Source organism: Ovis canadensis, chromosome 8 (assembly GCF_042477335.2).
Source record: "Ovis canadensis isolate MfBH-ARS-UI-01 breed Bighorn chromosome 8, ARS-UI_OviCan_v2, whole genome shotgun sequence".
Classification (NCBI taxonomy): Eukaryota; Metazoa; Chordata; class Mammalia; order Artiodactyla; family Bovidae; genus Ovis; species Ovis canadensis.
In genome coordinates, this window is record NC_091252.1 from 17480981 (window position 1) to 17553069 (window position 72089).

A 72089-nucleotide genomic window follows, 5' to 3' on the forward strand; every position below is an offset into this window, starting at 1 on the left:
AGCCTCATCTCTGACCCTACACTTTGTATTACCGTTGGTGAGTCAGCCTGGTGGACAACAGTGGTTTTCCTGGAAGTCATCTTTATACCTGGATACCTAGCAATAAGTAACAGTGCCAGAAGAGACCATAAGCTACATAAATATACTCCATTAAACCAAAAACATATGCTTCCTTTGCTCAGCTCCCTTTATCTGTATCTCCCAAAAGCTAGGCCACTCTGTCGCTGCTGCTGCTAAGTCACTTCAGTCGTGTCCGACTCTGTGCAACCCCATAGACGACAGCCCACCAGGCTCCCCCGTCCCTGGGATTCTGCAGGCAAGAACACTAGAGTGGGGTGCCATTTCCTTCTCTAGTGCATGAAAGTGAAAAGTGAAAGTGAAGTCGCTCAGTCATGTCTGACTCTTTGCGACCCCATGGACTGCAGCCCACCAGGCTCCTCCACCCATAGGATTTTCCAGGCAGGAGTACTGGAGTGGGGTGTCATTGCCTTCCCCGCAGGCCACTCTAAAATCCCTGATATCACAGGGCAAGTATGACAAAGGGAAAATGAGTGGAAAGAGACAACTGTCTTCACCAGTGAATCCATCTTACTTTGACACATTTTAGAAAAGCGCATGACTAGGTGAACTCATTTCTAGGTCGGAAATGGTCCATTAAAAATGAGGGGCTCTGACATTTTGTCAATTTTATAGTAAGCCTGCTTCTGACCCCATCAGCAAATTACATCTCTAAATTACAGTTCATTGATTACTCTTGATGTGTTGCTGATGACTATATATACAATGAAGAAAAAAATCAGAATTAGAAACTTATTTGACTCATGATTTAATGGTTTTAGATCAATCATTAATACTCATATAATTATAAAATTATTTAATAATAAATGAACAACAGTAGCTAACACATGAGAAGCTCTTTTGCAGGCTGTATGATCTACACTTCAACACTACGAGACAGGTGTACTGTTACAGGTATTATCATCCCTGTTTCAGAGATGAGGAAACAGAGGATGGAAAGGATACGTGATTTGTTCACAGTCACATAGTTTTAGTAGAGGATCTGAAAGATTTCTATGAGGAATGCTATGGGATTTCTATGGTGGCTCAGTGGTAAAGAATTTGCCTGCCAATGCAGGAGACGTGGGTTTAATCCCCTGGGGTAGGAAATGGCAACCTACTCCAGTATTTTTGCTGGAATAATCCCATGGATAGAGGAACCTGGCAGATTATAGTCTATGGGGTCCCAAAGAGTCAGACATGACTGAAGCGACTGAGTTCTCATGAGGAATTCTGTGACAGAGACTCAAATGTCTTCTTGTCCAGGCAGGAAGGATGCATGGGGGGAGGAGGGGGTATGGTTGTAATGAGATCAGTCGCTCACTCCCTAGGCACTGGTGAGACTGACTTGAACTGGAAAGCTCAAGGCCATCTAAGGATCAGTACTCAGACCCAAGGGATTGTGGCCCCGTGCTAGCACTGGCCCAGACTTTCTGATTTTTCAAGAGAATACAAAAACGTAAAAGTTTGTGTGTCACTGTGTAGAATCTCCTAATTGTAAAATACTGAATCCATTTTATTTATTTTTGGTTTGTTTCTGATGTCACTTTTTAATCAACACTAAGGCCTTTTAACATTTAGCTTCCTTCTTTCTCGAATATTTCTGAAGACGTTCAATTCCCAGGGCCCTTGGAATAATAGAATCCACCTTGCTTTGTTTCAGTAGTTTGGAAATAATCACCACCCTCTCCCATGTCTTCATTTGTACCAAAACAACAACGTACATAGAAGTGACAAGAATTTCACCATCTCGGTTCAAAGACCTTATGTAAAGAACAAAACCAGGGCTGACAGCTCAAAAACTCTTCTGTTTTGGGCAAATATATTAATCTGTGTACTTTCCGAGGCTGCCTCGGACTGCAGCCTCTGGAAATCAGACGTGCTGATGAGGGGGGTCACTGTCACATGGCAGGTGGGCCCGGCTGCCTATTGCAGTTTTATTGTTCTTGAATCAATTTTTAAAAAGAAAAACAACAAGTGGGCCAAAAAAAGGACTGTGCTTCTAGCCCTGCTCTGAGGCCAGGACTACTCAGCCACAGTTAGTTCTTTGCAAAATCACAGTGTATAATCTGTATTTCCACACTCGTTTTCCTTTGCTTCCCTTGTGGCTCAGTTGGTAAAGAATCTGCCTGCAATGCGGGAGACCTGGGTTTGATCTCTGGTTTGGGAAGATCCCCTGGAGAAGGGCAAGGCTACCCACTCCTGTATTCTGGCCTGGAGAATTCCGTGGACTGCAGTCCATGGGGTCACAAAGAGTTGGACATACCTGAGTGACTTTTGCTTTCACTTTCCCTTTTTTCCTTTTACTACTCAAAATTTTGTAGGTTGCTTTCACTGCTTAGCATTTTGCTTTTCCTAGAGCAGTTGCTTAAATGAAGTTGGTCTGTAAGATTCTCTCACTCAGAAGTGGAGCTTGACCTGTCTAATCAGGATGCTTTATGGGAGGGAACACAGGAAAAGGTAACATACAGCAACATTCAACCATTTACCACAGGTGATATGGTGCTATCTACCTGTAAAAAGTATTGATTTTCCCTCTGGGTACTCCTTATTGGTCAAATATCAGATCAACCCAGGAGTAAGGAAATATAGAGAAGAGCATAAAATGCTGATTAAAGGGGTGGGGTGGAGTGGGAGCTGGGAGGGAGGTTCAAGAGGCAGGGAACATATACATACCTATGGCTGATTCATGTTGATGTATGGCAGAAACCAACACAATATTGTACAGCAATTATCCTCAGATTAAAAATGAATAAATCAAAAATAAAAAAGAGTCAGAAGACCTCTGATCTATTACCACTTCCAAATAAACATTTAGATACGCTACAGTTAAGTACAACTAAATATTAGTAATTATTAAAGTTAAACATTAGAGTGTTTAAGTTTACTTTAAACTGAACTATTATAATAATTGATATAATAACTTTGTATATAGAATACTGTTTGAAATCAAGTGGGTTATAGGTTAGTAAATATGTTTTTGTTATATTTACTTTATATTCAAATGGTACTGGTAATAAAATTTCATATATATTTTTTCTACAAAAATATCAGTAATTAGCAGTCATAAACATTTCAGGCCCCAAGGCACCTGTCCCACTTTAATATCCACCGTATGAAATATGGAATTGCTCTCTAAAAGCACACAGCCAGATCATTCAATAGGATCCCCAACAACCTTTGCCCCAGTTATCTTGCAGCCCAGAAATCAACACTATGAACAGCAAACCTCAGAAATAAAAACTTTGTACTTATGCTGTAAACAGGTGTAAATCCCTGAAAGCACAGTGAACCCAGTAATGTGATGGTTTCCATTCATTTCATTTTATCTATTCTGTTTTTTTTTAATTTTTGATTATATGTTTCATACTTCCAGTGATCAAATGCTCATGTTAAGTGGTTGAAATTATTGGTTCCAGAAATTCCAGTGAGCTGGCTACCGACATCTGCCTGCTCTGATTTTTGAGCTCATTGTGTCTGTGTGTGTCACTGGGGCTCACACATACATGGAAAGCAAGCTCTTCCAAGACGGAAGACAGAGGGAGACTCCCCTCCTGTCACAGCGGCCTCGCTCTCTGCTGCTGTCGTTTGCATCCGGTCTGTTCTGTTTCTTCAGAAACAGCCCAAGTGTGTGATTATGCACTTCTGGAGCCTCGCCAGCTCACTCAGGAGTTTCTGGCCCTCTGGCATCTGTCCCCTAAGGCAGCAAACTCCATTGACTCAGAGAGCTGTTGATTAAGTGAATTATGTTTGGTCAGGAATTTATGAACAAAGAAAACAGAACTGGAAATGATAACTGTGCCCTCACAAAAGACTGAGTAAGCGATATGCAAATTAAACAAAAAACCCCAACCCAACCAAAAGAATCTCTTCATAAGGATTTTCCCTCTACTGAGTTTAGTGTTCCTTTCTAACCCAATTTGACAGAATACACTTGTTCTTCAGTGAGATGGTTCTCCTCCCAAATGTGCTTATAATCTCGGGCAAAATGCAGAGAAGAGCTGAGAGGAATATAAACACTGTGTATTCTCTCTACAGAACCGTTGAAGGAAATGCTGTTTACTTGGAAATAGAGTTCCAGAAAGTATGTCTGCCATCTGTAGTCCAGATGACGGTGGCTGTGGTGATGAATTAAACGTTTAGAAATAAAAGCTAGTGGTTGTTTCTGTTTGCGAGGATAAGGCAGTTGAAATATTGTTTCATTACTCTTAATTCACAAACTAGCTAGAACTTGTTTGTGCATTATATATGCACAACTTAGAAGACATTTAAAGAAAGGCACAATGATTGTGGATTTTTGAGAGTGTGTCTTGACACAATTTCTGCATAAGCTCTGATGCAGATGTAATTTGCTAAGCCATGGAGACTGCTAGAAATTTGAAAGCACTCTTATTAGCACCATGACTTACTCTTTAATGAGGGCTCTTGCTCTAAGATCCACACACCTGACCTGCCTCTTGAGAAACCTATATGCAGGTCAAGAAGCAACAGTTAGAACTGGACATGGAACAACAGACTGGTTCCAAATAGGAAAAGGAGTACATCAAGGCTGTATATTATCATCCTGCTTATTTAACTTATATGCAGAGTACATCATGAGAAACGCTGGGCTGGAAGAAACACAAGCTGGAATCAAGATTTCTGGGAGAGATATCAATAACCTCAGATATGCAGATAACACCACCCTTATGGCAGAAAGTGAAGAGGAACTCAAAAGCCTCTTGATGAAAGTGAAAGAGGAGAATGAGAAAGTTGGCTTAAAGCTCAACATCCAGAAACCAAGATCATGGCATCTGGTCCCATCACTTCATGGGAAATAGATGGGGAAACAGTGGAAACAGTGGCTGACTTTATTTTTGGGCTCCAAAATCACTGGAGATGGTGACTGCAGCAATGAAATTAAAAGACGCTTACTCCTTGGAAGAAAAGTTATGACCAACCTAGATGGCATATTCAAAAGCAGAGACATTACTTTTCCAACAAAGGTCCATCTAGTCAAGGCTATGGTTTTTCCAGTGATCATGTATGGATGTGAGAGATGGACTGTGAAGAAAGCTGAGCACCGAAGGATTGATGCTTTTGGAGTGTGGTGTTGGAGAAGACTCTTGAGAGTCCCTTGGACTGCAAGGAGATCCAACCAGTCCATTCTAAAGAAAATCAGTCCTGGATGTTCTTTGGAAGGACTGTTGCTAAAGCTGAAACTCCAATACTTTGGCCACCTCATGCAAAGAGTTGACTCATTGGAAAAGACTCTGATGCTGGGAGGGATTCGGGGCAGGAGGAGAAGGAGACGACAGAGGATGAGATGGCTGGATGGCATCACTGACTTGATGGACATGAGTTTGGGTGAACTCCAGGAGTTGGTGATGGACAGGGAGGCCTGGGGTGCTGCGATTCATGGGGTCACAAAGAGTCGGACACAACTGAGCCACTGAACTGAACTGAACTGAACTGAACTTGCTCTAAGATAGAGTGATTGTTTCAAATGCTGCCACTCACAAGCATGCATCAATCAGCTCACTGTGAATATCCCCATTCTTGAAGCTATGAAAGAACATTTAGAAAGCCGTCCATGATTCTTTACTAAGTGAGATGCCAAGAAAGCTAAATGGCTATGATTCCTGAGCACTGCCCTTCAAGAACAGACCATCTAAAAGGGACTTGTGAAAGAACAGGGCAATGAAAATAGTACATTCATAAGATGTTCATAAAATCAAGGCACATAGAAGTGTTTTGGTGGTTTTTTAAAAATAAAAAATTTGTTTCAGTTGGTGAAGGCAGAGCAAGCAGAGTAATGGTCTCAATCATCGTGCTCAGTCATGTCTGACTCTGAGACCCCATGCACGGAGGCCCGCCAGACTCCTCTGTCCATGGGATTATGGGATCCCAGCAAGAATAATGGAGTGGGTTGCCATTTCCTACTCCAGGGGGTCTTCCCGATCCAGGATTCAAACCCGCTAACCGACATCTCCTGTGGCTCCTGCATTGGCAGGCGGATTCTTTACCACTGAAACAAGCCCAGAGTAATGGTAGGAGAATCATTAACTTTCATCCAAAGTCGAGACAATTCTGGTATGAAATGAGACTTCAAAGGCTGTTTGTACAATCAAGAAGGTTGAGAAGGAGACATACAGGCCAGACAATGAATGACTGAAAGCAAGTTGGACTTGGGCTGTGGTGATGTGTAGAGATGGCCAGGATGCGGGGTGGCGGCAGGGATTGGGGGGGCAGCCATGGTTATAATGGGACCACTCATTCACTCCCCAGGGACTGGCAAATTGAAGAGATTGAATTGGAGAGCTCAAGGCCATTTAAGGGTCACTATTCAGGCCCAGGGGGTTGTAGTCCTATGGTAATTCTGGCTCAGACTTTCAGATTTTTCAAGAGAATATAAAAATATTAAAATGTGTGTTTGTGTGTGTGTGTGTGTGTAAACTCTGAATTATACAACATTGGGAGGTGGTGAGCCAAATACAAGAATATAGAATTGAAGCAAGCTGTCTATCTGTAACTCAAGATACTTGGTAAATGCTTCTAGGTTTGGGAGAGTTAAAGGATGTTCCAGTCTTCTTTCTGGTCTATCTACTCTTTCTTACAAATCTTTGTACTTCTCCGCCACTAACCAAAACAATTGGCCATTCCAAGCAAACAAATGTTCCTGATTGAAGATACTAGCAAAAGAAGTGCTTGAAGTGATGCTGTATGGGTTCAGGGCTGGATGGAGAGGGTTTGGGTCCTGAAGGCAGGTTGAGTAAAGCATCCTATTCAATAGCTGAAGCCAGCTCCTATAGTATCATGAAAAGTGAAAGTGTTAGTTACTCAGTCATGTCCAACTCTTTTGTGACCTCATGAACTGTAGCCCGCCAGGCTCCCCTGTCCATGGGATTTCCCAGGCAAGAATACTGGAGTGGGTAGTCATTCCCTTCTCCAGGGGATCTTCCTGACCCAGGGATCGAACGAACCCAGATCTCTTGCATTGTAGGAGGATTCTTTACCATCGAAGCCACCATGGAAGCCCATAGTATCAAGAGAAAAATTTTTTAAATTATCAGGAATTTTGTCAGCCAGTATAGCCATTATAAAAACTATATTAAAAATACAATTACATAAATTATATAAAAAACAAAGGTAATAAATACACCCTTCCACTTTCTGATTATGTCAGTACATTTTACTGTTATCTATGCTCTTGAGGGCATTTTCTTACATTGTCACTGTACAATGGAAGTGCTGCAGAATAAGGTGCTTTGGGGCCTCTTTTCCCAAGGCTGCCCTCAGTGTTAACATGCTGGTGGCTGGAAATCAGCTACACTGATAAGCATTTACCAACATATCACTGGTCCTTTCTACAATAGACCATCTCTAAGGGTGAGCTTGCTTTTTACATCAGAGCTGGTTTTACAGGCTAAATAAAATCCCATTACAAAGTACAGTTACAGATCTAGAAAACAAATTTATGATTACTAGGGGGTAAGGGAGAGGAGAGATAAACTTGGAGACTGGGATTGACATATACACACTTGTTATTGTTCAGTCAATAAGTTGTGTCTGACTCTTTATGGCCCCATGGGTTGCAGCACGCCAGGCTTCCCTGTCCTTCACTATCTCTTGGAGTTTGCTCAAACTCATGTCCGCTGAGTCGGTGATGCCATCCAACCATCTCATCCTCTGTTGCCCCCTTCTCCTCCTACCTTCAATCTTTCCGAGCATTAGTCTTTTTCCAATGAGTCAGCTCTTTGAATCAGGTGGCCAAAGTATTGGAGCTTCAAGCATCAGTCCTTCGAATGCATATTGAAGGTTGATTTCCTTTAGGATTGACTGATTTGATCTCCTTGCTGTCCAAAGGACTTTCAAGAGTCTTCTCCAGCACCACATTTTGCAAGCATCAATTTTTTGGTGCTCAGCCTTCTTTAGAGTCTCACATCCATACATGACTACTGGAAAAACCATAGCTTTGATGATATGGACCTTTGTTGGCAAAGTGATGTCTCTGCTTTTAAATATGCTATCTAGGTTTGTCAGAGCTCTAGGTAACTAATAAGGACCCACTGTATAGCACAGGGGACTCTATACAATATTCTGTAATAATCTATATGGGAGAAGAATCTAAAAAGGAGGGCAGGATATATGTGTATGTATAACTGATTCACTTTGCTATACATCTGAAATTAACACAACGTTGTAAATCAGCTATATTCCAATGAAAAATTTTTAGACAAAGAAATAAAACTTGGAAAGTAAGAAGAAAAAGGAGATAAGGAAATGCAGGAAGTGGGTAGGAAGAATTGCCGCTCAGTTGCTGATAACGATATTCCATCTGTCCCTGAGATGGGCCTGGAGCTCTGAAATGATGATTAAATTCTCATCCAGTTCCTGAATAAGTGCTTCTAATATCAGGCAACTGAGAAGCAAATTGAAATGACATTATTAGAAATAAGTGTCTATGTATAAGTTGCAGTCTCTTTGCCTGAAAGAAGAGATTTTATCATCTGTATTCATTGCTTTTGAGACTACTAAACTGAATCTGATATTTCTTCATGTTAAATTGAAGGCTGTAGTTATCAAAATGCTGACAGGTTGAGTTATTGGCTATTTTCAGGGCCCATGGAAAGAGTCTCCCATTAATAACATTCACTGTGTACATTGGTAGCAGAGAATTACTTAGAGCTATCAAATGTGTTATTACAACTTATCCTGTATGCCCTAAAGAAGACATTTTTGACTTGTGGGGGGAAAAAAGGATATTTTCAGGGAGCTGACAAATGACAAAATAGCACGGCCTGTATTAGGGGGAAGGATGTAGTAATGCAACTCTGGGATAACTCAGTTAGAATCTGCTGCTGCTTTGTTGGTGGTTGTTTCTCAACAAGGTTTACAAGGCTCATCTCTCTTGCCCTCTCTCTCTCTCTCTCTCTCACACACACACACACAATGAGATGAAACCAGAATACAAGAAGTCAGAGGAATAAATTTGTTTAAAATGTTGTTTTATCACACGGGCTTAAAACTCACTACCAAAAAATATCGACCATTTCCTTTATTTTCTACTAAAAAATCACAGCTGTCAGTTTAAGTATACAATTGTGTATTATGTGCCCCTAATGCACATTAGAAAAAAAAAGAAAATGTTTTTAGAAGTTCTGATTTTAAATACAAAAGCAATGGTGTAGGGATAAGCATGGGGTTATAACGACATGGTATGGTAGCCTCATTTGGCAAATAAGGCTCTCACACTTCCTTTTCAGGGTGTGATTGCCTGCATAAACAGTTCTCAAGCCCTTTGTATATTTCAGCCCAAGAACTATTTTCACAGATTCTCTATGGACCATTATGGACACACCCTTCATATCTGATGGCTACATGGTCATAACTGTATCCCATACTCCCACAATACAGAAACACACGTGCACAACCCAAGAATGAGTGGAGAAATGACGGTGTCTTTTGATGCCTCTCATCCATATGATTGACATACATGTTATCATTCCTGTGTCCCATGTACCCCTGCTGGGCACTCGGAGGGACCCAGGAATAATATACCCAATTCCTTAAGGCATCTTTAAGTAACTGATGAGAGACATTTAAAAAATGGCAAATCACAATATAGTAAGGGAAATAATTTCGTCATGAAGATATGGAGAGCAGTGCTGTGGAATTCTCAGAATGGAGAGATCCACCCTTCCTGAAGTCAGGGAAGACTTCACAGAGAGCTGGACCCTTAAAGGCATAGGATTTCACCAGACAAGAAAGAGAAAAGGTCTGAAATGAATAAAGTTCTGCTGCTGCTAAGTCGCTTCAGTCGTGTCCGTCTCTGTGTGACCCCATAGACAGCAGCCCACCAGGCTCCTCCGTCCCTGGGATTCTCCAGGCAAGAACACTGGAGTGGGTTGCCATTTCCTTCTCCAATTCTAAAAAGTAAATGCTCTAAAAACACAATCAAAGCTTTTCCCCACACGGGATCCTGCAGCAGGGTGCCAGCGCTGCTGCGGGCAGGCTGGTACCATGCCCACGGAGATGGTCCACAGCAGAGTCCACCTCCGGTCCAGCCAGAACCTGGTGCTGCTACCAGCTGAGCGGAGAGAAGACCCTGTCCAAATCCTGTGCCTTGGGAAACAGAAAAGGCTTTCTCTCTGGCTGGCTCGGTAATATCAAACAGGAATTAGCCGAAAACAAAGAAATGAAAGAAAGTTAAAAAAATTTTAAAAAGTTCCGAGGCAAGGCCAAGAAGGAGATACTGGTGCTGCTGCTAAGTCCCTTCAGTCATGTCCGACTCTGTGCGACCCCATAGAAGGAGATACAGAACCATCGAATCAGAAATTCTGAGAAGGAAAGAGGCAATCAGGAAAGAAGCTGGGGGAGATCATGGGCACGGGGAAGGAGAGTCTTGATGAAGTCAGTCAAAGTGACCTTGGCGGGAAAATCAAGGAGGGTGTGGAAGAAGCATCCGAGACTGCAGAGCCGGCGGCCAAGTTGTTGTCCGAAGGCGGGGAGAAGCTCGACTGGACCGGTGCCTTCAAAGCCTCCTGGCCAGGGTGTGGAGTCCATCCAGCAGAAGATGGACCTGAGCGTCCCCAGGCAGACCAGGCCTACCTATGGCTGGAGAGAAGTTCAAGGTAGAGGAAGTGTTTGAGGCCAACGAGGAGGCACTGGGGTCGCTGCACAAGGACTCCAGGTGGGACCAGCAGCTGAAGGACTTCAGGGACAGCAACATGGTGCTTGATCGGCTCTTTGAGATGAAGATGAAGCGTGCCAAGAGCAACAACGCCTTAGGCTGGGTGTCCCACAGTGCTGATAGTCAAGGTCAAGGACTTGCTGACAGTCAAGGTCACAGCAAGATGATGGATGCAGAGGCCTGTGCTAATTACCACCTTCCAGGCCCAGTTGGTGACGGTGATCAAGAACCCCAAAGGCGAGGTGGTTGAGAGCGACCTGGACAAGGTACCGGTAATGTTGTACATGCGGGCGCTCTGCCCAGACCAGGATGAGCTGAAACCCTCTGTCACCTGGTGGCTCCCAGACATCTCAGCCTCCAGCACAGAGCAGCTCCTATGAGCAGGGTGGCCACAACTGAGGCCTCTGGGACTGACCCTTACTCAGGACATGTGGGGTACTGGTGTCCACCTGCAGCAACCAGATCTCTGGGGACAAGACCGTCAGCTCTGTTGCTGCCCTACCAGGCCGGTTGCAACCCCAGCTGAATGGGGTGGGGAGGGAACAGTCTGCACTGCTGCCCTGCCCCTGGCAGGCTGGTGGCCGCTAGGCCACAGATGCACAAACCAGGCAGGGCCCAGAGGCCCCCAGCCCTGAGACTCCCTCCCAGGGCCAAGCTGTGGGGGCTGGGCCCACTGACCACATCAGCCAAGCTGTTCTAGCTCCTTTTTTTTTTTTTTTTTTTGGTCTTAACAGTGCCCTGGTTATCCTGTATATAAGCCAGATTTGGAAATAATAAAACACCAAAGTACAAGAGAGCAAAAAAAAAAAAAAAAAAACCCAAAAAACTTTTCCTGATACCAGTATGCAGAGCACACAAAAGACCTTTTCAGAACCCTGAACTATCCGTCTGAAGTCTTGGGTTGTTACTGCAGCAGAGCCTAGATTCTTCTTTCCAGTACACTTGTGTGATGGTCTTGTTGGAGTCACAGATCAGATCACAGCATGTGAAAGTGAGGATGGAGTTTCCTGAAAAGAGAAGAAACTCCTGGAATCAGTCATCTTGGGAAACAGTCAGGCCTGGGATAAGAAAGAATGATTTTATAAGCCACTTAGGAGAGAGCGTTTTCCTTCTCTCTTGGGCTAAGGGTCTAAGGCAGGGATATTCCTGGAGGTTTTCTGATATTGGGATGAGGGTAGGGCCTGGCTGATGGTTCAGAGGGTAAAGAATCTGCCTGCAATTCAGGAGACCCAGGTTCGATCCCTGGGTCTGGAGGATCCCCTGGAAAAGGGAATGGCTACCCACTCCAGCATTCTTGCTGGAGAATTCCGTGGACAGAGGAAGGAGCCCTCCAGGCTGCAGTCTGTGGGCTCACAAGAAGTTGGACACGAGTGAGCGACCAACACACACGAGTGAAACTAAAACACTCAGCGCCAGAAGTAGCCTCTGTTGCTGGCCTGCCTTCCTGAGCTCAGTGAGTCACAAGCTGCAGTTTCATGCTGCAGACGGAAATTTTCCATGAGGGTTACTCAGTAGGAAACATCATTCTGTCTGCATGATCGTCATCAGGTCCTGTTCTGTAACAGCTAGGCTGCAACATTAGCTGCAGTAACAAACAGCCCAAGACCCTCCATGGCATAAAACAGGGAATGTTTGTTTCTTGTTCATCTACATGTTTAATGCAGGCATGTGCATTGTGTGGCCTCTGCTTAAAGCTGTTCTCTTTTCAGGCCCTTAAAGCTTCCCCCCAGCTGTGGTGGGTGTGACTTCTGCTGGTCCAAAGTGATGCCACACATGCACAAAGGTGGCAGAATGATGGAGGCCACAGACCCCAACCCCATATTCCAAAGGAAATCTCTTGAGTCCCTGGATGAAGGGTATATGGTTTTCATTAGGAAAATGATGATCAAATTTGAAATGTACTGAGCAGGCAGTTAGCTTTCCTGACAAAATAACTCTGTAACGATGGTCTGGTTGTAGGAAGGCGAAGGAAGAGAGATGACGGAATAAGCAGAGAGGAGAGGATGAGTGACGCTTGAGAAGCAAATAGAGACATAAGAGAAGTAAAGGCAAGAAGGAGATTCATGAGAGTGAGTATTGCCCATCTTCCCCCAAGGTGGCTTTCCTACAGCTTTCCCCTCCTCCTCTGATGCTCCACAGTTGTTCATTTCTCTAGGTTCTGACTAATTAATTGAACCAAGAAAGACCTGTAGGCAAGAGGAGGCAGAAGGGAAGTGCAGGATGATGTGGGCGCAGTAAGTCTCCTACATATGAACCTTTAAGTTGCTATCAAAGATGCAAGTGTGTATCTGGCTCTGGCAAGGAGCCAGAACCATCAACGTGCCATCAACATCAGGCATGAGTGAGACTGCAGTTTGCCCTCCGTCTCCTGTTGCTGACGATCCTTCAGCTCTCCCATCTCCCACCTCCTCTTCCTCCTCTAGTCCATAGCTCTTGTCTGTTCACTGGATGCCAGCCCCTGTGTGCCAGCTGTGGCACTGTACTACAGTTTGAAGGGGGAGTTGGGTTTTGCTCACATCATAGACTTTATTTATCATCTTTTTTCATGACTTAATTGTGGAATTGTTTTTTTTTAATTTACATGAAATGGAAATAATTTTCCTCACTGTTCTGTTGAGTATCTCCTCTGTATTTTTCAAGGTACTGCACTATAAGGTTAAAAATGTTTTCTTTACTTTTGCTTTTTATGTATTGTGTGAGAAGTATTATAGACCAATCACAGCACAGCACTATGGTGTATATGTAATGTGCATATATGTGTATATTGTGATTGTGCTAGTTGGGTACCGAGGGTAACTTTTGTTGGACTTATGAACAAACTGGGTTTAACAGACGTGCACTCAGAATGGAACTTGTGGTGGGGGTGCGGGGAGATGCGGACTCAAAGATGCCTGGGTGTGGACTTGCCAAGATGGGTAATTGGAGGAAGAACAAGGGACAGAAAGGGGCCAAGGAAAATGGAAGTGGCCACGGAGCGTCTAAAATTCAGAATCTGCTTAAGCCGGGGAGACACTGCAGCTGATGAAACTGCTTGTCTTCTTGAAATATCAGGTTCTTCCTCTGCTGCCCTCTGCCTGATGATGATGGTGAAGCTAACCCTCCTGAGACTGTCTCTGGGAAGAATATTACCAATAGGTTGGGAACTGGTCATCCCAGAAGAAATCCACGGAGCCCTTGGTTTGGGGATTGACCTGCCCTAAAAAAGGCAGTCTGGTCGTGCTCCGAGGGCAGCCTGCTCCGTCCATCATTAGACACACACCCAGTCATACTACCTCCATGAGGACCAAGGCTTTGGAGAACTGGCTGGAGCTGTTGGGTAGAGGTGGGATGACTGTATTCCAGAGAAAACCTTGCTGTGATCCATGAGAAATCACTAGTTTGTTTAAAAAGTATGAAAAAATTGAAAATAAAGCTTTTACAGCTTCACAAACCTGGTGTTAAAAATATCATTTTAATGTAACCAGAGCTGCTTTCTGTAGCACTTTGCTAGCAGAGACTATCAGATTAATAGGCATCTCTAAGAAATGTCAGACTGTCTTTTCATATAAAAACCATGAAATTGTTTAATTGAAATCCATTGCAAGAGAGGTTCTGAATTCTCAAAGAGAGGACATGTATTTGCCTAGGAAAATAACGAGACACTCTCCAAGATCTGTTAGGCTTTGAAGGGGGAGTTGGGTTTTGCTCACATCATAGACTTTATTTATCATCTTTTTTCATGACTTAATTGTGGAATTGTTTTTTTTTTTTAATTTACATGAAATGGAAATAATTTTCCTCACTGTTCTGTTGAGTATCTCCTCTGTCCTGAAATTGATACTTGCCTTCTCTTTGTCCAGCTACCAATATAGTATTTCCTTGGAAGCGGTCATGTTTTACAAAGGGCAGCCACAAACCTAATCAGTGCCTTTGTGTGGAAAAAAGGCGGAAGGGCTTATCCACAGAGAACAAATTGATGGTTGCCGGGGTGGCGGATGGGGGGGGAGATTGAAATGGGTGAAAGGATTTTTAAGGTACAAACTTCCAGTTGTAAAGTAAGTCAGTCCAGAGGATATAATGTACAGTATGGTTACTATAGTTGATATGGTGCATATATGAAAGTTGCTGAGAGTAGATCTTAAAAGTTCTCATCACAAGATAAAACATTTATAGCTATGGCAGATATTAACCAAACTTATTGTGTGCTCATTTCACAAGGTATATAAGTATCAAATCCTTACATTGTACACCTGGAGCTAATATAATGATATATGTCAATTATAGCTCAATAATAATAATAAAAAGACTCAACACAATGGGTGCCCAGTTGGGTAAGTCCCAGTGTCTAAGAGAAATAGAGGGCAACCCTTCCTCTGGGAAGATCTCTGCTCCAGGCTGCATGGTGTGGTGAGCAGAGTTTTGGCTTGATTTCAATCCCGCGCATCCTTCAGGCAGGCAATTTGTGAAATGCACAAACTGCACCACCCTGAATACTCATTGGAAGGACTGATGCTGAAGCGAAAATACTTTGGCCACCTGATTCGAAGAGCCAGCCCATTGGAAAAGACCCTGATACTTGGAAAGACTGAAGGCAGGAGAAGAGAGAGACAGAAGATGAGGTGGTTGGATGGTATCATCGACTCAAAAGACATGAGTTTGAACAAAGTCTAGGAGATAGTGACGGACAGAGAAGCCTGGCGTACTACAGTCCATGCAGTCGCAAAGAATCAGACACCACTGAGCAGCTGAATAACAAAACAACAATACATGTCAGTTCTTACAGGATGTGTCTCCTTAGCTACATTTGCTTGGTCCAGGGGTGGCGTCTTATATAAGCCAGGCCAATCAGAGCTCTTCGGTGGAATTTTTTTCCAACTACACCTAAGACAGCCAGACCTTCTCTGTTGGTGAAAGTCAAATGATGAGTTTTGTAAACTATTGGTCACTAGGGCTCTTACCATTTGATAAAAACCACTGGTAGTGCAAAAAAGAATGGAGCCAGGGCACAAGGAAACAAAAGCAAGAGATGGCAAACACTCAGTGAGCACTGAAGTTCCTGGTTCCGGCGGCGCCTGAGACCAGCGGCATCCTTGTCCTTCTCGTGGTGGGCGGTCTGGCTGTTCAGCCCTCACCTGGATTCTGTGAGTCAGAGACGTCCTTTCTGCGTCAGCTTCTCTGAGTCGGGTTTACACCATGGCAACTGGAGAGTCATGGAAAAAGTGCAGCGATGGTACAAAGAGCAGCCGAATATCACGGCAGCCAGTCACAGCTCCAACCCCGCCTGTGGCCAGCTCCCGTAACCTATATGCACTGACAGGTCTGTGTTTGTTACATGGTCAGGACCCCAAAGCCCCCATTCCTAGCCATATGACCTTGTCCCAGACTCTAGACCTCATGTCCACATCTGCAAAGTGGGAAATTCAAGAATTCCTACTTCATAGAGTTTTTGCAAAGATTAAGTGAAGGAATGCATGTAAATATTTAGGAGAGTGCCTGGCATCCAGTAAATGTTAGATCTGATTACTACTGTGTTCTTATTTCCAGTGTCAAATGGGGCTTGACATAGGATAGACACTAGTAAGAGCTGCAGTGGGTATGACAAGCTCATTTTAGCCTTAACTCCATCACTAACATTCTGTGACCTTAGGAAAATTATTTGTATTTTTGAATCTCAGTTTTCTTATTATAAATGGGAAAAAATATTTTTGGTAGGTGAATTAAAAGATAACACAAAATGATGTGTATAAGCAAATTTCATGAACTCAAACTCTATCCAATTATAAAAGATGGAAGATTAGAAAGATGAGTTTAAGTTTGCTCCTTTATGATGATGCTAATATATCAATATATTAGAAATATATTATTATATAATTAGAAATATTAGAAATAGAGGAAAACAACAGAATGGGAAAGACTAGAAATCTCTTCAAGAAAATCAGAGATACCAAGGGAACATTTCATGCAAAGATGGGCTCGATAAAGGACAGAAATGGTATGGTCCTAACAGAAGCAGAAGATATTAAGAAGAGGTGGCAAGAATACACAGAAGAACTGTACAAAAAAGATCTTCAAGACCCGGATAATCACGATGGTGTGATCACTCATCTAGAGCCAGATATCCTGGAATGAGAAGTCAAGTGGGCCTTAGAAAGCATCACTATGAACAAAGCTAGTGGAGGTGATGGAATTCCAGTGGAGCTATTTCAAATCCTGAAAGATGACGCTGTGAAAGTGCTACACTCAATATGCCAGCAAATTTGGAAAACTCAGCAGTGGCCACAGGACTGGAAGAGGTCAGTTTTCATTTCAATTCCAAAGAAAGGCAATGCCAAAGAATGCTCAAACTACTGCACAGTTGCACTCATCTCACATGCTAGTAAAGTAGCTCAAATTTCTCCAAGCCAGGCTTCAGCAATACATGAACCGTGAACTTCCTGATGTTCAAACTGGTTTTAGAAAAGGCAGAGGAACCAGAGATCAAATTGCCAACATCCGCTGGATCATGGAAAAAAATGAGAGTTCCAGAAAAACATCTATTTCTGCTTTATTGACTATGCCAAAGCCTTTGACTGTGTGGATCACAATAAACTGGAAAATTCTGAGAGAGATGGGAATACCAGACCACCTGACCTGCCTCTTGAGAAATCTGTATGCAAGTCATCCTTAGCAACAGTTAGAACTGGACATGAAACAACAGACTGGTTCCAAATAGGAAAAGGAATATGTCAAGGCTGTATATTGTTCCCCTGCTTATTTAACTTCTATGCAGAGTACATCATGAGAAATGCTGGACTGGAAGAAACACAAGCTGGAATCAAGATTGCCGGGAGAAATATCAATCACCTCAGATATGCAGATGACACCACCCTTATGGCAGAAAGTGAAGAGGAACTAAAAAGCCTCTTGATGAAAGTGAAAGAGGAGAATGAAAAAGTTGGCTTAAAGCTCAACATTCAGAAAACGAAGATCATGGCATCCAGTCCCATCACTTCATGGGAAATAGATGGGGAAACAGTGGAAACAGTGTCAGACTTTATTTTTTTGGGCTCCAAAATCACTGCAGATGGTGACTGCAGCCATGAAATTAAAAGATGCTTACTCCTTGGAAGAAAAGTTATGACCAACCTAGATGGCATATTCAAAAGCAGAGACATTACTTTGCCGACTAAGGTCCGTCTAGTCAAGGCTATGGTTTTTCCTCTGGTTATGTATGGATGTGAGAGTTGGACTGTGAAGAAGGCTAAGAGCCAAAGAATTGATGCTTTTGAAGTATGGTGTTGGAGAAGACTCTTGAGAGTCCCTTGGACTGCAAGGAGATCCAACCAGTCCATTCTGAAGGCGATCAACCCTGGGATTTCTTTGGAAGGGATGATGCTAAAGCTGAAACTCCAGTACTTTGGCCACCTCATACAAAGAGTTGACTCACTGGAAAAGACTCTGATACTGGGAGGGATTTGGGGCAGGAGGAGAAGGGGATGACCGAGGATGAGATGGCTGGATGGCATCATGGACACGATGGACATGAGTCTGAGTGAACTCCAGGAGTTGGTGATGGACAGGGAGGCCTGGCGTGCTGCGATTCATGGGGTTGCAAAGAGTCGGACACGAGTGAGCGACTGAACTGAATATATCAATATTTTAGCAGCTAAAAAAGAAAGGAAATCACAACTGTAAATAATAAAAATATTTTCTTAAATTGTTTCATAAAAAAGGGAGAACTTGTAAACTGATACTCTTCTATTGAATGCAGTAGGTACCATATGTCCTGAAATAGAGAATTCTTCTCCTTGGGGATCAATAAAACTATTTTCATTTTGATTGGGAAATATGTGTTTTTTAAACATTCTTATTTTTCTTAAATTGGCCCTCATGCACAAATTTTGCTTTCCCCTCATGAAGACTGTCTAAGAATTCTGATAGTGTCCCAAGCTTAATCTGGGAAAACAACAATTTTAAAATTTCAAATCAAATCTTGGCATGATGTTTAAAACATTAGCCTGCCTCCAACAAAAGAAGCTCTAGATCAAACCATCTGTTTTCTTAGCATGCTAGCCTTTGGTAAGTGGAGATTCTGAGAATAAAACTGAATATAATCTTCTTTGGACCATTTCAGTGAGAGAGGATAGCTCCACCAAAAAAAAAAAAAAACCTCTATTGCTTTTTCTAGCAAGTTTGCGGATATGATTAAAGAAGATGTTTAGCAGAATAAATTCAAGTTAAAGAACTAAAAATATGAGAAAATATAAGAACAGGCAAGTTCTTATATGTGCAAGTTGAGCACAGTGCTACAACATCTCGTTTCTCTTAATTTAGAACATCGCCTAAAAGTTTGATGCTTTCAAACTATGGTGCTGGAGAAGACTCTTGAGAGTCCTTTGGACAGCAAGGAGACCAACCCAGTCAATCCTAAAGGAAATAAACCCTGAATATTTATCGGAAGGACTGATGCTGAAGCTGAAGCTGCAATCCTTTGGCCACCTGATGCAAAGAACTGACTCACTGGAAAAGACCCTGATGCTGAGGAAGACTGAGGGCAGGAGGAGAAGGGGACGACAGAGGATGAGATGGCTGGATGGCATCATCAACTCAATGGACATGAGTTTGAGCAACTCCAGGAGATAGTGAAGGGCAGGGAAGCCTGGCGTGCTGCAGTTCGTGGGATCGCAGAGTCAGACACGACTGAGCGACTAACACACACACACACACACATAGTTGATTAACAATGTGTTCATTTCACATGTACAGCAAAGTGATTTGGTGTCTTTTCAGATACACGTGTCTGTTCTTTTTCAAATTATTTTCCATTTTTTAAAGGAAGTCTGAAGTAAGTTTTTCCACAAATGTCATGTGAGATGGAGAATGCATACTTACAAATTACTTTTCGAACAAGCATGGTAAACATTTCCTCCAGAAGGCATGGGACCTTTGACCTCATCATTCCTGAGCTGCTAGGCCTTGCTCTGGGTAATGAAAACTCTGGCAATGGGGGGGTCATTAGGTCCCTAGAACCTCAGGAAGAGATTTACAAAATAAACCACAGATATGAAATAAATGCTATTAAGAGGAATATCAGAGGCCTGTTTCAAAAGCTGCAAATATTTTCTGAACTTCTGCCATCTGATTCTGCAGTAGTCATGTAGATACAACCCAACTATCCAATTTGTTACAGTTGTTGGTTTATAAGACTTTTCTTGAAATATTGATAACCCCTTCTATCTTCCCCTCAAACTTTTATCAAACTCAAGCAGATTTTTGTCAGAGAAAACATATTCTTGTAACTTAATTGATAAAAGCAATACATGTATACATCCCTACCTGTCCTCTGCGTGGCCTAGCCCTGGCTCTATTTAGCAAAGGAAGTGGAACATAATAGATGCTCAATAAATATTTATGTGCTTGATGCATGAAGACATGCCGGAAACTTACAAATACTGACAAACAGAATTTAGAGACACACACTCTTTACACATGCATTTGTACATTTGTACACAGACAAATCTTATTCCATATTTTCTATTTATATTTTGAGTTGTCTGTTTCTTTTGCTAGAGAAGGGGAAGCCGATGAGACTTGTTATTTCCTGAAAATGGGATTCGGGGAAGTTTTCAACGATATTATCCTCCATTATAAAAAGGGACAGAAGGGAGACAAGCTGCTTCCACAAGTTTACACATCGCTGGAAACAAATCTAAGCTTTCTAACTGCCACTAAAAAACTCCTCCACTCTGCTATGTAGGTCAGTCTAAGACAGTTGATAAAGCTTTATAGTCCAACTAGAATGATTTAAAAAACTGAAAGAACCCAAGTAAGTAAATAATAAATGCTCACCTTCACTTGCTATTACACGGGGTAAACATGAGTCGTGACATAATTTGTTTGCTCAGTGGAAGAGGGGTTTATGCCTTTATGTTGCCAAGCTTGTTTCAAGGGCTGCTGGAGTTGAGTTTGCAGCTCTGGAAGTAAATGAGGAGTCTGTCATTGAGACTCCCTGAAAAGCCTTCGTTAGCAACATAATTTAGCAAATACCACACTGACATCACTGTGCCAGTCCCAGGTTGGCATATATGCCGTTCCAGTAAGTCACCTCTTGCACATCCTCTGCGTGACCAAGGCTGGGACTGTTACTCAGAGACTCTAGAGGAAAAGAACTTAAAGTTTCACCTGGCAGACTGTTATAAAATATTATTACAACTGTCTACTCCAATACTTTGGCCACCTCATGTGAAGAGTTGACTCATTGGAAAAAACCCTGATGCTGGGAGGGATTGGGGGCAGGAGGAGAAGGGGACGACAGAGGATGAGATGGCTGCATGGCATCACGGACTCGATGGACGGGAGTCTGAGTGAACTCGGGGAGTTGGTGATGGACAGGGAGGCCTGGTGTGCTGTGATTCATGGGGTCACAAAGAGTCTGACACGACTGAGCGACTGAACTGAACTGAACTGAACTGAACAGGGAGCCACAAAGGGACGCAACAGGGCTTGAGTTCAAATTACAGTCAATTTCTGATAATGGACCTCCACGTTATTTGCACCCTGGATTATCCTTACTTTTGGAAGAACTGTCCTTGGATAAACAAAGCAGAGAAATCAGGACAGTTTGTCTTAAGTTCCACTTTGCCGTTTCTTCAACAAATACATATGAAGCACATATGAGATGCCAAGCATTGTCTCAGTGTGGTGATCCTGCAGACAACAAAACAGAGCTCCTGCTCTCATGGGTCCTAGTTTATTAGGCAGATGCAATAAATAAATGAATAAAAATACATAATATGAAACTGGATCACCACAAATGCTATGATAAAAGACAAAGAAGGATGAGGTGATGGGAGTGACCTTCCAGGTAGAGCTCTCTATATAGGAGAGAAGGGAGTGAATTGAGGGGCCAGCCTTGGGCTGTCTAGAGGCAGAAGCTCCGGGCAGTGGGAAGAGCAGGTGCAAGGGATCCAGGGCAGGCTTGTCCAAGGGCAGATGCAGGCAGGGGATGTGCGAGGACCAGCCAGTGTGTCAAGCAGAGTGAGCGAGGAGTTGAGTGTGTGAATTGTGTCAGAGAGACACCCAGGGGAACAAGCATGTGGGGCATGGAGACCCTAGGGAGGACTTTGGATTGGTCAGTGCATTTAGAGAGTTGTCACAAAAGAGATTCAGAATCCACATTGCCTTTTAAAAGGATCCTCTGGCTCTAGTTTAACACACACACTGAACTCTGTGTGAGTTGAATCTGGGAGGGACACTAGAAATACAAATGGGAAAACCACATAAGATTACAGAAATCCTCCCCAGAGATGACTGGTTTGGACCAGAAAGGATTTCTGGCTGGGTTGGATACAGGATGGGAAAAAGAGAAAAATGAAGAATAACTCTGGTAAAGAGCCTCATCACCCAAGTAGGACTACAGGTATTCTCATTTGAAGGGATCAGTTCCAGTGCCCCAGCCCCACCCTGTGAATACCAAAATCCAAGGATGCTCAAATTCCTCATGTGAAACAGCATAGTATTTGCGTATAAGCTACACACATCCTTCTGTAGCCTTTAAACATCTCTAGGTTACTCGAAACACCTGATATAATGTAAACGCTATGCAAGTAGGTACCACAGTGTGACAAATCCAAGTTTTGCTTTGGGGAACTTTCTGGATTTTTTTTGTTTCCTGAATATTTTCAACCTGTGGCTGGTCACATCCACAGAGGCAAACTCCAAATTTAGAGAGCTAACTGTCTTCATTAAGATGGGCTAGACTGAGAGAAGCCGGTTTGGGTGAACGTGAGCAGGTAATCCAGAGGCCAACTGTAGACTGACGAAGTGTGAAATCTTTGGAGAAGCCCTCTTAATGAAGGTGATCACGATGGCAGTCAGGCACTTTGGACACTGCTCCTGTACAAAAGACATCAAGAAGGAAAAGGCCCAGTAAGATTATCTCACAGTGTGGGGCGCTGGGAGCCCCGGCTGCTTTCATGGGCACAGACAACTGTTAGAGCTGCTGCTTTGCTGAAGTACCGGTGACAGGAGGGTACACGCGTGCTCAGCCTTCGGCAATAGTAGAACACCCAGGAGCGGGCACTGGAGGCAGACAAGGCGACTGGCAGGCCCTCTAGCAGCCCAAGAATACGAGACCAACCATGTGGTTTGGGAGGCTGGAAAGGAAGCCAACCCAGAGAATCCCACACCCTGGATCCTATCTTATTTCCACTTGACAAATTGTACTTCCCTCGTCTTGCTGTTCGTGTCCGACTGGAGCCACCGAAAACACTGCCGTGGTTAGAAAATCCGATTGGAAAGATAAACTTGGATGTCCATGGTGAAACATTGGTGAATGTAGGCACAAGTGCCCCCTAGAAATAAGTCTTTGGAGATCTGCTCAAGTTACTTGAGTAGCAAACAAGGTTTCAGCAGAAGCAAAGGAGCTGTGAATTGAAGATGAAGACTGTGTCGCCTTCATAGAGATCGACCTACAGAAAAAAAGAATGAAATCACGCCATTGGCAGCAGCATGGGTGGGCCTAGAGATTACCATACTAAGGGAAACAAGTCAGACAGTTAAAGACAAGCATCATGTGATATCACTTATATGTGGAATCTTAAAAAAGATACACATGAACTTATTTACAAAAGAGGGAGAAACCCACAGACATAGAAAACAAACTTACGGTTACCAAAGGGGAAAGGGAGGGCAGAGGGTCAAATTGGGAGTTTGGGATTAACAGATACACTCTACTATATATAAAACATGACCAACAAGGACCTACTGTGTAGCACAAGGAACTCTACTCAATATCTTGTAATAACCTGTAAGGGAAAAGAATCTGAAAAAGAATGTATATATTCAGTTATCCATATATAACTGAATCACTTCACTGTATACCTGAATACACAAATACACAATATTTGTAAATCATCCATACTTCAATTTAAAAACATTGTAATCCAAGCAATCATTTTTTTCACCCTTAAAAAAAAATGGGTACATGAGATGGGTCCAGTGTATGAACTGTAGAAACAGAACAGGTTGGGTTTTTGTCCAAAGCTAAGCCTGTGGAAAACATTACTGCAAAGTCAAAATTAAGGCTGAGAAATGATCTCCAATCACGACTGATCTAGGGGCTCTCCTTGGTGGCTCAGGGGCAAAGAATCTGCCTACCAGTGCAGGAGACATGGGGTCAATCCCTGGTCCGAGAAGATCCCACATGCCTCGGAAAAACTAAGCCTGTGGGCCGCAACTATTGAGCTCACATGCGGCAGCGACTGAAGCCCCACAGCCCAGAGCCTGTGCTCGGCAGTGTGAGAAGCCACTGCTATGAGAAGCCCTCCCACTGCAACTAGAGAGCAGCCCTGCCGGGAGCCAGCGTGAGGAACTCCGCCCTTGGCAAAGGTCATGAGGAAGGAGCCTCGGCAAAGGCAGGATCGAGCCTCAGGAAACCCCCTGTTCCCGAGCATCTACCCCCGAAACTAGAGTGCCTACTTTACTGTTTTATGCTCTCACCTATACCTCTGACTTTACGGGGGGCTGACCCCCCATCACCATTTCCCTCGGAAAAGGAGTTAACTTGTAGCTCCAGTTAATAAAAATTCCTGGGCGTGACAAGAGTGTTTCAACTTACAAACTCCTCTGAAGGTTCTCTAGCCAGCCTGAGCGGGTTCGTCCGGCCACGTGATTGTTTACAGCCTCCCAACCGTGAGAGGCACGAGAGGCTTTAAACTTTCTATATACAGACTCTTTTGAAAAGTTAGAAAATTATTAGTATAGTATAGTGGGTTGATTAGGAATTATATGGGTGAAGGGTTTTTCATTTATTGTGCCAATAGTTACTGCTCATTCCCTGCCCTGGGTGTGACAAGGGTGTCTCAGGTCAAACCTCTCTGCTGACAGACTAGCTTGTGTGACAGCCTCTCAACCATAAACAGCACAGAGAGTTTGGAGTATTTTGAAAGTCTTAATTAGCATAGGGCTTTTCTCATTGTTGAATCAATGATTGATGCCAGGTCTCCATATCCTTGGCACCTGGGAATATATTAATGTATTTGGAATATAGAAAAGGAAATATAGTCGTTTTTGATGTTAGCAATACTAGACTTTTTTAGTTAATGAATTTTCTCTTTTGTTATAGATCACTGTACTTTGTTATAAATCACTGTGTCCTTGCTATGCAAAAATGTAACTTTATCACTATCTTAAGACTAAATAGATCCTAAGGGGAATACTGGTGAAGGGTTTTCATTTGTTGAGCCAATATTTGCTACTAAATCTCCATATTCCTTACCCTTATAATGAATATAACTAGCATATAGGAGAAATAAGTATTAACCTTTAAGATTAGCCATGTTAAACCTTAGACTAAGTAAATTCCTTTCTTGATTGTAACCCACTATACCCTCACCCTATAGGAATGCAACTTTATTTGGACAGTGGCGCCTGGTTTAAGAAAAAATCACCCCTGGAAAAAATAAGTTTTCTGGTTGACTGACCATTATCAGAAAGGGCCATAAAATGTCAGCAGGCCTCATGGCCATAAGATGATGTAAAACCCATAAGACCTTTGTATAATTTTATATGAAGCACCTGATTATGACAAGGGTCAGGTCTGCTGACCCCCACGTGACTCTGCGTTCATCCTTATGTATAACAAAAAGTATATAAGCAAACCTGAAAATAAAGAAATGGGATCAGTTTCTGGAAAGACTGATTCCCCCATGTCGTTCTTTCCCCTTCTGGCTGAATTCCCATCTGGTACGTGGGTAATCACCAAGCCTGCTAATTTTGCCTGGGCTTCTAAGATTGGACCGGGGAGGCCTCAGTGCCTCCTCTCCTTCGGGAGAACGGAAAGACGCCTGTGGCCTATGTAGGTGGTGATTGGTATTCCACGTAAACCAAGTTATTCAGCCTCCTTTTCTCCACTAATTTTCCTACTACACTGTCCGTTTCTAATCTCTCTCTATATCTGTAATTAACTAAGTTTTTTCCCAGGACGTCTACTCCGTCTCCCCTTCGAATTACCCTGGATCCACCGGAGCTGGACCCCGGCATAGCCCCCTGGCCAAAACTAGAGAAAAAGCCTGTGCAGCAAGGAAGATGCAGCGCCACCAAAAATAAATAAATATACAAATAAAATTATAAAAAAGAAAAAATCGATCTAGATGATGATATAAGTGGCCTAAAACAGAGGTGTTTGTGGGATGCTGAAGTTAACTGCGACTCAAGTCACAGTTACCAGGGGAGAAAGGAGAATCCAAAGTACAGTCAACTGTTTCCAAGAATCTCTCTGCGATTCCTCCATCTGTAAAGGCCAGAGAAGACTGAACTGCACCTGAAGGGTGAACTGGCTGGAATACAGCACCTGTGGCTCCTGTGTTACCAAGTAACGCCTCCCAGCTGCCTGCAACATACACAGCCAGGAAGGAGTCAGAGGAGAAGAAGAAAAAGAAGGCTTCAAAACTGACTCCACACCACCACCCCCAGCCGGCCGTGGAAAACCTGTAACAAAGGAGGATGCCTCTGCCCATAAGACTCAGATTCCTGACCATGGGCCACGTTGAGGCCAAGTGCTTCCCCCAGACCAGAAGAAAGGATCTCTGCATCCGAGGTCCTAACTCAGCCAGCCACATCTCACTGAAGACCTTGCTTAACGCAAAAGACTTTCTACAGGATCTGGAATTTGTTCCATCAGATGAAAGCAAAAGCAAGGCTGCCATTGAGAAAATGAAGCTAATTCAGAGCAAGAAAGAGCAGGTACAGTCCGAGGGCATGACAGTGACTGAGCTCTTCATGGAGTGGTGACCAGCCCTGTGAGTGCGGGTCTTAGGAGCAGAGGGGCCGGGCTGTAGCACTTTGGGTTCAGGGCCCTCCTGGCAGTCCAAAGATCGGCTGTGGCTCTTGCCTAATGGTTCACTAGTTGATACATTTGCTAAAGGTAAGAACTGTCTCAAGGATGACGGAATTTGTCTGGATCCATATGTTCAGAAATGGGATGCTGTGATACTGGCACTCAGCTATCCCAAACATTCTTGGGATAAATCACTTTTCTTGCAGTTCTGAGAAAACTTTACAGCTTCACGGTAAAGTATACGTCCCGCTTGAGATTCTGAATTGGTTGGTCTCTCCTTTGTTTGGAATTTGGGATTAAAAAACATAGAAATACCTTGACCTAAAGGCTATAAAGTCAAGGGTTTTCTTTTTAACCTTTTAATTTTTATTTATTTATGTATATTTTTGGCCATGCTGCGAGGCATGTGCAATCTTTGTTCCCTGACCAGGGATCGAACCTGCGCCGGATGCAGCGGGAAGCATGGTCTTAACCACTGGGCCAACAGGAAAGTCATGAAGTCGACTTTTATCAACTGACTGAAAACTTAAATCAGATGAAGTTCACAAATTGCTCTCTTTACCAGACCTAATTTAACCCTTCGTGGAGAACTCAGGTGAACACACCTAGCTTCTGTGACTTTTACCTTTTTCCGTTACCTTCTCCGATTCTTTATTTCTTCATCCTCCCAGAAGTCCCTCCCCTCCTCCCACCTGTGGGTTGGGGACCTGACACAGAGTAGACCCTCTTCACAAACTACCAACAGTGTGATGCTACAGAGAATGGAGGCGCAGTTTGCAAAGCAAGATATTATTTGTTATTCTTATTGCAAGCTTCGCAATGACCGCGATGCCACTTAGAAGATGCTAGCATCACCCCTGGCCCATAGGCTAAACTCTGAATTATCAGGATCTAATCTCAGAGCAGAGCTGCAGTGTCATAGATGTCACCGCTCTCCATGGCTCTGATATACGCCCTCGCTAAGGTTGAGAACAGGAAGTTTAAACATCAGGGTTGAGCTTCTGAGCAATCATGTCATTTCTATTGACCACCTAATGAAAATGTATGGCATTCAACAATGAAAAGATAAGTTTGCCTGGGGCTCCCAGCTGCCATAGCTGTGTTCATGCCATTGCCAAGAGAGGCCCTCACCATACGTTTAAGATTCTCCTGTTACCAGGGGGAAAGCAGGTATGGCATAAACTGGGAGATTGAGACATATACACACTACTAAAATATACATAGTCCATAGTGTCCCAAAGAGTCGGACACAACTGAAGCAACTTATCACGCACGCATATATAAAATAGGGGCTTTCCTGGCTCAGTTGTAAAGAATCCACCTGCAATGCAAGAGATGTGGGTTTGATCCCTGGGTTGGGAAGATCCCCAGGAAGAGGCCGTGGCAACCCACTCCAGTATTCTTGCCTGGAAAATCCCACAGACAGAGGAGCCTTGTGGGCTACAGTCCACAGGGTCACAGAGTCAGACACAAAGCGACTGAGCATACACACACACATATTTAAAATAGACAACCAATAAGGACCCACTGTATAGCATCGGGAACTCTATTCAATTCTTTGGGTATATGCAGGACTGATTCACTTTGTTGTACATCTGACATACAATACTGTTAATCAAGTATACTCCAGTAAAAATTAATTCTAAAAAATAATTGAAGAAAGCACAGGAAGACGGAGGACATGTTGGGGACTTTCATTCATCAATTTCTTTACCAAGCCATATAAATAAAGATTTAGACACTAGTAAGCATCATAAGGGAGAAGGTGATGGCACCCCACTCCAGCACTCTTGCCTGGCAAGTCCCATGAACAGACGAGCCTGGTGGGCTGCGGTCCATGGGGTCAGGAAGAGTCAGACACGACTGAGCGACTTCCCTTTCACTTTTCACTTTCATGCATTGGAGAAGGAAATGGCAACCCACTCCAGTGTTCTTGCCTGGAGAATCCCAGGGATGGGGAGCCTGGTGGGCTGCTGTCTATGAGGTCGCACAGAGTCGGACACGACTGAAGTGACTTAGCAAGCATCATAAGAACACTGACAGACGAACTGTAAAGGCCAAAGTAAAGGGAAGATGAAACCTTTGGGTAATCTATCTGGGTAGATAATGCCTAGGATATTTTCCTGGGGTCCTACTGATTCGATGTTTAATAGCAACTATAAAAACATCCAAAGAGGGTGTGTGAATATAAGCATAGAAACAGTTACATAGTGATAAACCATTCACACCAGAAAATGAAGCAAAGGTGTGTTATCACATGTATGAAATGGGGCAAGAGTTAATTGCATTGGCGGAATCTAATTTATAGTCGTGAGAGGGAAAAATAATTCCCAAGAAACCACGGTAACCGTTGCTGGCAAGGGGATTGTGGACACGGCTCCTGGCAACTGTGGCCTTGACTAATTTAAGGAGGCTGACATCACTTGTTAAACAAGAAACTTCCTGTTCCTTTTGAAATTAATCATGAGGGTGGAAAGTAAGAAAAGACTCCTCTTAACCATGAGAATTTGCAGAGAACCTTGAGCTCCAAAGCCCATGAAAAGCCATTCAGACGTATTGCCCCAACACTCGTGTTGAAAGCAGTCCGTGCCCCACAAGACTCTCCAGCTTCTTGATCTGCCCCGGGAGGGCAGGCCAATGGCTGGGAAGGTGGCTGCCTTTGTGTGCAGCTTCCACCTGTGACTTACCAGCTGTGGAACCTTGGACAAGGGACTTATTTTTCTCTGCCTCAGTTTCCTCTTCTGAAAAATGGAGATGTTAATTTGCTGTCATTGTTTAGTCCCGACTTTTTGTGACCCCACGGACTACTGTCCACCAGGCTCCTTTGTACATGGAATTCTCAGGCAAGAATATTGGAGCGGGCTGCCATTTCCTTCTCCAGGGGATCATCCCCACCCAGGGATCAAACTCGTGTCTCCTGCATTGCAGGCAGATTCTTCACCACTGAGCCACCGAGGAAGCCCTGGAGATGTTATTATGCCTGCTTTATAGGACTGTTGGGAGGACTAACTAAGTTACTCTTTAAAGTCCTTGGGGCAGAATGTGGCACACAGCCATGTTATATGTTTGTGAAATAAACAAACCAGGTAAGGGAGACATGTTTGCTTGTTTAGCATCTCCCCTCCTAGAACACAAGGTTGGTGAGGAAAGGACCTGTTTTGCCCTCTGTGCGTTCCCAGTGCTAAGATAGTGGCAGGGGGCTCCCTAACCTTCTTACGTGCAGTCCTCCTGGGTTTCCCCATAGTGTTTCAATGCCGCCTTTGTCCAGTAACCTTGTTTGGGTGATTTGGCTTCTGTGTTTAATTATGGACTGAGAAATATTTTAGGCCAACAAATTCTCTGGGAATCCAATCTTGTTTTTTTTTAATATAATGTTTCTGATGTGGACTATTTTAAAAGTCATTATTGAATTTGTTTCTATATTGCTTCTGCTTTATGTTTCGGTGGGGTTTTTTTAGCCACAAGGCATGCAGGATCTTTGCTCCTCAGCCAGGGATTGAATCCACACGTCCCGCATTGGAAGGCAAGTCTTAACCTCTGGACTGCCAGGGGAGTCCTCCAATCTTTTTAACATAGGTATTTGCTTACTGAGATCTTACAGTTTAAGGCCTAGAGCTCCTCCTGGCCCAAATATATGGTCCAGAAATAGTACTGAGAAAAAAAATTTTTTTTATATATTGAGATATTGGGAAAATTCTGACTTATACATGACTGCACACTTGTGGGCTGTTACTTCAGTTGTGTCCAACTCTGAGACCCTATGGACTGTAGCCCACCAGCCTCCCCCATCTGTGGGATTCTCCAGGCAAGAATACTAGAGTGGGTTGTAAAGCCCTTCTCCAGGGGATCGTCCTGACCCAGAGATCAAACCCTCATCTCTTACGTCTCCTGCACTGGCAGGTGGATTTTATCACTGAGCCACCAGGGAAGCCCCTCTTTTTGGTTATCTATTTTAAATACAGCAGTGGTCTCCTGACCTCTTTACGTCATTTCCTCCTTCCCATGTTGTCCCTTCTCTGTAAGCAGTTCTAATTATTGAGACTGACCTCCCGGTTTGGCCCTCCGGCTTTCCCGTGGTCTCTTTTCTATTTTCCTCTCGGAGCTCTCTTGGGTTTGTCGTGGTTGTTGTGATGGTGGTGGTGCTGCTTTCATGTTGGTTTACTTCCTGGTCTATTTCCTTAAGTTCATCTCCTAGCAGTTTTACTGACTTTTTCCATTTCCGATTTCAGATTTCGATTTTAAGAGTCTCCGGTTCTTGTTTTGTGGATGTAACGTATCCTCTTGTTGCCCCCGGAGGAGTTCAATTACAATGTTTGGGGGAGGTTGTTCTTCTCCTCTCTGTATGGTCCCCACCCTGTCTGGGCTCCTTTTCATTTTCACTCTTTTGTCTCTTTCATGTTAGCAGCATCGACTTGCGCTCTGCTCTCTTTTTTCATCCACATGAGAGCAGCTGGGGGAAGCCTTGTGCAGGGCTGCCTCATGTCCTGGTGAACCTCCCTGTGGGGTTTTGGGAAGAGCTGGCCATTTTGCCAAGTGACCTTCACAAATCTGTTTGAACATTCTTTGGCATTGCCTTTCTTTGGGATTGGAATGAAAACTGACCTTTTCCAGTCCTGTGGTCACTGCTGCATTTCCCAAATGCGCTGGCATATTGAGTGCAGCCCTTTCACAGCATCAGCTTTTAGGATTTGAAATAGCTCAACTGGAAGTCCATCACTTCCACAGGTTTGTTCATAGTGATGCTTCTGAAGGGCCACTTGACTTCACATTTCAGGATGTCTGGCTCTAGGTGAGTGATCACACCATCTGAGTTGTGAAGATGATTTTTGTACAGTTCTTCTGTGTATTCTTGCCACCTCTTCTTAATATCTTCTGCTTTTGTCAGGTCCATACCGTATCTCTCCTTTATTGTGCCCATCTTTGCATGAAATATCCCCTTGGTATCTCTGACTTTTTTTAAGAGATCTCTAGTCTTTCTGATTATTTTGTTTTCCTCTGTTCTCTACATTGATCACTGAGGAAGGCTTTCTTATCTCTCCTTGTTATTCTTTGGAACTCTGCATTCAGATGCTTATATCTTTCCTTTTCTCCTTTGCCTTTTGCTTCTCTTTTTTTCTCAGCTATTTGTAAGACAACCTCAGACAACCATTTTTCCCTTTTGCGTTTCTTTTTCTTGGGGATGGTCTTGATCTCTGTCTCCTGTACAATGTCACGAATCTCTGTCCATAGTTCTTCAGGCACTCTGTCTATTGGATCTAATCCCTTAAATCTATTTCTCACTTCCACTGTATAATCATAAGGGATTTGATTTAGGTCATACCTGAATGGTCTACTGGCTTTCCCTACTTTCTTTAATTTAAGTCTGAATTTTGCAATAAGGAATTCATGATCTGAGCCACAGTCAGCTCCCAGTCTTGTTTTTGCTGACTGTATAGAGCTTCTACGTATTTGTCTGGAAAGAATAATCAATCTGGTTTTGGTGTTGACCATCTGGTGATGTCCATGTGTAGAGTCTTCTCCTGTGTTGTTGGAAGAGGGTGTTTGCTATGACCAGTGCATTCCCTTGGCAAAACTCTGTTAAGCCTTTCCCCTGCTTCATTTTGTACTCCAAGGCCAAACTTGCCTGATACTCCAGGTATCTCTTGACTTCCTACTTTTGCATTCCAGTCCCCTATGATGAAAAGGACATCTTTTTTTGGTGTTAGTTCTAGAAAGTCTTGTAGGTCTTCAAAGAACCATTCAACTTCAGCTTCTTCAGCATTAGTGGTTGGGGCATGGATTTGGATTACTGTGCTATTGAATGGTTTGCCTTGGAAACGAACAGAGATCGTTCTGTCATTTTCGAGAATGCATCCAAGTACTGCATTTTGGACTCTTGTTGACTATGAGGGCTACTCCGTTTCTTCTAAGGGATTCTTGCCCACAGTAGTAGACTTAATGGTCATCTGAATTAAATTCGCCCATTATAGTTCATTTTAGTTGACTGATTCCTAAAATGTTGCTGTTCACTTTTGCCATCTCCTGTTTGACCACTTCCAATTTACCTTGATTCATAGACCTAATATTCCAGATTCCTATGCAATATTGCTCTTTACAGCATCGGCCTCTCTTCCATCACCAGTCACGTCCACAACTGCACATTGTTTTCGCTTTGGCTCCGTCTCTTCATTCTTTCTGGAGTTATTTCTCCACTGTTCTCTAGTAGCATATTGGGCACCTACCCACCTGGGGAGTTCATATTTCAGAGATCAAATTGACAGCATCTGTTGGATCATAGAAAAAGCAACAGAGTTCCAGAAAAACATCTAATTCTGCTTCATCCACACAGCCTTTGACTGTGTAGATCATCACGAACTGTGGAAAATTCTTCAAGAGATGGGAATACCAGACCACCTTACCTGCCTTGTGAGAAATCTGTATGCAGGTCAAGAAGCAACAGTTAGAATCAAACATGGAATTACTGGTTCCAAATTAGGAAAGGAATACGTCAAGGCTGTATACTGTCACCTTGCTTATTTAACATATATGCAGAGTAGAAAGAAAGAAGAAAGAAAGTGAAGTCACTCAGTCATGTCCAACTGTTTATTACCCCATGGACTGTAGCCCAAAAGGCTCCTCCATCCATGGAATTTTCTAGGCAAGAGTACTGGAGTGGGTTGCCATTTCTTTCTCCAGGAGATCTTCCCAACCCAGGGATCGAACCCAGATCTCCCGCATTACGGGCAGACGCTTTACTGTCTGAGCCTCCGGGGAATCTAGATCATGGGAAATGCCAAGCTGGATGAAGCACAAGCTGGAATCAAGATTGCCGAGAGAAATATCAACACTTCAGATACGCAGATGACACCACCCTTATGGTAGAAAGTGAAGAAGAGCTTAAGAGCCTCTTGATGAAAGTGAAAGAGGAGAGTGAAAAAGCTGACTTAAAACTCAACGTTCAACAAACAAAGATCATGGCATCTGGTCCCATCACTTCATGGCAAATAGATGGGAAAACAGTGGAAACAGCGACAAGCTTTATTTTCTTGGGCTCCAAAATCACTCCAGATGGTGACTGCAGCCATGAAATTAAAAGACGCTTGCTCCTTGGAAGAAAAACTATGATCAACCTGGACAGCATATTAATAAGCAGAGATATTATTTTGACAACAAAGGTCAAACATCTAGTCAACATCTAGTCAAAGCTACAGTTTTTCCAGTAGTCATGTATGGATGTGAGAGTTGGACTATAAAGAAAGCTGAGCACCGAAGAATTGATGCTTTTGAATTGTGGTGTTGGAGAAGACTCTTGAGAGCCCCTTGGACTGCAAGGAGATCCAACCAGTCATTTCTAAAGAAAATCAGTCCTGAATATTCACTGGAAGGACTGCTGCTGAAGCGGAAGCTCCAATACTTTGGGCACCTGTTGTGAAGAACTGACTCATTGGAAAAGCCCCTGATGCTGGGAATGATTGAAGTCAGGAGGAGACGGGGTTGATAGAGGATGAGATGATTGAATGGCATCACTGACTCGATGGACATGAGTTTGAGTAACCTCCTGGAGTTGGTGATGGATAGGGAAAACTCGGGTGCTGCAATCCATTGGGTCGCAAAGAGACACAACTGAGAGACTGAACTGAATTGAACCAAACTCAAAGAGCATCTGTTCCACTGAGCAATAATAAGCTCATCTCATTTTTCTCACTGTGGAGAGCTGTGGTGAGTTGTGTGTGTGTGTGTGTGTGTGTGTGTGTGTGTGTTAGTTACTCAGTCATGTCTGACTCTTTGTGACCCCATGGACTGTAGCCTGCCAGGCTCCTTTGTCCATGAAATTCTCCAGGCAAGAATACTGGAGTGGGTTAGCAGTTCCTGCTCCAGTCATCGTATATATGTTGATGTATGTGGATATCCATATACCCAATTTATGGTTTTATTCCACCCATATTTATCTTTAAGTCATTGTCCTACTGGAAAATTAAACCCACAGTTAGCATTGGAAACTCAGAGAGCTGTGTTTTGAGAAGGGATGATTTTGGAATGCCTCTAAGGGAAAGGAAGGTCAGTCAAAGCCAAGAGCAAGCAACAGGCAGTGAGTCATATCCAGTCATAAATTCTACTTCAGGACGTTGAGGTGATAGGCTATGCGGACTCTGACTCATGAGTAACAGTAACGTCTCCTCCCGATGTGGTAGGTGTGACTGATGAGTTAGCAGGGCCAGTTTGGGTGGCAAATGAACAAGCCTTGTTACTTGCCCTCTGCTTTGGCAGTGAGTTGAGCTTGTCTTTCAGGTACAGAGAGGCGAGAGCATAAAAATGTTTCTTTTAAGGGTTGTTAGGATTGAAATGTCACATTTCTACATCTGCATCATGTATTTAATAAAGCAGAGTGAGACAAGCCAGTTTGCATGGCTGGGATAAATTGGAACATGTCATTAGACACATCACTTCCGAAGTCAGCTGCCCAAAGCAAGTTAATACAGTGTGTGGGGTCTGTGAGTATGCTGCTAGTGTTTTGCGTGCACATGTGTTTACACACACACTCAAGACCTTGGAATTGGTCCTTGCAAATGCCTAGGATGTACTTTGACATACAAGGGAAATGTCCTTGTAATTAATCCTATGAGATACTGGGAAATAGTTCAGAAAAAGATAGAACTCTAAGCAGAATACATTATTCCTCTGAAAAACTTGTGTCATCTAACAAGCTTAAGTCCTTTCCCCCATGCTGCCTTGGGATGAGAACTCTTTCAGTCAGAAAGGCTCTTATCTGCAATTTGTAGGGGACCAGCTCCATCGTGGCTGCTATCATGCCGGGTCCCCACACAAGCCTTGGAGGCAAGGCCCCGCTGCAGCCTGACTTGTCTCAGTGAGCATCAATCATCCTCTCAGGAACTCAGTGAGAGAGGCAGTCTTGAGAGATGTCCCCGAGCCGTGTCCCATCCACTGCCCGACATGTGGGAGATGCCACAAGGCAGTTTCTCATCTGTTCCCCTGGTCCCCAGGAGCCATGGGACTTTCCACCTGGCCCCCAGCCTTCAGAAACAGATGCAGACTCTAAAGCGACTTGGGGTCCTCAGGAACAGCATCCCCCTGTTCATGTCAGCTTCGTCACTGGGCCCTGTGGGTTTGGTGTTGTCCTATGGGACAGAGACGCAGATTACTGACACACGCTAATCTTATTAAGATTGCCTAAATCCACCTGGGCTTGTTGTCTCCCTAGCAGTGTGGCAAGCTGATCTTACTGCATTCTAAGTGGCCACCACGCCGCTGCCTAGGGAGTGCTTGACTGCTTGGAGTTGCTGTTGTTTAGTCACACAGTCATGTCCGACTTTTTGTGACCCCCAAGGACTATAGCCCGCCAGGCTCCTCTGTCCATGGGACTTTCCGGGCAAGAATACTGGAGCAGGTTGCCATTTCCTTCGCCAGGGAATCTTCCTGACTCAGGGATCAAACCCATATCTCCTGCATTGGCAGGTAGATGACAGCTTGGTAGAAAACCTGATCAACAGTAGCTTAAGAGGGGGAGGATGCTTATATTCCTCACATGCTAAGAAGTGTGGACATGGGCAACTGCTATGTTAAGTAACAGACATGATGTCAGAGCTGGTGTCACTGTTCAGCAGGCTTCTTGGTCCCAAGATAGCTGCTGTGGTGGCAGGCATCACATCTGCATTCAAGGCAGGATGAAGCAGGAAAGGCAGGTTCCAGCTATGCATCTGTTTACTTTAGGAAAGCAAAAGCTCTTCCAGAAGCCTGTCTGCAGACTTTCGCTTGTGCCTTATTGGCCCTAACAGGATCACACCGACCTGAGCTTCAGGGGAAGCCAGAGATCCAGTTCTGAAAGAGGGGAACTAGATTGGGATGATTGGCCTAGACTAGATCAGACTGGGCATAGTACGCTGCTGGGCAGGTCTCCTCGCCTCTCATAACCAGACAGGAACTTCACTGGTGAGACAGAGGGGAGAATGGATTGGGTGGGCAACAGCTGTGTCTGCCACAGTCCCCGCTTCTCAGCTCCCAAAGGCTGATCAGTAGCTGACTCCAGTCTGTCCCTGCTTGTGATTCAACTGTAGCTCCTGCTCAAACTGGAAAAGGTGATTGGGGAACCTTGTGAACACAATTTCCAACTGCAGAAACTATGAGACTCAACTAAAAGAAAAAAAAAAAAGACTCTTAGAGTTGTCACGATCAAACACTACAGACACACCAGCCTTGAATGCCTTTTGAAGCCTTTTTTCTTTTCCTCATTCTAGAGGTGGAATATCAGAAAGTGAAAGTCACTCAAGTTGTGTCTGGCTCTTTGTGACCCCGTGGACTGTATGGTCCATGGACTTCTCCAGGCCAAAATACTGGAGGGGGTAGCCTTTCCCTTCTCCAGGGGATCTTCCCAACCCAGGGATCAAACCCAGGTCTCCCACACTGCAGGCAGATTCTTTACCAACTGAGTCACAGGGGAAGTCCAACATGCCAGAGATGACATCAAATGGTTAGAAGAGGATGACATTAGGGGGACGTTAAGGGTCTGAAGCCACTGCAAGCTTACCTCCTTTTGCAGAATTCTAATCATGGTTAAGTTTCCTTCAGGTAAGAGTACTATATTGCCTCATTCAATTAAGAGATAGTTGGGATTGTTACCTGAGTTTTGGCAGATTGATGCAAGAGATATTAACCTATCTGGTCAGGAGGGAAGAAAATTTTCAAATGCTACCAATGGACCTAATCCCTAAGGAGACAGGCTATGAGGACTTAACTTACCCTCTACTTTCCCTTTTATTTGCCAAACTCCTCAAGACCCTGCTTAAAAATAACTTGTTCTGTGAAATCACTCACAAGTTTCTCAGCTAGTCCAACCATCTGTAATCTAATAGCCCCTTTCCATATTTCTCTTTTCCCTGACATTTTACCACTGGCACACGGGAATGACTGGCTTATCCAGCCATCTCACCCACCGGATTAGGAACATTCCCAAGGGAGAAGCTTTGTCCCAAACATTTAGTACAAGGTTGGAAGCACAGTAGTAAGTTCTCAACATAATCTTATTGAATAAAATCTATTTAAACTTTGAATAATTGTTAGCTTGTAACATTAAAGTCCTACACCTTTTTTAAAATTGAAGTATAGCTGCTGTACAGTATAATGTTACAGGTGTACAATACAGGGATTCATAAATGTTAAAGGTTACACTGCGTTTATAGCTATTATAAAATACTGGCTATCATTCCTGGGTTGTACAATATGTCTTTGAAGCTTATTTTATGCCCAATAGTTTGCACCTCTTGCTCCCCTCCCTCTGTCTTGGCTCTCCCCACTGGAGACCACTCGTTTGTTCTCTCCAATGAGCCGCTTCTTTCTGACCTTTTCATTACTCTGCTGTGTTTTTAGTGCCACATATAAGTGAGATCATACAGTACTTGATATAAGATAAAGTCTTACATCTTAATTCAAGCACATACAAATTTAAAAATACACTCAGAAACTCAAAATAGGAAGCAAATGCAAAGCAAGAAAAATATTTGCAACTCCTGTGAAAATGGCTTATTTTTCTAATATATATAAACTGCTGAAAGTTGAGATAAAACAGGTAAACAGGCAAGGACATAGACAAATCACACAAAAAGAAGTATGCTGTGCTGTGCTTAGTCGCCCATTCATGTCCGACTCTTTGCGACCCCATGGGCTGTAGCCCGCCAGGCTCCTCTGTCCACGGGATTCTCCAGGCAAGAATACTGGAGTGCGTTGCCATGCCCTCCTCCAGGGGATCTTCCCAAATGGCCCTTAATCCAGTGAAAATAAACTCAATATTACTCATAATTTTTAAAATGCTAATTAAAAATTTGTCAAGATGCTCTTCTCACTTATCATATTGGCAAAAATCCAAAAGTTCAAAAATATACTCTGTTAGTGAGACTGTTAGAAAACGAGTGATTTCAATGTTTTTGGGAGAGGCAGAAACAGTGTCATCTTGAGTGGGTACTGTGTGGCAATATCTATGCAATACATGTTACAAACACTTTCACTCTTTAACCCAATTCTCCTCCTCTGGGAACTCTTCCTGCTGAAATCTCTGCACAGTTGCAAAATGATACGCACAGGCGCGGGACGTGGAGTTGACCAATACTGTAAGATGAGAGGGTTTCCCAGATGGCAATAGTGGTAAAGAACCTGCCTGCCAAATAGGAGATGTAAAAGGTGTGGGTTCGTTTCCTGGTTCAGGAAGAGCCCCTGGAGGAGGACATGGCAACCCACTCCAGTCTTCTTTCCTGGAGAATCCCACGGACCGAGGAGCCTGGCAGGTGGCTGGTGGGCTACGGTACATGGGGACACAGAGTCAGACATGACTGAAGCGACTTAGCATCTCACAGCAAGATGAGAAGCAAACCATTTCCGTAGGTGGAGAGTGGTTAATTAAACTATGGTAGGATTTCCCTGGCAGTCTGATGTTTAAGGCTCTATGCTTCCAATGCAAGGGACAAGGGTTTGTTCCCTGGTTGGGGAACTAGGACCCCACATGCTGTTCAGCGCAGCCAAAAAAATATAACTAAAGGCATTAATTAATAATCTTTCAAAAATAAATAAGTAAACTATGGTAGGTCCTCACAATGGAATACTATGCAGCTGAATTCAAAGGAGGATGCCTTCTCTGTTGTGTTCTGGGAAGGTCTCAGGGCAAATGGTTCAGTGGAAAAGCAAAGTTGAGCATAGTGACCACAATGCAGTGCTTTCTGTTTCATGAAGGGGAGGATAAACTTTCACATTTGTTTTTGTTTGCAATTGCAGAAAATACCGGTTGTGTGTACTGCAAGGGAGTGAGCAGATGGCAGAACTGGGTGGATGGAGTGGAACCAAAACTTCTCACTGTGTACCATTTTGGCTTTTAAAACCTGTGAATTATTACATATTGCAAAAATTAAAATTTTAAAATCCTACATCTTGCCCATAAGTTTTAGAGCCAGTGTGTGTCTTTGAATCTCTGCTGCACCTTTTACAAAATCAGTGAATCTGGGCAAATTTCTTAACCCCTCTGAAAAAGAATTTGATGAGTTGATAAAGGCAAAAAAAAAAATTCAAACTTGAAACAGAAGTAGTTCTGTGCGAGTGTGGGCTGTTATTAGTACTGAATTTAGTAAGAATTATTTTAAAGAGCTCTTGCAGGCGTGTGTGTGCAGTTGCTTCAGTCGTGTTAGACTCTGAGACCCCATGGACTGTCTCCTGCCAGGCTCCTCGGTCCATGGGATTCTCCAGGTAAAAATACTGGAGTGGGCTGCCATGCACTCCTCCAGCGGAATCTTCCCAACCCAGGGATCAAACCCTTGTCTCCTGCATTGCAGGCAGATTCTTTACTGCTGAGCCACCAGGGAAGCCCAAAGAGCTTGCTAAGGTGACCTCTTCAGTGATTAAAGTTGGCTCTAGTGGTAAAGAACCCGCCTGCCAGTGCAGAAAACATAAGAGATGCAGGTTCGATCCCTGGGTCAGGAAGATCCCCTGGAGGAGGGCATGGCAACCCACTCCAGTATTCTTGCCTGAAAAACCTCATGGACAGAGGAACCCAGCAGGCTACAGTCCATGGGGTCGCAAAGAGATGGACATGACTGAGCAACTTAGCATGCATGCATGGTGAGATTTTCAGAATCTTCAGTATTCTTGTGTGATAGGGATAAGCTGTTTTCACTTTTGAAGGTAATAAAATGAACGCCAAAAGAAATAAGGTGATTAATTCAAGACAGCATTGAGTGTGGGACAATGCAGGAGCTGGCAGCGGGGCTCTGTACATGAACAGTGTATGTATATGTATACACATATGAACACAGCTACGAGTCAAGTGCACTGATTCCTAGTCCGTTTTAGCAAATCAAGAAGAAAATACCGTCAACCTAATTTGGAGGTATTCTAAATACACAACCTGTTTCAAAACGCAAGACAGGTACCAAACACAACCCCTGCCAGTAACTGCCACAAATCTTGGTGAAATCAATTGTTTGAAATCTTCCTTCTAATTTTTTAGGCCTAGAGGCCCAGAGAATGGGGGTCACCACCGGGCTTGGAGTTTCTAGGAAGAAACTTGAAATAAATTTTTTTAAAAGCCTTCACCTACAGGACTTTGCACGTACAGTACAGTCCTACACATTCTCACTCTGTAATTGTTTATTTAAAAAATAAAAATAAAGAATTACTAGTGCAGAAATGATATCATTAGCAGTAAATTCTCCTATTCCTCTTAGATGGCTTAGTTTGCCTTTTTCTGTGTAAAATGAATACGTGTGTGACATTTTGAGATCTGGATTATTTACCCAGTAGGGTTGATCTCAAAAACAGCACAAAGAAACAGCTTAGCTGGGTTTGGTTTTTTTTTTTCTTTTCCTAATAATACAAAAAAAAGCCCAGCACATTGTGAAGAAATTGTGCCCCCTGCTGCTTTAATTCGATATTAACGTCACCAGCTTAACAGTTGTTTTGGAAAAATGCTCAACCTGCAGGAGTGCAGGATGGTGCTGTGACTTCAAGGTCATTTAAATGTCCTCTCAGATGCAGTTTCTTCCAGCAATTAGGAACTCTGCTTGATACCGACCTTGGGGCAAAGGAAGCAAAGAAGAAATGCTTCCTTTTGGGATGCTTGTAAAGACATTTGTCCTAAGAACCTTCTCGTTATTTCCTGCATCTTTGTAACCTCTGAAGATGAAACAAGGGAAGAAGCGAAGCTTGGAGAGACGGGCTGGCCGACGGTGAGCACAGGCCCCTTTATTAGGACACAATGCTTATTTTCTAAGTGCTCAGAGAAATGAAAATGCTCCTTGAGACTGACTGACTTCCTTCAGTGTGAGATGACTTATCACTGATGCATAGCAATTCATGATGGTGCACTGGGGCCTCCGAAGTTATTGTTAACTGGCTATGAGCCACGGATTCAGATCCTCAGCGCACCCCCACAAGGACTCCAGGACTGGACAAAAGCATCAGCCGGAAATGTAGCAATTGTAACCCCGCCCTCCTTTTCTCGGGGGTCCTCATTTTTTTTGTCTTCACCCCTGGTTCCCTTCATTGCCTGTTGCCTGTCAACCTGGGCTTTTAAATCTATACCTTTTTCTGGCCTGGTACTGATTTTCCGCAGGTTGCCCAGCAATCTTTCAGGAAGTTCATTGACAGAGCTTTCCTTCTTTTCCTCTGCAATGGGCTGAATGTTTTTATCCTCCCAGAAGCCATATGTTGAAGCCCTAACCCCAAGGCGATGGTATTTGGAAGTGGGTCTTTGGGAGGTGATTAGCGTGCAATGAGATCGTGAGGCTGAGGCCCCATAATGGGATTAGTGCCTTTATAAGGGGATGTAGGGAACAGAGCTTTTTCCCCTTCATGTGAAGACACAGTAAGATTGTGGCTGTTGCAAACCAGGAAGCGAGCCCTCACCGTGAACTCAGCCCTGCTGGCACCCTGATATCTGACGTCTAACCTTGAGAACTGTGAGAAACCCATGTCTGTTGCTTAAGCCACTCAGTCCATGATTGGTTATGGCAGCCTGAGCTGGGATGTTCTCTTAAAAAAAATATTTACACCTTTTGGAGAAATTCTGAACCGGAAGGACTTTGATGATCCATTTGTCCATGGAAAAGGTCATAGAGGTGTTTTGGTGTAGAGAATACATGTTTCTCCTAGCCACAGCTGCAGGCCGCTACTCTGCTTTTCTGCCATCCATGGAGAGAATAAGGTTTTCCAGTCCGAGGGATGCAAAGCTTTGTTCTAGATTCAAGAAATAGGAAGGCAGTAAAAACTGTCTCTCCGCACTACCCACCCCATGTCCCGCCCCCCACCTCCCATCCCCTAGAAAGGTTTTCATTCTTCCCAGGCCCCTTTGGCCTTTGATGAGAGCTGTCATATTTAGAGAAGAAAAATACACAACACGTGGTTAAATCTAAATTTTAAATAATGAATGATTTAACATTTGTATTTGTTATTTGTCTAAAATTCAGATTTCACTTGGGTCCTGTATTTTGTCTGGAAATCCTGTCTTTAACTGTTTTCATGCCTTCTGTTTCCAGGGCGTTCTAAACACACCTGAGTGACACCTGAGCCGGGTCAGAGGGAAGTGGGCCCTGGGCTCAGGGGACCACCGCGGTCCCTCAGGCACCGTGGTTGTCCGGAAGCTCATCGCCCTCTAGCGGCCACCAAGGACATCACACCAGCCGAGCGGGCAGCCGGCCTGGGGTAAGATGCGCCTGAGTCCACATTCTCACGGTGGTCCTGGAGGACAGGAAAAAGGGACCTGCCAAGCTTATAGCTGACTAAACCGAGATCCATTTTCCTCGGTGCCCTCGCGCAAGAAAGTGGCCCTGTTCCCAGTAGCAGAAATGGAGATTCCCTCTCAGTTCTGATGAGATGGATGAAACTGGAGCCGATTATACAGAGTGAAGTAAGCCAGAAAGAAAACCACCAATACAGTATACTAACACATATATATGGAATTTAGGAAGATGGCAATGACGACCCTGTATGCAAGACAGGAAAAAAGACACAGATGTGTATAACGGACTTTTGGACTCAGAGGGAGAGGGAGAGGGTGGGATGATTTGGGAGAATGGCATTCTAACATGTATACTATCATGTAAGAATTGAATCGCCAGTCTATGTCTGACGCAGGATACAGCATGCTTGGGGCTGGTGCTTGGGGATGACCCAGAGAGATGTTATGGGGAGGGTGGTGGGAGGGGGGTTCATGTTTGGGAACGCATGTAAGAATTAAAGATTTTAAAATTAAAAAAATAAATAAATAAAAATAATACAGAGCAAGAAAAAAAAAAAAGTACCCTGGAACTGACCCGTCACCTTGTGCTGAAGGTGACGGTCTAACCTTGGGCTGCACTCACTCCATCACTGATGACTGTGGGATCGCTGTTGTCATCTCCTGCGGGAGAGAAATCTAAGCCCTTCTCCCCGCTAACCCCGAGTGATTTGTCAAAGTGTGTTCCTTTAGACTTCAAGCTCAAGAGACTCTTATCTATAATGTGTCTGGCACTCAGATACATTTAAATGAACTGACATTGAAATTCACTACCGGCTTTGAATTAAAAATAAAGAAGAAACCTGCTCTTACCCTCGGGGAATGACTGCTGTATCAGGAGAGGAAAAAGCTGAAGTGCTTACCGGCAGCCATGACTGTGAAATTCGGTCTTACATTTCGCTTCCATCCTTTTTTTTTTCTTAACATTTAAGTCTTATTTATTTGTTTGTTATGTGTTTATATTTGACTGTGCTGGGTCTTAGCTGTGTGGGCTGTTTTCTAGTTGCAGTGAGCAGAAGTGAGAAGAAGGCTTTAATTGCTGCGTGGGGGCTTCTCATCCCAGTAGCTTCTCTTGTTGCAGAGTGCAGGCTCTAGGTCACATGGCTCAGTAATGGCAGTCTGTCTGGAGAGCACTGGCTTAACAGTTGTGGCACACAGGCTTAATCGCTCTGTGAAACATGAATCTTTCTGGTGCAGCGCTTGAACCAGTGTCTCCTACCTTGGCAGGCAGATTCTCTACCACTGAGACACTAAGGAAACCCTCATTTCCACTCTGTTGGACCTGCTTGGAAGGATTGATAAATATGAGTCTGTTTTACAGGACATGGCTGGCTTGTACTGTTTCATGAAACAAGGGTAATGTCAAGGATGGTGGAATGGAAGCAGAGCACAGTTTCTAGGATCCAGAGATTACTCCCAGATTACACCCTGAGTTCCTTGAAGGACTTCCTAAGTGATCAATGCAAAGAAATAAAGGGAAACAATAAAATGGGAAAGACTAGATATCTGTTCAAGAAAATTAAAGACATCAAGGGAATATTTCGTGCAAAGAATGGGCACAATAAAGAAAAGAAACCACCCAGGCATAACAGAAACAGAAGATATTAAGAAAAGGTGGCAAGAATACACAGAAGAACTGTACAAAAGTCTTAATGACCCAGGTAATCACAGTGATATCACCCACCTAGAGCCAGACATCTAGGAGTGTGAAGTCAATGGCCTTAGGAAGCATCACTATGAACAACGCTAGTGGAGGCTGAGCCACTTCAAATCCTAAAAGATGATGCTGTGAAAGGGCTGCACTCAGTATGCCAGCAAATTTGGAAAACTCAACAGTGGCCACAGGACTGGAAAAGGTCAGTTTTTGTTCCAATTCCAAAGAAATGCAATGCCAAAGAATGCTCAAACTACCATACAATTGCACTCATCTCACACGCTAGCAAAGTAATGCTCAAAATTCTCCAAGCCAGGCTTCACCAGTATGTGAACCAAGAACGTCCGGATGTACAAGCTGGATTTAGAAAAGTCACAAACCAGAGATCAAATTGCCAACATCCATTGGATCATCAAAAAAGCAAGAGAGTTCCAGAAAAACGTATACTTCTGCTTTATTGACTATGTCAAAGCCTTTGACTATATGGATCACAACAAACTGTGGACAATTCTTAAAGAGATAGGAATACCAGACCACCTTACCTGCCTCCTGAGAAATCTGTACTCAGGTCAAGGAGCAAAAGTTAGAACCAGACATGGAACAACAGACTGGTTCCAAATTGGGAAAGGAGTATGTCAAGGCTGTATATTGTCACCCTGCTTATTTAACTTACATGCAGAGTACATCATGAGAAATGCCAGGCTGGAAGAAGCACAAGCTGGAATCAAGAATGCCAGGAGAAATATCAATAACCTCAGATATGCAGATGAAACCACACTTAGGGCAGAAAGCAAAGAGGAACTAAAGATCCTCTTGATGAAAGTGAAAGAGGAGAGTGAAAAAGGTGGCTTAAAGCTCAACATTTAAAAAACGAAGATCATGGCATCCAGTCCCATCACTTCATGGGAAATAGATGGGGAAACAATGGAAACAGTGTCAGACTTTATTTTCCTGGGCTCCAAAATAACTGCAGACGGTGACTGCAGCCATGAAATTAAAAGACGCTTGCTCCTTGGAAGAAAAGCTATGGCCAACCTAGATAGTATATTAAATAGCAGAGATATTACTTTGCCAACAAAGGTCCGTCTAGTCAAGGCTATCTTTTTTTCCATTAGTCATGTATGGATGTGAGATCTGGACCATAAAGAAGGCTGAGCACTGAAGAATTGATGCTTTTGAACTGTGGTGTTGGAGAAGACTCTTGAGAGTCCCTTGGACTGCAAGGAGATCCAACCAGTCCATCCTAAAGGAGATCAGTCCTGAGTGTTCATTGGAAGTGCTGATCCTGAAGCTGAAACTCCAATACTTTGGCCAGCTGATATGAAGAACTGACTCATTGGAAAAGACCCTTATGCCGGGAAAGATCAAAGGCAGGAGGAGAAGGGGATGACTGAGCATGAGATAATTCGTGGCCTGAGTGGCTCAATTGAGCTCATTTTTTTTTAATGGTCATTTTTACAGTCATGTATGGATATGAGAGTTGGACTATAAAGAAAGCTGAGCACTGAAGAACTGATACTTTTGAACTGTGGTGTTGTAGAAGACTCTTGAGAGTTCCTTGGAGTGCAAGGAGACCCAACCAATCGATCTTAAAGGAAATCAGTCCTGATTATTCATTGGAAAGACTGATGCTGAAGCTGAAACTACAATACTTTGGCCACTTCATGTGAAGAGCTGACTCATTTGAAAAGACCTGGATGCTGGGAAAGATTGAAGGCAGGAGGAGAAGGGGACGACAGAGGATGAGATGGTTGGATGGCATCACTGAAGGAGATGAGTTTGAGTAAGCTCTGGGAGTTGGTGTGCTGCAGTCCATGGAGTTGCAAAGACTGGGACATGACTGAGCAACTGAACTGAACTGAACTGGCTCAATGGACATGAGTTTGAGCAAGCCTTGGGTGATGGACAGGGAGGCCTGGTGTGCTGCAGTCCATATGGTCACAAAGCGTTGGACGTGACTGAGTGACTAAACTGAACTGAACTGATGATTGCTTGTTGAATAAATGAATGAAACTATATCTATGATAACCATCTCCACACCAAAGATGACCTGCTGCAGAGCACACTGACTTTAGTACGGTCAAGGCAAGACAGGTAGAGACTTTAATGACGGAAGTCTGGTGGTAGGAGACCAGGCCATCAGTGGCAGTATTAAGGGGTGAGTGGGGACAAGGTAATCATCATAGTCAACAAAAGAGTCTGAAATGCAGTACTTGGATGCAATCTCCGAAACGACAGAATGATCTCTGTTCGTTTCCAAGGCAAACCATTCAATATCACAGTAATCCAAGTCTATGCCCCAACCAGTAATGCTGAAGAAGCTGAAGTTGAACAGTTCTATGAAGACCTACAAGACCTTTCAGAACTAAAACCAAAAAAAGATGTCCTTTTCATTATGGGGACTGGGATGCAAAAGTAGCAAGTCAAGAGACACCTGGAGTAACAGGCAAATTTGGCCTTGGAATGTGGAATGAAGCAGGGCAAAGACTAATAGAGTTTTGCCAAGAAAATGCACTGGTCATAGCAAACACCCTCTTCCAACAACACAAGAGAAGACTCTACACATGGACACCACCAGATTGTCAACACTGAAATCAGATTGATTATATTCTTTGCAGCCAAATATGGAGAAGCTCTATACAGTCAGCAAAAACAAGACCAGGAGCTGACTGTGGCTCAGATCATGAACTCCTTATTGCCAAATTCAGACTTAAATAGAATAAAGTAGGGAAAACCACTAGACCATTCAGGCACGACCTAAATCAAGTCCCTTGTGATTATACAGTGGAAGTGAGAAATAGATTTAAGGGCCTAGATCTGATAGACAGAGTGCTTGATGAAATATGGACGGAGGTTCATGACATTGTACAGGAGACAGGAATCAAGACCATCCCCAAGAAAAAGAAATGCAAAAATGCAAAATGGCTGTCTGAGGAGGGCTTACAAATAGCTATGAAAAGAAGAGAAGTGAAAGGCAAAGGAGAAAAGGAAAGATACACCCATCTGAATGCAGAGTTCCAAAGAATAGCAAGGAGAGATAAGAAAGACTTCCTCAGTGATCAATGCAAAGAAATAGAGGAAAACAATAGAATGGGAAAGATACGGATCTCTTCAAGAAAATTAGAAATACCACGGGAACATTTCGTGCAAAGATGGACTCAATAAAGGACAGAAATGGTATGGTCCTAACAGAAGCAGAAGATATTAAGAAGAGATGTCAAAAATACACAGAAAAACTGTACAAAAAAGATCTTCATGACCCAGATAATCACGATGGTGTGATCACTCACCTAGAGCCAGACATCCTGGAATGTGAAGTCAAGTGGGCCTTAAGAAGCATCACTATGAACAAAGCTAGTGGAGGTGATGGAATTCCAGTTGAGCTATTTCAAATCCTAAAAGATGATGCTGTGAAAGTGCTGCACTCAATATGCCAGCAAATTTGGAAAACTCAGCAATGACCACAGGACTGGAAAAGGTCAGTTTTCATTCCAATCCCAAAGAAAGGCAATGCCAAAGAATGTTCAAACTACTGCACAATTGCACTCATCTCACACACTAGTAAAGTAATGCTCAAAATTCTCCAAGTCAGGCTTCAGCAATACATGAACCGTGAACTTCCTGATGTTCAAGATGGTTTTAGAAAAGGCAGAGGAACCAGACATCGAGTTGCCAACATCTGCTGGATCATCAAAAAAGCAAGAGAGTTCCAGAAACATCTATTTCTGCTTTATTGACTATGCCGAAGCCTTTGACTGTGTGGATCACAATAAACTGTGGAAAATTCTTTAAGAGATGGGAAAACCAGACCACCTGACCTACCTCTTGAGAAACTTGTATGCAGGTCAGGAAGCAATAGTTAGAACTGGACATGGAACAACAGACTGGTTCCAAATAGGAAAAGAACTATGTCAAGACTGTATATTGTCACCCTGCTTATTTAACTTATATGCAGAGTGAAATGCTGGGCTGGATGAAGCACAAGCAGGATTCCAGATTGCTGGAAGAAATATCAATAACCTCAGATATGCAGATGACACCACCCTTTTGGCAGAAAGTGAAGAGGAACTCAAAAGCCTCTTGATGAAAGTAAAAGAGGAGAGTGAAAATGTTGGCTTAAAGCTCAACATTCAGAAAACGAAGATCATGGCATCTGGTCCCATCACTTCATGGCAAATAGATGGGGAAACAGTGGAAACAGTGGCTGACTTAATTTTTCTGGTTCCAAAATCACTGCAGATGGTGACTGCAGCTATGAAATTAAAAGATGTTTGCTCCTTGGAAGAAAAGTTATGACCTACCTAGACAGCATATTCAGGAACAGAGACATTACTTTGTCAATAAAGTTCTGTTTAGTCAAGGCTATGGTTTTTCCAGTGGTCATGTATGGATGTGAGAGTTGGACTGTGAAGAAGGCAGAGCACCGAAGAATTGATGCTTTTGAAGTGTGGTGTTGGAGAAGACTCTTGAGAGTCCCTTGGACTGCAAGGAGATCCAACCAGTCCATCCTAAAGGAGATCAGTCCTGGGTGTTCATTGGAAGGACTGATGCTAAAGCTGAAACCCCAATACTTTGGCCACCTGATGCGAAGGGCTGACTCATTTGAAAAACCCTGATGGTGGGAAAGATTGAAAGTGGGAGTAGAAGGGGACAACAGAGGATGAAATGGTTGGATGGCATCACCAGCTCAATAGACAGGAGTTTGGGTAGGCTCTGGGAGTTGGTGATGGACATGGAGGCCTGGTGTGCTGTGGTTCTTGGGGTTGCAGAGTCAGATATGACTGAGCGACTGACCTGAACAGGGGACAAGGTGACTTTTAGTCTCCATAAGTCTCCCTCAATCCACCTGAAGAGCACAGAATCCAAAAACAATCTTCTTGCTTTGATTTTCAAGACAAATACCCTAGAAGTTGCTCCCTTTAGCCAAATTGCCTCTCTGAAAGCATTGCTACAGAAATGTGCTGGACTTTTGCCACCTGGCATCCGTCTTAGTCCAGATCCATCATCCCACAGGATAGGGCGGTAGGTGGTTGCACAGGAAATTAAAATTTCAAGTACTAACCCTTTTTAGAATAACTCATAAGGAAGATAACAATTATTGAGGATCTAATATGTGCCAAGCACTCTCTGGTGTGATCTTCATGGTATATTAGCCAGCTCAGGCTCTTACAACAAAAATGCCTTAGCCTGAGTGGCTTAAACAACAGATACTTATTACTCACAGTTCTAGAGACTGGAAAACTGAGCTTGGGATGTTAACGTGTTCAGGTTCTTGGTGAGAGTCCTCTTTCTGGCTTGAAGATACCCTCACATGGAGGAGAGAGAAAAAGCTTTATTCTCTTCATCCCCTTCTAAGGGCACTAATCCCATTATGGAGGTCCCACCCTTATGACCTCATCTAAATCTAATTACCTCCCCAAAGTCCCACCTCCAAATGCTATTATATTGAGAGCCAGGACTTAAACATACAAGTCTGCAAAGGGCTACACAAAGTTTCAGTCCAGAGCACATAGTAATGCTGTGAGATCATTACTGCGCAAGTGTTTACAGATGTGGAAATCACAGGTTAAAAGTGGAGTAACTTGACCAAGGTCATTCAGCGAGTGCCAAGACACAAACCCACATCTGCCAAGTTCATCTCTTGCCAGTGTATGGCACTGATCCTTGAATACCAGAGGAGGATACTTGTATGCTTAGAAGGAGGAGCAAGTCATTAGGTAATGGATGCTGGAAATCAAGAAGCAAGCATCAAGAGAAAATATGGAGGGGTCAGCTGAACAGTGGGTGGGAAAGAGGCAGAAGAACCACTCTGTCCTGGTTGCCTGGAACTCTGAACCCTGCATCCTGGGTCTCATCAGCTCGCCCCTCTAGACCAGAGGTCCTTTAGATGACAAAGGAGACAGCAGTGCTTCTGAAAACATTACTTAGTTTTTAAAGTATGTACGTTTTCATGCCTCATCCCTGAATATTCTGATCTTGAAGGTCTGGAGAGCGACCCAGGAATCTGCATTTTTAGCACATTTGAAACTCAGTGATGTGATGTTCTCTCATGTTCATTCCTCTTCTAAACTTTGCTACAGTTTTAAGGGAATTTTTTAGTTAAGGTTATTGTTGTTATTTTAATATAACTGTCGGGAAAGGAAAAGTTAAGGTACTTGGTGATGGAACTGGTATATTTCTAGAGAGCAGTATTGATGTGTGAACGTTCTGGTGGTGTTTTCTACGATATTTCACTGGCATTTGGCTACTTACAGCCCCAGTAGAGACATAAGCTCCTTAAACCAGTAATTCCACTTGATACTAGATTATATAAGGAATAGAACCTGCATGCCTTCCAAGGAATTGTTAGCCTCATGAAAAGAATGATTTTGGAACCAGAATATAGTAATGACTGTTTTAGCTAGATTTTTCCTTAGTCATTTAGATGCTGTGCTGCTGCTGCTGAGTTGCCTCAGTCACGTCCGACCCTGTGCAGCATCAAGGACTGCAGCCTGCCAGGCCCCTCTGTCCATTGGATTGTCTAGACCAAAGCACTAGAGTGGGTTGCCATGCCCTCCTGCAGAGGGTCTTCCCGATCCAGGGACAAACCCAGGTCTCCTGCATTGCAGGCAGATTCTTTACCATCTGAGCCACCAGGGAAGCCCAAGACTACTGGAGTGGGTAGCCTAAGTCTTCTCCAGGGGATTTTCTCAACCCAGGAATCGAACTGGGGTCTCCTGCATTGCAGGCGGATTTATGAGTTGAGCTACCAGGGAAGCCCGTAGATCCTATATTCATTCCTTAAACATGCATTTTTAAACTGCTTACCATGCTTCAGGCTATGCTAGGAATATGAGTAGGCTGAATAAGAACTGCTTGGTTTCATTAACCTTGGGCTTCCCGGGTGGTGCTAGTGGTAAAACACCCACATGCCTATAGAAGAGGCAAAAGAGACATGGGTTCTATCCCAGGAAGGTCCCCTGGGGGAAGGCACGGCAACCCAATCCAGTAATCTTGCCTGGAAAATCCCATGGACAGAGGAGCCTGGCAGACTACAGTCCATAGGGTTGCAAAGAGTGGGACACAACTGAAGCAACTTAGCATGCACATCTCCTCAAATTCTGTCCATAAAGAGTCTGAGTAAAATTAAGTCAATAAATAAAAATGAAACAGATCACAGAGATGTTCTAGCTGTGAAAACAATCACTGTGGACACTGGGGCTTATGTTAATGGATACATGAGTGGAAAGGGAGTCAGCAACGCTCTTTTTGAATATCTTCTGCTTTAAGAAGTGCAGAATTTTTTGAAAGCAGATAGGAGTTTTGAATCCCGTTTTGTTGAATCATGTGATGGTCACCTGATTAGACTTAAAATTTATAGACTGGATAGACAATAATGGCCTACTCTACCACACAGATGGGGCTTCCCTGGTAGCTCAGTTGGTAAAGAAGCCGCCTGCAATTCAGGAAACCCTGGTTCGATTCCTGGGTCAGGAAGATCCACTGGAAAAGGGATAGGCTATCCACTCCAGTATTCTCTGGAGAATTCCATGGACTATAGAGTCGGACACGACTGTCAGGGAACCACATTCAATATCCTGTGATAAATCATAATGGAAGAGAATATGAAAGCGTACATATATGTTTAACTGAATCACTTTGCTGTCCAGCAGAAATCAACACAACACTGAAAATCAATTATACTTCAATTTTAAAAACTAATAAATTAAAGAATAGAACTAAAAAAGGATAGTTTCAAGCCCTTTGACTAAGTGTGCTTTCCCCGCCAACAATCTGTTGCTTTTCCTATTTAATCCTTGGTTATTCGCACCATTCCTACTCTTAAATGATTACTGATTTCTTCTTCAATCATCACCCACAATATGTATACTTCATTATCCGACCTTGGTGTGAGAAACTCGTCTAATACACCGATTCACTTCCCTGTGAAGATGGTGTCATCACGTTGGCTATTTGTCTCTCTTGTAATTGAATAAGCTACCTGGAAAATGATTTTTACCTCTTCTTTTTATTTCTTTCCTTATAAAACTTCTGTCTATATTGCTGACATGTCATCTACTTAAATATCCAAGATTAAATCTACTTGTTGGGCTGGAGAGGAGTTGATATATGATTAACAGGCACTTCTTCTTCAAGAAACTCAAGATTGTGTAAGTATGCCTTACTCATGCCAGCTGCAATGCCATTGTGTAATAACAGAGAGACGATAAAAAGTGGCGAGGACGACAGCCCATCCCAGCTGTGGTGACTGATTCTCTAATTCCATGAGCCAACAGGGAAATTATGACCTGGTGAAACACACAGCTCTCAAAATCATTCCAGAAATTCCAAAGAGTGATGTGATTTTTCTCCTCCTGGTTGCAGAGAAGAGACTGTGTTGTTCGATTACTGTTCTTCATTTGCTCCATTGTTTCTATATCATGCAATCCAATTTCTATGCTACAGAGATTTCTTCAGCCCTTGGTACATGCTAGCCACTGAACTGGGAGCTCCCCTAAGTATCAGTAAGTGGACATGAAACTGAGCAGGAGCCTTTGGTCCTTGCCCCCCCCATGTCCTCAGCTTGCCTTTTTTCTGTGGAAAAACTTTAGCCAAAGAATAAGTTTAATCAGAGAAGTGAGAACAAAGGAACAAAGGAAAACAGTCAAAGGAGACCAAATAATTATAGTTTAGTCATTAAACCTAGTCAAGGACCTTCAGTTTCTTCTCAGGGGCTGTAGATGATACTCTGAGCCACAGCCTGTGAGCGGTCTTAGAGATACTGAAACCCCCACCAGGTGGAAGAAGTCAGCTACATGATGACTAGGCTGTGGCTGTGACATAAACTGCCACAGTGCTAAGAACTGGCCTCAAGGAAATGGAAACAAACCTACTCTGGAACTGAAGATTCATGGTATTAGTGAGAGTCACTCAGTTGTGAGCAACTCTTGTGACCCCATGGACTGTAGCCCGCCAGGCTCTTCTGTCCATGGGATTCTTCAGGCAAGAATACTGGAGTGGGTTGCCATTTCCTTCTCCAGGGGAATCTTCCTGACCCAGGAATTGATCCCAAGTCTCCTGCACTGCAGGCAGATTCTTTACTGACTGAGCTATGAGGGAACTGAAGATTAATTGTACTTAAAACAATCAGGATGTTGCTAGTCAGACCACTGATGATCAAATTCAAGGTAACTGTCAGAGCTGACTGCTGCTTCTGCATGTAGCCCCCTCCCTCAGCCCACAAAGCTCTTGCCCACTGATTGTCAGTGGGTGGAGTCAGCCTTTGGACAGACATCCTCTCTTCTCCCAGTCCCTGGCCACTGGCATCTGAAAAAAGGCAACCCCTTTCTGCCAACCTGGCCTCTGTGATGGCTTTTGAGCGGCAAGCAGCCAGACCTGGGTTCAGTAACAGACACAGACGCTACTCTCTTCTGTTACCTTCTTCTATTCATTTAATCAAATTCATATCTGTGATATTTTTGATAATGAGTCAGAGCATAAGAGTGTGGTGCTAAATGTATGGATTCTGTTGAGAAAGATCAGAGTGTGAGATTCAAGTTCATCATGGCCACCTGTGTGTCCATGGATGCTGTTAAAACACAAAAATCAACAGAGTAAAAGTAAAGATCTATTTGGTTTTTTTAAAAACAATGCATGAATTTGACAGCATCCCATCTAGCAAATAGAAAGGAACTCCGACGAGCTGGACAAAACGGAAAAGTTTTCTATGCAGGAAGCAGGGAGGACCAAAGAAAGAGCAGATTGTTTCAGGCAAGGTCCCCTTCCTTTAGGGACAAAAAAAGAGTTCTATCAAGTGGCTTTTCTCACTAATGTTGACCAGGAAATTCCAGACTGATGGGTGATTACACTCTGGGGAAGACTGAAATGACAATTAAGTATGTGTGTCCATGCTGAGTTGCTTCACTCGTGTCTGACTCTTTGCGAACCTGTGGACTGAGGTCCACCAGGCTCCTTTTCCATGGGATTCTCCAGGCAAGAGTACTGGAGTGGGTTGCCATTGCCTTCTCCAGGGCTTAGCACAGTGTCTCCATTTGGGGCCGGTTGCCTTTTTTTAAACAATTCCCCACTTTGATCAGACTCTTAGTTTCACTGAGATGTGACCAAAATCAAGGACATCTTTAAGGAACCTCTATGCTGTTCTCCATAGTGGCTGTATCAAGTTACATTCCCACCAATAGTGCAAGAGAGTTCTCTTTGCTCCACACCCTCTTCAGCACTTATTGTTTGTAGATTTTGTGATAATGGCCATTCTGACCTGTGTGAGGTGATATCTCATTGTAGTTTTGAATTTGCATTTCATGCTGCGATTCATGGGGTTGCAAAGAGTAGGACATGACTGAGTGATTGAACTGAACTGAATAACTAGTGGAAGGAAAGTTACGATCAATCTAGACAGCATATTAAAAAGCAGAGACATTACTTTGCCAACAAAGGTCCGTCTAGTCAAGGCTATGGTTTTTCTGGTGGTCATGTATGGATGTGAGAGTTGGACTATGACGAAAGCTGAGCGCCGAAGAATTGATGCTTTTGAAGTGTGGTGTTGGAGAAGACTCTTGAGAGTCCCTTGGACTGCAAGGAGATCAAACCAGTCCATCCTAAAGGAGATCTGTTCTGGGTGTTCATTGGAAGGACTGATTTTGAAGCTGAAACTCCAATACTTTGGCCACCTGATGCGAAGGGCTGACTCATTGGAAAAGACTCTGATGCTGGGAAAGATTGAGGGCAGGAGGAGAAGGGGACAAGAGGATGAGATGGTTGGATGGCATCACTGACTCAATGGATGTGAGTTTGTGTAGACTCCGGGAGTTGGTGATGGACAGGGAGGCCTGGCGTGCTGCAATCCATGGGGTCGCAAAGAGTCAGACACGACTGAAAAACTAAACTGAATTGAACTGAATAACTAGTGATGTTGAGCATCTTTTCCTATGCTTATTGGCCAACAATAGAACCACTGTGTGACCCAGCAATCCCAGTACTGGGCATATACTAAAAAAAAAAAAAAAAAAAAGATAATTCAAAAAGACACATGCACCTCAATATTTATTGCAGCACTATTTACAATAGTGGGCTTCCAGGTGGCTCAGATAGTAAAGAATCTGCCTGCAGTGCAGGAGACCTGGGTTCAATCCCTGGGTTGGGAAGATTCCCCTGGAGAAGGGAATGGCTATCTACTCCAGTAATCTTGCCTGGAGAATTCCACGGACAGAGGAGCCTGGTCGGCTACAGTTCATGGGATCTCAAAGGGTCAAACACAACTGAATGACTAACACTTTCACTTTTCAATGACAATAGCAGGATATGGAAACAACCTAAAAGTTCATGGAGGAATGGATAAAAATGTGGTGCATAAATACAATGGAATATTACTCAGCCATAGAAAAGAATGAAACTGAGTCATTTGTAGAGACGCGTGTGGATCTAGAGACTGTCATACAGAGTGAGGTAAGTCAGAAAGGGAAAAACAAATATTGTATATTAATGCATATATGTGGAACCTAAAAAATATTGGTACAGGCCATCTTATTCACAAAGCAGAAATATAGATACAGATGTAGAAAACAAATGTATGGATACCAAGAGGGAAAGGAGAGGTGGGATGAACTGGGAGATTGATACACATACACTATTGATACTATGTATGAAATAGATAACTAATGAGAACTTACTGGACAGCACAGGGAACTCTACTCAGGGCTCGGTGGTGCCCTAAATGGGAAGGACATCCAAAAAAGAGGGGGTATGTGTATGTGTAGAACCAATTCACTTTGCTGTATAGTAGAAACTAACACAACTCTGTAAAACAACTATACTCCAGTAAAACATTTTAATACTATTATTTTGATAAATAAAAATTAATTTTCAAAAAAAATTTTTAAGGCATTAGTGAGCAGCTACTGCTCCAAAATTTTTCAAATTTCTGTTGAACGTTTGTTGTATTCACAGGTCAAGACTTTTTCTTTTTTTGGCTTAATTTCTGTGATAGTCACAGGCTATTACTTCAAGTTCACGATTTTTAAGTCAGGCATCCTGTTCATTCCTTTTCTGATCCTCCAGGCTCAGGGAGATCATTTTCTTGGTGGTTGTTGGCTGTGAACAGGCACTTAAAGTCTTGAGAGAATATAACACTTTAGGAAGACTACTGTGAATTATATATATATATATATGTATATATATAAAATCTGAATTATATATATATAATTATCCTGTTATAAGCAGGACAATTCCCAATGTCTGGAGTGCTCTCTGGAGCCATGGTCCCTAAGATCCAAACCAATCAAAATCGAAGAAGTCAAAGGCAGACCCTGTTGAAGGAGTCACCTTTTTAAACCAAGTAACTTGCTCAGTGACCTTGTGTGACTGAGTTTCAACTGCCCCAGAAGAATTAATCCAGGTGCAGCAGGTGGTGTTGGCCAGGGAAGGAGGGCCCCACTGAAGGAACCCTGAATTATAAATGCTTCTTGCAAATTCCCATTTGAATTTGTGGCTCAGGACGGGAAGGTTGAAAACCATGGATGCCAGTTTAAGTGTCGGTAGACCACACAGGAAGTTTCACTCTGGTTACCCTTGTTCAGTGCCCCTTTTTTGTATAGAGTCTGGGTACAACATTCCCCAAGTTTGGGGTTGTTAACCAGCAACAGGGAAATGGGTCAGGGGTCTCACGCATCATGGACAGATAAGGGTTTGTGTTGACAAATCCAACAGTCTGAAAGATTACCCCCCAACTTAGCAATGGCCTGGGAGATGCAAGTGGAGGCATTTCCAGGCCAACAAGAGTTAAGGGAAGAAAGAGTTTAGTAAAACAATGTGTGCGCTCAGTCGCTCAGTCGTGTCCGATTCTTTGTGGCCCCATGGACTGTAGCCTGCCAGGCTCCTCTGTCCATGGAATTTTCCAGACAAGAATACTGGAGTGGGTTGCCATTTCCTAGTCCAGAGCTGCTTTCCAACTCAGGAATCGAACCTGTGTCTCTTTGCATTTCCTATGTTGGCAGACAGACTCTTTACAACTGTACTTGCCTCCTGGGAAGATGCTAACTTTCTGTAAATTACAAAAGGCTTTTAAAAATGCCTCATGAGAGTTCATGGCAGTAGAGTTAACAAGGAAATGTGGTTTTTATGATGACACATGACATTTTAAAATGATAACTGGAATTATTGTGGTAACATTATACCAGGACATATCAGACTTCAGGAATATTATACAATTTCTGGATCATTTATAACATATACAAATATGGTGTAAAGAAGCCTTAGTATTACTTCATATTTGACAACACTTCCCATGTAATTTAGCACATCAAATAAGTCTAAGTAATCTTTGTTTTTATAAGAAGGGAGAGCAAATCTTTTAAAACTTTCCAGAGACCCTCAGGAAAACCCCAAAGTTAGTTTAAGTCAAAAAGACTTCATTTAGGATTTCATTTGGGGAATTTTTTTTTAAGACGTTTTAAAACTTGAAACTCTTTGTGAAGGATCATAATTCACTGTAAAAAAAAAAAAAAAAAAAGGCAAAAAAAACCACCCAGTTATACATCGAACCACCATGACAATCAAAGGCTTCACGGGCCAATATGGAAAGTTAAGTAACTGGGTTTTAAAAAAACCTTAGCTTTTTTAATAGAGAAGATTCAACTTTCTTAAGTAATCAAAGACCTTATTAAGACAACATGGGAAATTACTGTGACAAAACACAGAATCTTTGTTTTCTAGGCAGATTGCTTTAAATGGCAAAGAGAACCTTTTACAATCTCTTATCAAGAGTGAACCAATAGTTTAAGAAAACTTTGTCTTTTAACAGAGAGAAACCAATTGTTCACAAGTTTACTTTTCATATAAAACTCATTCACTCAATTAAATTCATTCCAATTTTAGCCAGTCCTGACCATGCATAAAATTCCCTACCAAAGATTACTTTTCTTCAAACTTTAATTAAATACGTTAGAATTTTTAGCTCTTAAAAAAACCTTAATTTTAATGAAAATAAAGAAGTAAACAATTATGAGCCATTTCATACTAACATTCTGCGAACTGGCAGACTTATAAATACTTTTCATAACTTCTAGAAATGTAAACTTTCTCATAGTAAATTTCTCAGCATGGCACAAACATGTTTACTAATAGACCCATAACCTTAGTGCCTCTAAAAGGAAGCCAAAGTAGATAAACTTGTATTCAGTAATTAATGTTTCAGACTTTATCTTATTTGGAAATGATCTAGAAATTTACTGACCATTCATCATTTAATTAAACTTAACAAAACTTTAAGTTCTCAGGATACCAAAAAAATTTAAGGAAACTATTTAAAAATTCACTTAAAAGTTTTTATCTTACTTGTAGCTTTTTGATTCAGTTGTTCTCAGTAATTATGCTTAGATTACTTGTAAAAATTATTTGTCTTAGTGACAAAGTTTGTAAAGGAACATGAACTTATGTGACTAGTAAACACAAGCAGAATGCACATTGTAAGTCAGCATTAGTATTGATGTTGATAACCCTGAAGAGATGTCTATTTTAATGATACCAGTGAACTTAAACTAGATTATATTACTAAAAATTATCTCATATCACATGAACTTGAAAAACATTTAGGTTAGTTTTTATTATGTTTATAAGAATTTTATAAATATGTGATTCATATAAGTGCTTAATTTTCTTTAGAAAAATTAAGAAAATAGAGCTCTTTTACAAGTTAATATTGGTAATACCATCTAGAGGTAGAAAATATAACATATCACACATCTATTATATATATATATGTAAGAGGAGAGCGAAAAAGTTGGCTTAAAGCTCAACGTTCAGAAAACGAAGATCATGGCATCTGGTCCCATCACTTCATGGGAAATAGATGGGGAAACAGTGGAAACAGTGTCAGACTTTATTTTTTTAGGCTCCAAAATCACAGCAGATGGTGACTGCAGTCATGAAATTAAAAGATGCTTACTCCTTGGAAGAAAAGTTATGACCAACCTAGATAGTATATTCAAAAGCAGAGACATTACTTTGCCGACTAAGGTCCATCTAGTCAAGGCTATGGTTTTTCCTGTGGTCATGTATGGATGTGAGAGTTGGACTGTGAAGAAGGCAGAGTGCTGAAGAATTGATGCTTTTGAAGTGTGGTGTTGGAGAAGACTCTTGAGGGTGCCTTGGACTGCAAGGAGATCCAACCTGTCCATTCTGAAGGAGATCAACCCTGGGATTTCTTTGGAAGGAATGATGCTAAAGCTGAAGCTCCAGTACTTTGGCCACCTCATGCAAAGAGTTGACTCATTGGAAAAGACTCTGATGCTGGGAGGGATTGGGGGCAGGAGGAGAAGGGGACGACAGAGGATGAGATGGCTGGATGGCATCACGGACTCGATGGACGTGAGTCTGAGTGAACTCCGGGAGACGGTGATGGACAGGGAGGCCTGGCGTGCTGTGATTCATGGGGTCGCAAAGAGTCGGACATGACTGAGCGACTGAACTGACCTGAACTGATACATATATACATATATTTACCACTAAGCCACCTGGGAAGATGATTATATATATGGCAGTAAATTACTGCCATGAATCAGTTCCAGTGATACAAAACTCACTAGTTACAAAACAAGTTCTTTTTTGGTAGATAGAATAAGTTAAGATACCTGCTCAGATAACTAAAGTTTTTTACTAATATTTGTGGAGGAGATATTTATAAAAAATTTTATTCGCCTAAGTTTCAAGTGATCTTTCCCCTTCTAGTTTTCCTTCTGATAAGAGTTACCTCCCTGAAGTGTGTAAAAAACTTAGATAGAGAAAAAAGAAAAAAATGCAATTTTCCGAAAAAAAAAAAAAAAAGGCTTTGGTTTCCTAAGGCGAGAATTTTCACGTTTACAAGCCTTTTGAGACAGGGAGGCCTGGCATGCTGCAGTCCATAAGTTTGCAAAGAGTCAGACACAACTGAGCAACTGAACTGAACTGAGATAAATAGAGGATGTTTGGGAATTGGTAAAAAGGAACAGATAGATTTTTAATTGCCTCTAGAGTTGCATTTCTAGTTTTGCAAATATTTGTAAGCTAAGAACAGTTGCTGTCAATTCCTTAAACAATTGGATTGCAACCTAAAGTACATGGTAGATTCATCCCCATCCAACTACATTATCTTTAATTTGTGGTTGTTGTGTTGCTGTTAATATCAGGGAGATTTTTAACTAAGATAAAATCAAAAGATTTCCGTGTCCTGGATTTAGAGCTGTTTGTCTTTGGAATATTTTAGTAAATCCTTTTACAAAGCGTTTAGAAGGATTTTCTTTCCCTCTGGGTTCATAGTTTCATTTTATGTTAGGGGAGGAAACCTAAAAAGGTTCCTATCAGACACTGAAGATCAGTTTCCAATTTCTGACAAATACGTATCTGACTATAAAGTTAATTAAAAAAAAAAAACACCTTTAAATATTTTGTCAGGTTTCAGCCAGGACAAACAGTATATATTTATGGCAATATTGGACAACATGTTGGACTCAAGAGGCATCCACACAGAGGGTGCAGAAGGTATTTTCCTCTCTCTACTGGATACCACCAAGATTTGAGAGAGCTGTTTGTGGCCCCATGGACTGTAGCTGGTGAGGCTCCTCTGTCCATGGAATTCTCCAGGAAAGAATACTGGAGTGGCTTGCCATTTCCTTCTCCCAGGGATCTTCCCAACCCAGGGACTCAACCCTTGTCTCTTAATGTCTCCTGCCTTGGCAAGAAGGTTCTTTACCACTAGCACCACCTGGGAAGCCCAAACGCTTTCACTGGATACTGCAAAGATTTGGGAGAGCTGACTCTGGTAAGAATTTTCACCTTTATCTGGTTTCTACCAATTTTCCCAGGATCGTCTTTCCTGTAGCTTCAGTATCTACCACAGTTTGGCAAAGTTTTCCATTAATTTTAATTTAGCTTTTCCCTGAGTGTTTAAAGGAATAACAAAGCACTTTACCAGAAAATCCCAGAGTCCCATCAACTTTTGGAGGGACCCGTACAGGGGTCCTCCTTCAAGGACAGACATGTGGAGGGGCGACTGCAAGACCGCTAAGCTGGTGGGCTTTAGTTTATAGTCACAGTCTCTTCAGAGAGGAAGGGTAGTTCAGACTAAGGATTACTAGAGTGACTCTGTATGTGTGCACACAGTTGTTCAGTCGTGCCTGACTCTCCGCGACACTATGGACTGTAGCCCACCAGGCTCCTCTGTCCATGGGCTTTTCCAGGCAAGAATACTGGAGTGGGTTGCCGTTTCCTTCTCCAGGGGCCCTTCCTGACCCAGGGATTGAACCTGTGTCTCTTTGCGGTTCCTGTACTGACAGACTACTCAAAGGAAAGTCGAGACGAGCTGTAGGTGTTGTGTTGGTCTTACAGCCTTTCGTTTCGGGTACCTCTCACCTTGTATGTCTTTTAGTTTTTCATTACCCTTTTGCAAGGAATCTTTCAGTGAAGCTATTTTTGGAATCTTGAAGCCTTCTGGGGGAGTCTACATACCAATTAAAATAGTTAGCCTAGGACTTCCATGGTGATCCACTGGTTAAAAATCCCCTTGGCAATGCAGGGGGCATGGGTTTGATTCCTGGTCCAGGAAGATCTCACATGCCAAGGAGCAACCAGTGCCTGTGCCACAACTGCTGAGCCCATGCGCTGCAACTATGAAGGCCTGAGCGCCCAGAGCCTGTGCTCCACAGCAAGAGAAGCTACCGCAATGAGAAGTCCATGGGCCCCAACAAGAGAGTAGCCCCTACTCGGCACAACTGGAGAAAGCCCACACAGCAACAAAGCCCCAGAGCAGCCAAAAATAGATGAATGAATAAGTAACAGGGGGAAAAGAACGCCTTAAAAAATAGGTATCATATTCTACTTGTTTAATTTTGAAAGCCTTACTTTCAAGTGTCCGTATAGTCAAGGACATGGTCTTTGGTCTTTTCAGTAGTCATGTACAGGTGTGAGAGCTGGACAATGAAGAAGGCAGGGCACCGAAGAATTGATGCTTTTGAACTGTGGTGCTGGAGAAGACTCTTAATAGTCCCTTGGACTGCAAGGAGATCCAACCAGTCAATCTTAAAGGAAATCAACCCTGAATATTCATTAGAAGGACTGATGCTGAACCTGAGCTCCAATACTTTGGCCACCTGATGCGAAGAGCTGACTCATTGGAAAAGACCCTGATGCTGGTAAGGTTGAAAGCAAAAGGAGAAGAGGGCAACAAGGATGAGGTGATTGGATGGATCATCAATTCAATGGACATGAACTTGAGCAAACTCCAGGAGATAGTGGCCGACAGGGAGGCCTGGCGTGCCGCAATCCATGGGGTCACGAAGAGTCAAACACGACTTGGTGACTGAACAACAACAATTTTCAAGTGTACTTCATAAATGAACTTATTTCATCGGAATACTCCTGACAGCAGTTTCTTGGGACCCTTAGCTCCAAATGGATTTCAACCCACATTTATGTCTGATCATACTGGGGGCTCGCAAGCATCTTCCCACTTGGCACAGTGATAAAGATCCCATCTGCCAACACAGGAGGCGCAGAGAGATACGGTTCAATCCCTGGATCTGGAAGATGCCCTGAATAAGGGAATGGCTTACCCACTCCAGTGTTCTTGCTTAGAGAATTCCATGGATAGGGGAGCCTGGTGGGCCACAGTCCATGGGGTCACAAAGAGTCAGACAGGACTGAAGGACTGCACACTGACATACAACTTGACAGTTACCGAGCTAAGTTCTCAGGATATGAAACAACAATATAATTCTAGGTTTTCTAAGCAAGATTTTGCCATTTTTGTAACTATCTAGAGTTTCTGGAATTACCGTTTTTAAATGTAAAATAAGCATGTGTGTTGGAAAATGATGTGCTCTTTTGAATTAAAAAATCCCGTTTCTTTTGGCTAAGCCTTTTGGGTCTCTTGGAACCAGATTAATACCTAAGAGGGATGTGGTATGGAGTTGGCAATTGTATGGCCTTTTGTAATGTACATCATTGCAAGGAAATTTTCTCGAGGTTAGAGTGTGATCTAGTGTCAGTCTAACACATTCCATGATGAACTTATCGTAACACTGGAGCCTTTGGGTTAGGTGGCAAACACTCTTAACAGCTTTTAATTGCTTGACTCATGCCCATTGGTTTCACGGCATTTTTCTTTTAAATGTTCCCATTAGCAATGACCTTTATCTACACAAAACAAGACAAACAAACAGGCACTGCACCATGCCAGTAGTGACCAAGAGATGTTACTGCGGCCTGGCCAAGGGAGGGCACTGTGCACACCGCCAATTCTCAGTGTGGAAGCTGGAGCTAGGGAGAGTACCGGATGCCAGGGAAGCAAACCCCCAAGAATAGGGACTGCGAACTGCCTCCATACAAAGGACCCGCTGCCAGCAGGTCCCAACGTGAAATGTGGGAGCACAACCAAGGACTGAGGTTTTCTAATGAAGCGGGAAACTGTGTCCCTAAAAGTAAGCAGTTTCTGATGTGGAACTCAGGATTCCAGTCAAATGGAGGATTGACTGGAAAGTCAATTAGATCAAGAGCTTGACACAGAGAGACACCGGGAGGAACTTACCAACAGTTTTGGGAAATGGTGAGAAACACAGGGAACTCAAAGGGTTGTCAGATATCACGCCTGTGTTGCTTCCCTGGTGGCTCAGACGGTAAAGCATCTGCCTGCAATGGCTGAGCGACTTCACTTCACTTCACCTCATGCCTGTGTTTCTCACTGTTTCTCAAGCCATCAGAAGTTCACTGCAGTGACATCGCCATCCAGTCTGTTAAAATATGAGATTCAACTGAGTAAATTTAAAGATCTAACTAACTTTGTTCAATGATTTGTATCACCGACTCAATGGACATGAGTTTGAGCAATCTGCGGGAGTTGGTGATGGACAGGGAAGCCTGGCATGCTGCAGTCCATGGGGTTGCAGAGTTGGACATGACTGAGTGACTGAACTGAACTGAATGATTTGTAAATTGGCCATCCTCCCATCTAGCAAATCTCTTAGGAAAGATATCTAAGGAGCTGCATACAGTGGAAGACTTTATAGACAGAAAGAGCAGGGAACAGGGAAGAGCAGAACATTTATGCCAGGGTCACCTTCCTTCAGGGGACAGGAGGGGTCGATCAGGTGAATTACCTCACTAGTGCTGACTAGAAAATTCCAGACTGGCTGGTGATTACATTCTTGGGGGAGGTTGAAGCTGCAGTTAGGTCAGGTACTATGTCTCAATTTGGTGATGTGGGTTTAGCACAGATGACTCCATTTTGAGCCTGATGTCTGTTTCTTTTTTTAACAACATGAATGTTCTACTGGACTTTCATTTTCACATTTGTAAAAGTGAGCTCACATTAGTACTTTCTCCCCATAATAGGCATGAGGATTAAATGAGTTGGTGCTTTATAAAAATACTTGCCCTGGTGCCTTGAATTTAGCAGCTGCTTCAAATGTGGAGGCTGATAATCTGATTTTCCCAGGCATGTATACACAGACTCAGCTGGTTCTCTGCCAGAAGTTGAGGGCCTGCTTGAGCTATCAGCTGGGTTGAGCTCAAGAAAAAAATTTGACGAGAGTTGAAAATGATGTGTGACTCTACTCATAATAACCTTGTTGTTGTGTAGTCAAGCAGAGGATGGTAAAGTTGAGATTTCTCTTGGTGAGTGAAACAGATTAAGAACCAGTGCTGCGATCTAGAGTTCTCATTTTCTAGGATGAAATTTCTCAGATTAATTCTGGTAGAAACAAGACCTGAGAAGGGCTATGAAGCACTGGTTCTCTGGTCAAACACCTCTGGAAAATGTTATATAAGATGGTGTGCATTGTATATTCACAATGTACACTAGTGTGTCAAAGGTTCAGAGAGTACTAGCAGAAAAGAAATCACTTATACTTCCTATATTTCCCAAATTTATGTTTCTGTTGGTTTTTTTTCAAACAGCATCAGTTAACATCTCAGCAGGGAGATCAAATCAGTCAATCCTAAAGGAAACAAACCCTGAATATTCATTAGAAGGACAGATGATGAAGCTGAAGCTCCAATACTTTGGCCACCTGATGAGAAGAGCTGACTTGTTGGAAAGGACCTGAAGCTGGGAAATATTGAGGGGAGGAGGAGAAGGGGGTGACAGAGGATGAGATGGTTGGGTGACATCACCAACTCAATGCCAGAAGGAAAAACACCAATACAGTATCAGTTCAGGTCAGTTCAGTCGCTCAGTCGTGTCCGACTCTTTGCGACCCCATGAATTGCAGCACGCCAGGCCTCCCTGTCCATCACCAACTCCCGGAGTTCACTCAGATTCACGTCCATCGTGTCAGTGATACCATCCAGCCATCTCATCCTCTGTCGTCCCCTTCTCTTCCTGCCCACAATCCCTCCCAGCATCAGAGTCTTTTCCAATGAGTCAACTCTTTGCATTAGGTGGCCAAAGTACTGGAGTTTCAGCTTTAGCATCATTACTTCAAACGAAATCCCAGACCTGATCTCCTTCAGGATGGACTGGTTGGATCTCCTTGAAGTCCAAGGGACTCTCAAGAGTCTTCTCCAACACCACACTTCAAAAGCATCAATTCTTGGTGCTCTGCCTTCTTCACATCCAACTCTCACATCCATACATGACCACTGGAAAAACCGTATCCTTGACTAGATGGACCTTAGTCGGCAAAGTAATGTCTCTGCTTTTGAATATGCCATCTAGGTTGGTCATAACTTTTCTTCCAAGGAGTAAGCGTCTTTTAATTTCATGGCTGCAATCACCATCTACAGTGATTTTGGACCCCCCCAAAATAAAGTCTGACACTGTTTCTACTGTTTCCCCATCTATTTGCCATGAAGTGATGGGACTGGATGCCATGATCTTTGTTTTCTGAATGTTGAGCTTTAAGCCAACTTTTTCACTCTCCTCTTTCACTTTCATCAAGAGGCTTTTGAGTTCCTCTTCACTTTCTGCCATAAGGGTGGTGTCATCTGCATATTTGAGGCTATTGATATTTTTCCCGGCTATCTTGATTCTAGCTTATGTTTCTTCCAGTCCATCGTTTCTCATGATGTACTCTGCATAGAGGTTAAATAAGCAGGGTGACAATATACAGCCTTGACATACTCCTTTTCCTATTTGGAACCAGTCTGTTGTTCCATGTCCAGTTCTAACTATTGCTTCCTGACCTGCATACAGGTTTCTCAAGAGGCAGGTCAGGTGGTCTGGTATTCCCATCTCTTTCAGAATTTTCCACAGTTTACTAACGCATATATATGTAATTTAGAAAGATGGTAACGATAACCCTGTATGTGAGACAGCAAAAGAGACACAGATGTATAGAACAGACTTTTGGATTCTATGGGAGAAGGCGAGGGTGGGATGATTTGACAGAATAGCATTGAAACATGTATATTACCATATGTGAAATAGATCGTCAGTCCAGATTCGATGCATGAGACAGGGTGCTCAGGGCTGGTGCACTGGGAGGACCCTGAGGGATGGGATGGGGAGGGAGGTGGGAAGGGGGCTCAGGAAGGGGGACACATGTACACCCATAGCTGATTCATGTCAAGGTATGGTAAAAACCACTACAATATTGTAAAGTAATTAGCCTCCAATTACTATAAATTAATTAATTTTAAATACAGATATAAGTGATATGTGACTATGTGAAAGTGAACTGACTTGTGGTTCATGTGTTGACATAGCTATATTTTCTAGACATTTAATTAAACATTTATTAATTTTGATTTTGCACATACAAAAAAAAAATTAAATGAGGGATTTCCCCAGTGGCCCAAGTGTTAAGACTCTGTCTTTTGATGCAGGGGACTCGAGCTCAACCCCTGGTCGGGAAACTAAGATGTGCACATGTGCACCCGGGGGCTGATTCATGTCAATATATGGCAAAACCCACCACAATGTTGCAAATCAATTATCCTCCAATTAAAATAAATAAAGTGTCTGTGGCATAGAAGAAGTTTAAAATGTTTGGAAAGCAAATCAACAGATTAATACTCTGCAAATCTAGTAAATCAAGGCAGATTGCAAGTCAAATGGCCAGAGCAAGTTAACATATGAAGTGAATGAATGAGATGACAATTGAAACCATGGAATTGGAATGATCAGCAATTAAAGGCATACAGAGAAAAAAGAAGGACACCAAGGATTAAGCCAATCATTAGCACTACAGAAAACAGAGGGAGTCCGTGACGCTGAAGGAAAAACAACTGCTTTCCGTCAGGGCATGCAAGAAAGGGGGCATGTGAGTGCTCAGTGACAGCAAATGATCTGAGAGATCAAGTAGGATGTTGTTTAGTTGCTAAATTGTATCTGACTCTTTTGCAACTGTAGCCCACCAGGCTTCTCTATCCATGGGATTCCCCAGGCAAGAATACTAGAGTGGGTTGCCATTTCCTTGGCCAGGGGGTCTTCCCAACAGTTCACTTATTTCAGCCATTTTTGGGAAGATCAGCTTGGCAATAATCCAAAATCCTGATGTCTGAGATGGAAGTGATACGGCCTGAGTAGAACAAAAGTCTCCCCCACATACCCACATTTTTAAAATGTGAAAGCAAAGAACTCAGTGATAGGGAGAAAAACATAACTTAGTTCTTTTAACACAGGCTGATTCTTTTTATTTTATTAACTTTTTAACTGGAGGGTAACTGCTTTACAATTTTGTGTTGGTTTCTGCTGTACAATAACGTGACAGCTGTAAGTAGACAGATATCTCCTTTCTCTTGAGCCTCCCCCCAACTGCACCCCAAGCCACCACTCTAGGTTGTCACAGAGCACTGAGCTGAGCTGCCTGTGTTACACAGCAGCTTCCCACTCGCTATCTGTTACACATGGTAGTGTATATATATCAAAGCTGCTTTCCCAACTTGTCTCACCCTCTCTTTCTCCCACTGTGTCCACAGCTCTGTTCTGTACATCTGTGTCTCTATTCCTGACCTGCAAATAGGTTCATCAGTACCATCTTTGTAGATTCTCTATATATGCATTAATATACCATATTTTTTTTCTCTTTCTTACTTTGTACAAGAGGCTCTAGTTTCATCCACCTAACTAGTTGTATTTTATTTATTGTTATTGGAGTATAGCTTGCTTACAATATTGTGTTAGTTTCTGATGTACAGCAAAGTGAGTCGGCTGTATGTTTGCATATACCCCCTCCTTTTTGGATTTCCTTCCCATTTAGATATCCACAGGGTGTGGAGTAGAGTTTCTTGTGCGATATAGTAGGTAAGGTCTCGTTAGTTATGTATTTTATATATCAGTTCAGTTGAATTCAGTCACTCAGTCATATCTGACTCTTTGTGACCCCATGGACTGCAGCACACCAGGCTTCCCTGTCCATCACCAACTCCCGGAGGTTACTCAAACTCATGTCCATTGAGTCGGTGATGCCATATAACCATCTCATCCTCCGTCATCCATTCTCCTCCCGTCTTCTATCTTTCCCAGCATCAGGGGCTTTTCAAATGGGTCAGTTCTTCTCATCAGGTGGCCAAAATATTGAAGTTTCAGCTTCAACATCAGTCCTTCCAATGAATATTCGGGACTGATTTCCTTTAGAATTGACTGGTTGGATCTCCTTGCAGTCCAAGGGACTCTCAAGTCTTCTCCAACACCACACTTCAAAAGCATCAATTCTTTGGCACTCATCTTTCTTTTAGTCCAACTCTCACATCTGTACATGACTACTGGAAAAACCATAGCTTTGTCTAGATGGACCTTTTTTGGTAAAGTAATGTCTCTGCTTCTGAACATGCTGTCTGGGCTGGTCATAGCTTTTCTTCCAAGGAGCAAGCATCTTTTAATTTCATGGCTGTAGTCACCACCTACAGTGATTTTGGAGCCCACCCCCCCAAATTTTAGTAGTGTATGTATGTCAATCCCAATCTCCCAATTCATCCCACCTCCCCCTTCCTCCATTGGTATCTGTAACTTTGTCCTCTGCCTCTGTGTCTCTGTTTCTACTCTACATATAATTTCATCTACGCCGTTTTTCTAGATTCCACATAAAAGTGATATCACGCAATATTTCGTTTTCTATTTCTGACTTACTTCACTCTGTGTAATAGTCTCTAGGTCTATCCATGTCTCTGCAAATGGCATTATTTCATTCCTTTTTATAGCTGAGACTGATTCTTTCTAAGCTTTTAATTATAGAAAATTTTAACATATGCAAAGCAGAGAGAGTACAATGGACCCACACGTGTCCCAGGTCCCAGCTTGAACCACTATCACTTCCTGGTCAATTTTGCTTCATCTATACCTCTACCTACTTGCCCTGACACATGCTGATTATTGCAAAGCAGCCACTACATATCAGATTACTTCACCCATAATATTTTTGTATGAGACTCAAGGTATATACCAGGGCTTCCCTGGTGGCTCAGATGGTAAAGAATCTGCCTGCAATGCAGGAGACCAGGGTTCAATCCCTGAGTTGGGAATATCCTCTGGAGAAGGGAGTGGTTATCCACAACAGTATTCTTGCTTGGAGAATTGCATGGACAGAGGAGCTTGGTGAGCTATAGGGGGTTGCAAAGAGTCAGACACAACTGAGCAACTAACACTCCCACTTCACTTTCAAGGGTTCAAGGGCAGGCAGTGGAAAGAACAGTTTTGTGTGGTAGGCTCTCTCCTGGAGTAGATGAGCACAATAAAAAAAACCAACTCCAAGGAGGAAATTCCTCTTTCTTTTCCAAGAGCATGTGACTATAACCATCAGAAAGTCAGCATAGTGAGACTTTTCTATGAATGGCCACAGAAAAACTACTGGATTTATTAAAGAAGAGAATGGCTTTTGATAAAGCTGAAAATCCTTTCTTCTAAACAGATTCACTCAAAGGGAAAAAAAAACGCATTTTGGAAACTTTCTAATTTGAGATAAAAATGCATCTGTGAAAGTAGGGTGAGCAGTTATGAAGAAAAGAACAATCTGGAATCAAGAATGTATGGTTATTGAAGAATTAAAAAACATTTAATGATCTGTATGCAGAGATACAGAATGTTCATGGATCAGATGATTCAATATTGTTAAGATGTCAGCTGGATGTTTTCCTAAATTTCACCTATAGATTCAAAACATTCCCAATTAAAACTCTAGCAGGACCGTTTGTAGTAACTGACAAGAAAATTCTAAAATTTATTTGGAAAATCAAAGGGCCTAGAATATAGCTAAAAAGACTTTGGAAAAGAACAAAGTTGGAGGTTTATAGCATCTGACTTTAAGACTTTCTATATCTTTAAACAGTAATAAAGACAGAGTGGTATTGGTATAAAGATAAACATTTAGGTTACTAAAAGAACAAAGACTCTAATAATAAATCCATGTGTATGTATTCATTAATTTGTACCATTGGTGCCAAGGTAATTAAATGGAGAATAGAGAGTCTTTTCAGCAATTGACATTGAAACAATCAGATATTCATTTGGGGGAAAAAATGGGCAATCACTCTTACCTTACATGACACACAAAATTTAACTGCTATTAAGATAGGAAATCTAACAAAATCTAAAACTATAAAACTTTTAAAAAGAAAATATAGGGGAAAATATCTGGCATTTTGATATGGAAAGATTTCCTATACAGGAACCTAAAAGCATTAAGCAAAGGGGGAGAAAATCAATGAAATGAACTTCATGAAAATTTTAAATGTCTGCTCTCCAAAGGCCACAAACTGAAAGAAAATATTTGCAACACATATCTGACAAAAGCTTATATCCAGAAAGTGAAAAGTTACAACTTATTAAAAAGATGGTAAACAACCCAATGTAAAAGTAAGTAAAACATTTGAATTGACACTTTACAAATAAAACACATAAAAGATGTGAAATATTATCAGCATGATGAATTTACAAATTAAAATCAGTATGAGACACCACAACATACCCATTAGAATGACTAAACTAAACAATGAAAACAGACAAAAACAAAACAAGACAATGCTGTGGAGATATGGAAAAACACTTGGAAGGTAAAATGATATAGTCACTCTGGAAAACAGTTTAGTAGCTTCTTTAAAAATTAAACATACAATATCATACACCTTAGCAATTTTACTCTTAGGTATTTCATCAAGAAAAATGAAAACATAGGTCTACACAAAGACTTGTACAAGAATGTTCTTAACAGTTTTATTTATAGTGGTCAAAAATTGGAAACAATCCAAATAGCTATCAACAAATGAATAGATAAATGTGGTAAATAAGTAATGTGGTAAATAGATAAATATCCATTCAAAAGAATTCTACTCAGCAACAAAATAGAACAAACTACTGGTGCACAACAAGGATAATTTCAAAAACCTGCTTTGCAAAAGCAAGTAGACACAGATGAGTTCAGAGTATATTATTTTATTTATCTGAAATTCTGGGTTAAAAAAAATCTAATATATAGTGACAAAAGAAATCAGTGGTCACTTGGGGCCCATTAGGGTGGTAAAAGACTCAAAGGAAACTTTTGGGATGTTGAAAATAATTGAGTGTTGGTAAGAGGGTTATAATATAGGAGCAAGTAAGTTTTGTAAAATTGGAAGCTAATCACTAATAAAAGTTGCTGCAAACTTTTCAAAATATTGGAATTACAAAACCACAAAATAATACTAAAAACAACAAGAAAAATAAAAATAGAGACAAACCATAAAATGCCAAAATTATAAAAATGGACAATCCATTTTGATACTTTGT

General features: G+C 42.6%; 1 pseudogene; it reads left to right on the plus strand.

Annotated features, from left to right (window-relative positions):
• Positions 1-4045: 4045 nt before the first annotated feature.
• Positions 4046-10979, plus strand: LOC138445181 (mitochondrial import inner membrane translocase subunit TIM44 pseudogene; annotated as a pseudogene).
• The last annotated feature ends 61110 nt before the right edge of the window (positions 10980-72089 follow it).